Source organism: Coregonus clupeaformis, chromosome 17 (genome assembly GCF_020615455.1).
Source record: "Coregonus clupeaformis isolate EN_2021a chromosome 17, ASM2061545v1, whole genome shotgun sequence".
NCBI lineage: Eukaryota > Metazoa > Chordata > Actinopteri > Salmoniformes > Salmonidae > Coregonus > Coregonus clupeaformis.
In genome coordinates this window covers 41592637-41651210 of record NC_059208.1, presented here as the reverse complement: position 1 = coordinate 41651210, position 58574 = coordinate 41592637, and the positions used below count along the sequence as shown (strand labels likewise).

Below are 58574 nucleotides of genomic sequence, written 5' to 3'. Positions count from 1 at the left end.
CGCTCACATGCACACACACAAACACACATGCACACACACAAACATGCACACACACTATCGGGTGCACACACACATACACACACATACGCACGCACACACACGCGCACACACACAGACACAAAGTGATATAGAGACCACACACTCTTGATGCATATTCTCGCAAATACATTTTACATGGGCCAGCAAAGACAGATAGATCCAGCACAACCGTGTGTGCATGTCTAAACAAACAGATACAAAGGCATAGGTGTGTGGCCACATAGCTACTAAACCCACCCACACACCAACTCTCTGCAACACAAGGCTACTTTGGCCTCCACCCTCTTTCCACTCTTCATACCTCCTCCTCTCTTCCTCGGCAACCACTATCTCGCGCACTCCCTCTATTCGCCTTGCCCCATTTCATTCCGAACTGAACCACACACACACCAAACAGGTCAGTAATTTCTTCATATCATTGTTATGATTCGTAATGTGGCCATGACTGAGTGTATAGTAAAGCAAAATGAGTAGAAATAAATTAATTTGGGTCCGTTGTAGAGGGATATTGAACGACAGCATTGAAAAATAAACTGAATTGCTTATGCTTATGATGGCCTTGAAAGTTGCTCTGGGGTGTCGGCATTTGTTGCTTTGTGTTTTTGCGTAGTTAATGGAGTTACTGATTTCAATGAGTATTATAATGGAATAAGTTGATTTGAATGGAATATTGCGAGGCACTTTAAGTATTCAAGACTGAATCATAGAAGACTATTTTGCATCTGTATTTTGAATCTTTATGGTTCAGAACTTCCTCTCTTTAAGCTGTCAATGTTTATATCCTGTGAGGGTAACGGTAATGCTGTGCAATTATTCTTGATGAAGCCTTTTCATTGCCTTATTTTCAGTTAGCATACTAGTTGCTTAGACTTCTTTGTAAGATACAGTAGCCATGTGTTATCCATCTTTCAGTCAACATCTAAATATAGATATAGTTCTTTAAGATGTATAAAACCATGTATAAAAGTGACTTTAACACAACTCTGACTTAATGATAGTAACTGATGTAATATGTGCAGAAAATTTTTGCTATGAAAGTTGAGAAAGTGTCAATGTAGCACTCATTAACATGTGCTGGTGATGGTTCAGACTTGATATCCAACCACGCAGTTGGAAATAATTCTGTGCACCATTAAATTGTCAATCATATAGCCGTCAAGATTGAAATGAACTTTTCCATGTTGGATTTTATCAGCCTCTATAAGGGGACATGGCAGTTGTTAAATTCAGTTTATACTAACATAGTGATGGATTAAAGTCAGTAGATTTTCTTCTACTGATGTTAAAACTCATAGTTTTTTTTCTTAATTTAGAATAAGCTGCTTTCTCCCTCCTGGTTTCTCCTCCATATCTCTGTTTCCCAACATCTACCCGGAAGCTACCTCTCTTTTTTATCTTTTTTTTCCTAATCAATTCTAACTTTTGACCCATTTTTCATTATGACCTGCTCATCATTGCATACTTCTTCCAAACCATATTTGACATCAAGCTTTCGATGTCTGGTGTTACTATCTTACAATAAATGATTTGTGCCGACACCCAAAAAAATACAAATGTTTTTTTCTGCACTGATAATCCTAAACATGATTTCTCATTTTTTTATCGTGGGTTTAGCATGTTTGCTTCATAAACTAAGTCATCAGTGCTGTGAATTCCGATTTACCTTATTTTCCTGTCCTCCCACATCTTCCTGTTTCCCTCCCTCCATCCTGCTTGCCTCAACAACCCCTGTCTATCATCATTTATATTGCTCCACTGCCACGTCACCATAGAAACCCATTCCCTGTCTCCTACACTCTCTACCTGTCTTTATCCATTATTCATATTTTTTAAAAAATTCAATCGTAAACATCTGCAAAGCTGCTATGTGGTCCACCTTCTTTCTGCACGAAGCGGATGGCAGGCCGATTCCACCAGGGGTGGGAGTAGGACCAGGAGCAGGTCCCCTTGGACTGACCGGTGTTATGGGTGGCAGAGGGGCTGGGGCTGGTGCTATGGGAGTTAAGCGCCGGGCAAAAGCGTCAACATCGGGACGCCCAGGGGGCATGAGCGAGGTCCAGGAGGGCAAGATCAAGCTGGCGTTCTTCGTGGCCATCGTGGGCGTGGTATTGACTGTCTTGGGCTTGGGCACAGAGTATTGGGTGGAGCTGTCCCCGCCCAAGAACTTCTACAACAACCAGACGTGTCTGGCGGCCCACTACGGGCTGTGGAAAGGATGCACCCAGACTCTGTGGGTGGCGGACATAGACCCTGAGCGAGAGAGCTGTGGGCCGGCTGAACTGCCAGGAGGTGACTGCTCTGGGGCTGCATGAATAGGCCTACATCATATTGTGTAAACCAAACAGCATCCACTCAAACTCATACATTCCAAACTATACATAACCACCTATCAGAAATCACAGACCCATTTTTTGCATACCGGCAAATTGTGTAAACCAAACAGCATTAATTCAATCTCGTACATTCAAAACTATACAAAACACTCTCTTGAGAAATCCTATGGACCCTTTTATGCCAGATTTTAAAGGGGTAGTTCAGCCAAATTTCATGATTTCAAGGCCAGAAGAGACAATTATGATTTCATTACATAGCTATAGCCCCCACCGTTAGATACAGCTAGGTATCAGGTATTTGTATTGTGTCCACAATCCAATCACTGGATGCAGGTGTAGACTGGTTATCAGGTGTAGACTGGGTCACAGATGGACTGCAATATACATTTACATTCTGTAGGGATAGATGCTTATCTTGAACTAACACACGTATTACTCTCAAATACTGTACTAAAATGGCATACTAGAGAAGGCAGTGCTGTAGTATATTTTTATGATAGTCTATATGTAGGATAAACTACATGTATTAGAATACAAGATGCCATAACACTAATTGCATAGAAGAGATAGCAACCTTGGTATTGTCATCGATGTGCATGAATGTATAATAATTAGTGTGCAGCAAGCCGTATTAATCTCAATAAGATTATGGTGATGTGCAAGTGGATAAGGTCTCCATCTGTTTCAAATAAGTTCCTTGTCTCTCCCTATCTCCTTAAGAATCTAACTGCACCTACTTCAAGTTTTACACCACTGGAGAGAATGCAGTCATCTTCCAGAAGACAACAGAAAAGAGTGAGTTAGCTTGTCCCCGGCCCTCTTTCAACCTACAGTAAGGGAAAAAAGTATTTGATCCCCTGCTGATTATGTATGTTTGCCTACTGACAAAGACATGATCAGTCTATAATTTTAATGGTAGGTTTATTTGAACAGTGAAAGACAGAATAACAACAACAAAATCCAGAAAAACACATGTCAAAAATGTTAAAAATTGATTTGCATTTTAATGGGGGAAATAAGTATTTGACCCCCTCTCAATCAGAAAGATTTCTGGCTCCCAGGTGTCTTTTATACAGGTAACGAGTTGAGATTAGGAGCACACTCTTAAAGGGAGTGCTCCTAATCTCAGTTTGTTACCTGTATAAAAGACACCTGTCCACAGAAGCAATCAATCAATCAGATTCCAAACTCTCCACCATGGCCAAGACCAAAGAGCTCTCCAAGGATGTCAGGGACAAGATTGTAGACCTACACAAGGCTGGAATGGGATACAAGACCATCGCCAAGCAGCTTGGTGAGAAGGTGACAACAGTTGGTGCGATTATTCGCAAATGGAAGAAACACAAAAGAACTGTCAATCTCCCTCGGCCTGGGGCTCCATGCAAGATCTCACCTCGTGGAGTTGCAATGATCATGAGAACGGTGAGGAATCAGCCCAGAACTACACGGGAGGATCTTGTCAATGATCTCAAGGCAGCTGGGACCATAGTCACCAAGAAAACAATTGGTAACACACTACGCCATGAATGACTGAAATCCTGCAGCGCCCGCAAGGTCCCCCTGCTCAAGAAAGCGCATATACATGCCCGTCTGAAGTTTGCCAATGAACATCTGAATGATTCAGAGGAGAACTGGGTGAAAGTGTTGTGGTCAGATGAGACCAAAATCGAGCTCTTTGGCATCAACTCAACTCGCCGTGTTTGGAGGAGGAGGAATGCTGCCTATGACCCCAAGAACACCATCCCCACCTTCAAACATGGAGGTGGAAACATTATGCTTTGGGGGTGTTTTTCTGCTAAGGTGACAGGACAACATCACCTCATCAAAGGGACGATGGACAGGGCCATGTACCGTCAAATCTTGGGTGAGAACCTCCTTCCCTCAGCCAGGGCATTGAAAATGGGTCGTGGATATGTATTCCAGCATGACAATGACCCAAAACACACGGCCAAGGCAACAAAGGAGTGGCTCAAGAAGAAGCACATTAAGGTCCTGGAGTGGCCTAGCCAGTCTCCAGACCTTAATCCCATAGAAAATCTGTGGAGGGAGCTGAAGGTTCGAGTTGCCAAACATCAGCCTCGAAACCTTAATGACTTGGAGAAGATCTGCAAAGAGGAGTGGGACAAAATCCCTCCTGAGATGTGTGCAAACCTGGTGGCCAACTACAAGAAACGTCTGACCTCTGTGATTGCCAACAAGGGTTTTGCCACCAAGTACTAAGTCATGTTTTGCAGAGGGGTCAAATACTTATTTCCCTCATTAAAATGCAAATCAATTTATAACATTTTTGACATGCGTTTTTCTGGATTTTTGTGTTGTTATTCTGTCTCTCACTGTTCAAATAAACCTACCATTAAAATTACAGACTGATCATTTCTTTGTCAGTGGGCAAACGTACAAAATCAGCAGGGGATCAAATACTTTTTTCTCTCACTGTATGTCCCACCTTGCCCACCCACACGCTTTCTTTCTTCCTCGAGTCTGTCATCTATATTTCACTGGGTCAGCCATTGACTGCAGTGAGTGTCTAAAATGTATTCCTCCTACTCCTTTTCCGTTATAGCATTGAAGTCAGTAAGACAGTGTTTCTTTGTGGGTCCATGGGGACCAATTGTGAAATCCTGTTTTTTTCTCGAGCTCTAAACCAGAGGTGTCATGCACCACATTTTTTAAGAGGGCACTGATGGCCAAATTCAATATCTTTGGATTTATTATGCGCAAAAGAAACAATATCTTCTGTATTTGTTCTTAGTTTCAATGGGAATGATGCCCTATATGCCAGGAGTGTGACATTTAACATTTATATTATCCTCTAGGCAAGTCAGAGGTGAATATCTGTTAGAATTATAAGTGGATGCCATGACCTTTACCTTTTTTATAGATTGCCATTTTGAAGAAGGTTTCACTTATGTGGTTGTGTTACTTACCTTAGTTGAATGCCCTCATTGCAAGTCGCTCTGGATAAGAGAGTCTGCTAAATGACTCAAATGTAATTGTACCTGGTGCCAGTGTACTATGAAAAGTGGAATGTACCTGTATCAAGACAATAACCGTTTCTCTCTTCCCAGGTCTGAATGTGGCGGCAGCCATGATGGCCCTCTTCGGTCTCTTCCTGATGGTCATGGGGGCCATATGCATCACCACAGCCCTCAGCAAAGGAGAATCGTTCTTCCTCAAGCCTGCTTCGGTTTGCTTCATTCTGTCAGGTGAGTGAGTAGATATATGATAGCCAAGGTAATATAAACTGAGTGGACATAACATTAAAAACACCTGCTCCTTCCATGTCATAAAAATGTTTTGTACACTCAGTGTATAACTACAATGGTTAAATGTCACATATCTAATGAGAACATGGGAAGATCTCATTCTCAATTGCATACTCCTCGCGTTCTCTCCTCGTCTCCTTTTCAAAACCCATTTGGGACAAATCATTCACTAAACTAAATCTTGTAATTAATATTGTGTAAATTGAGCAAGTTGAGGAGACTGAACTGCTTGGAATAACATTGGATTGTAAACTGTCATGGTCAAAACATATTGATACAACAGTAGCTAGGATGGGGAGAAGTCTGTCTATAATAAAGCGCTGCTCTGCATTCTTAACAGCACTATCAACAAGGCAGGTCCTACAGGCCCTAGTTTTGTCGCACCTGGACTACTGTTCAGTCGTGTGGTCAGGTGCCACAAAGAGGGACTTAGGAAAATTGCAATTGGCTCAGAACAGGGCAGCACGGCTGGCCCTTGGATGTACACAATCTCTCCTGGCTCAAAGTGGAGGAGAGATTGACTTCATCACTACTTGTATTTGTAAGAGGTATATTGACATGTTGAATGCACCGAGCTGTCTGTTTGAACTACTGGCACACAGCTCGGACACCCATGCATACCCCACAAGACATGCCACCAGAGGTCTCTTCACAGTCCCCAAGTCCAGAACAGACTACGGGAGGCGCACAGTACTACATAGAGCCATGACTACATGGAACTCTATTCCACATCAAGTAACTCATGCCAGCAGTAAAATTCGATTTTAAAAACAGATAAAAATACACCTTATGGAACAGCGGGGACTGTGAAGCAACACAAACATAGACAAATGCATACAAACACATGATAACATACACACTATACACACATGTACACATGGATTTTGTGTTATAGATATGTGGTAGTAGAGTAGAGGCCTGAGGGCACACACTTAATATGTTGTGAAATATGTTATGAATGTATTGTAATGATTTTAAAATGTACACTACTGTTCAAAAGTTTGGGGTCACTTAGAAATGTCCTTACTTTCGAAAGAAAAGCAATTTTTTTGTCCATTAAAATAACTTAAAATTGATCAGAAATACAGTGTAGACATTGTTAATGTTGTAAATGGCTATTGTAGCTGGAAACGGCTGATTTTTTATGGAATATCTACATAGGCGTACAGAGGCCCATTATCAGCAACCATCAGTACTGTGTTCCAATGGCACGTTGTGTTTGGCTGACGATGCCTTCCTAGGTTTCTCGTATGCACCACCCTCAGACGACTCCTTTCTATGAAAGACTCGCTGTGAGGACCTGCCCCAGAGTTCTGTGAAATTGCCTTAACTCAGTGTTCTTCTATCATGGTCCTGTTGATCCGCAGGGTGTGCAGGCTTTTGTTCCAGCCCAGTAGACCTTATCGATTAGTTTAATCATGTGTGTTAGTGCTGGGCTGGAACGAAACCCTGCTGGTCTCCAGGATCAGGACTGAAGAACACTGCCTTAACCTGTACTGATTCTTTTAAATAAAAGGGAATTCATATTGTGGATGAACCCGTTTTGAGAAAAGCTAAAGCGAGCAGAAGTTGTGATCAGACAGCACTTATGAATATGGTTTGGCCTGCAGAGTGTGTGTCAAGAAATCTTTATTTTTACCTAATTATATTTATATAACAGATTATATTTTAAAGAAATGTCGGCCATCTTTCTTGACACGTATTGTTTGTTGATCCACGTAAAGTGGAGTCAATGTTGGTCCTTTGTTTGAAGAAAATATAAACATTCACAGTGTCTTCTTGTCAGGGTGGGATGGTTAAACTAATCCCCAAAATAAAATCCAACTTTAGAGACCCATACACAAAAATGTATGCACGCATGACTGTAAGTCGCTTTGGATAAAAGCGTCTGCTAAGTGGCATATTATTATTATTATTATTATTATTATTATTATTATTATTATTATTTGCTAATCCAAGTTTATCATTTTAAAAGGCTAATTGATCATTAGAAAACCATTTTGCAATTATGTTAGCACAGCTGAAAACTGTTGTGCTGATTAAATAAGCAATAAAACTGGCCTTCTTGAGACTAGTTGAATATCTGGAGCATCAGCAATTGTGGGTTCGATTACAGGCTCAAAATGGCCAGAAAAAAATAACTTTCTTCTGAAACTCGTCAGTCTATTCTTGTTCTGAGAAATGAAGGCTATTCCATGTGAGAAATTGCCAAGAAACTGAAGATAGCGTACAATGCTGTGTACTACTCCCTTCACAGAACAGTGCAAACTGGCTCTAACCAGAATAGAAAGAGGAGTGGGAGGCCCCGGTGCACAACTGAGCAAGAGGACAAATACATTAGAGTGTCTAGTTTGAGAAACAGACGCCTCACAGGTCCTCAACTGGCAGCTTCATTAAATAGTACCCGCAAAACACCAGTCTCAACGTCAACAGTGACGAGGCGACTCCGGGATGCTGACCTTCTAGGCAGAGTTGCAAAGAAAAAGCCATATCTTAGACTGCCCATCTTAATATTTTCTTTTTATTGGTCAGTCTAAGATATGGCTTTTTCTTTGCAACTCTGCCTAGAAGGTCAGCATCCTGGAGTCGTGGAGAGAATGCAATCGAGATCTTCCCCATGTTGCAGAGAGTTAGGAGTCAGTTAGGAGTCAACCTGTGCATGCAGCAAAAACAAAACAAAGCTACCGGTACTCAACATAATTTAAAAAAAATCTAAAAACATATAGCCATTATTCAAGTATATCAAGGGAGCTCACTAATTAGATACACAGGGCATTAGTCATGGCACCTGTCCAGTCCTGATATACTCGGAGGCTCTGGGAAGTGGATGAGGAAAAGGTCACAGATATCAATACCACCTCCACCATCCCATCAGTAAGATGTATTTACCAACTCCACACACACCAAGCCCCTGATATCTCTCTCTTTTGTTCTTCGTCCCTCTCTTTCTCTCTCTTTTTCTCTATCACTCTATCCTTCTCTCTCTTAGGCCTCCTGATGCTCCTATCTCTTACTGTTTTCAACCAATCGGTCCTCTCCTTCCTAGCCAGTGACCACTCAGTGCCTTTGCATCACGAGCTATCTTGGTCAGTGTCCTGTATTGGGTGTGCAGGGGCCATGCTTCTTTTGGGCGGAATCATCTTTCTCTTGCTTGCACTACCATTCAGCCCCTGGCGAAGGTGTTTTCCCCCCAAAAATGAAAGTGACAGCTAGTGGCGAGAAGGAGGTATAGCACTTTATCTGTATCGTCTTATAACTGTTGTTGAGAAATCTCCTGCAATTTTACATTGATGCTTTTGAAGTTGTGGAGAGAGAGAGTTTAAGATGTTCCTCGTCTTTTTTTCTCTCCTTATTTTGCATAAATCAGTAGAGCTCATTAAAGGGACATTATACTGCTCTTGACTTATGAAAGCTGAAGAATTAACACTTACACTAACCAGGTTTCCATCCAACCTCTTTATGCGAGTAAAGTGCAATGTCGCATAAAACATGTCATGACAGGCCTGATGGAAACAGATTGTTGGGGGGTAAACTTTCCAAATGTTGACAAAACAAAATACACTAGACAAGGTGGGATCTTTTTGTGTCGGTAAAAATGAATTATGCGAGAAGTGTCGGTGGAAACGATAATACGTCAAGCAATGACATGTTGTGTGGTCCTCCCACTATGACTCGTCGGGAAAGCATGCAGTTTATTAAGCTACCGATTAAATAAATGATGATGAACTTCACAGTGTGGTGAAAGTGCAAGGTGATGAGCTTGATGCTCCTTTCCAATAAATATCGAGGGTCTTATTCTGGTGACATGATAATCGATGCTTGGCTGCCATTTGACAAATACACATAATCTTGCTCTAGATTGTACGTGCGCTCTAGCCAACAGCGCTATGCGCCGTGTTGGCTTCAAGCGCAAGTTGCAATACCAGAGTCGGCACACTCGCTATATAACGCAACCTATTTTGTGAGAAAACCATCAGTAGAGTTGAAAATGCGATGAAAACCCATTTAACTTGTATTTTTTATTTGGTGCATGGTAATGTAACCGCAAAAGGTATTTAATGTGCACTACCTCATCACGCCAGCCGTTTATCTTCAATAAGTCAATTTGATGGAAATATCTCTGGTGGGAAAATGTGCATATTGTTTTTATGCGGATTTTAGAATTTTCGCATGCAAATCTAGATGGAAACCTAGCTACTGACACATTTCTTGGGAGAATCAAAAGTGTTAGTTGACAGCAACAACAACAAAAAAACATTGCATGTGCAACATTTTATGTGCTGGTATGTTCAAATATCTCCCCAAGTGTGAAATTCGAGGTAATTCAAAATCATTTTAAATGAATGTAACAAGAACAACTGTTTGCAGTTGTGTTTTGAATTTGTAAACATTACTTCATAATTATTTTTGCCAAAACTTTAATGATATTGTGATCAACAGTCTTATTAGAGAGTATAATCCAAAAAATAGTAACTGTGATTCAGATGTATTACACAGAAAGAAAGTACAGTACAAAATTCTACAGTTTCTAGTAAATAAATACATACAGTGAGGGAAAAAAGTATTTGATCCCCTGCTGATTTTGTACGTTTGCCCACTGACAAAGACATGATCAGTCTATAATTTTAATGGTAGGATTATTTGAACAGTGAGAGACAGAATAACAACAAAAAAATCCAGAAAAACACATGTCAAAAATGTTAGAAATTGATTTGCATTTTAATGAGGGAAATAAGTATTTGACCCCTCTGCAAAACATGATTTAGTACTTGGTGGCAAAACCCTTGTTGGCAATCACAGAGGTCACATATTTCTTGTAGTTGGCCACCAGGTTTGCACACATCTCAGGAGGGATTTTGTTCCACTCCTCTTTGCAGATCTTCTCCAAGTCATTAAGGTTTTGAGGCTGACATTTGGCAACTCAAACCTTCAGCTCCCTCCACAGATTTTCTATGGGATTAAGGTCTGGAGACTGGCTAGGCCACTCCAGGACCTTAATGTGCCTCTTCTTGAGCCACTCCTTTGTTGCCTTGGCCGTGTGTTTTGGGTCATTGTCATGCTGGAATACCCATCCACGACCCATTTTCAATGCCCTGGCTGAGGGAAGGAGGTTCTCACCCAAGATTTGACAGTACATGGCCCTGTCCATCGTACCTTTGATGCGGTGAAGTTGTTCTGTCCCCTTAGGTCTACAATCTTGTCCCTGACATCCTTGGAGAGCTCTTTGGTCTTGGCCATGGTGGAGTTTGGAATCTGATTGATTGATTGCTTCTGTGGACAGGTGTCTTTTATACAGGTAACAAACTGAGATTAGGAGCTCTCCCTTTAAGAGTGTACTCCTAATCTCAACTCGTTACCTGTATAAAAGACACCTGGGAGCCAGAAATCTTTCTGATTGAGAGGGGGTCAAATACTTATATTTAACATTTTTGACAAGTGTTTTTCTGGATTTTTGTTGTTGTTATTCTGTCTTTCACTGTTCAAATAAACCTACCATTAAAATTATAGACTGATCATTTCTTTGTCAGTGGGCAAACGTACAAAACCATCAGGGGATCACATACTTTCTTCCCTCACTGTACACAATCCCATGATATTGAAATATTTTTACAACTGCCTTTAATATACAGATACAGTGTATTTGGAAATTATTTTTACCCCCCTCATCAATCTACACATTACCGCATATTAACAAAGCAAAAACAGGTTTTTAGAACTTTTTGCAAATTTATTAAAAATTAAAACAGAAACATCACAATTACATAAGTATTCAGACCCTTTACTCAGTACTTGTTGAAGCACCTTTGGCAGTGATTACAGCATCGTGTCTTCTTGGGTATGACGCTATAAGCTTGGCACACCTGTATTTGGGGAGTTTCTCCCATTCTCTCTGCAGATCCTCTCAAGCTCTGTCAAGTTGGATGGGGAGTGACGCTGCACAGCTTTTTTCAGGTCTCTCCAGAGATGTTCGATCGGATTCAAGTCCGGGCTCTGGCTGGGCCACTCAAGGACATTCAGAGACATGTCCCGAAGCCACTCCTGCGTTGTCTTGGCTGTGTGCTTAGGGTCGTTGTCCTGTTGGAAGGTGAACCTTCGCCCCAGTCTGAGGTCCTGAGCACTCTGGAGCAGGTTTTCATCAAGGCTCTCTCTGTACTTTGCTCCGTTCATCTTTGCCTCATCTCCCAGTCCCTGCCGCTGAAAAACATCCCAACAGCATGATGCTGCCACCACCATGCTTCACTGTAGGGATGGTGCCAGGTTTCCTCCAGACGTGAAGCTTGGCATTCAGGCCAAAGATTTCAATCTTGATTTCATCAGACCAGAGTATTGTTTCTCATGGTTTGAGAGTCTTTAGGTGTCTTTTGGCAAACTCCAAGCGGGCTGTCATGTGCCTTTTACTGAGGAGTGGCTTAATTCTGGCCACTCTACCATAAAGGCCTGATTGGTGGAGTGCTGCAGAGACGATTGTCCTTCTGGAAGCTTCTCCCATCTCCACAGAGGAACTCTAGAGCTCTGTCAGAGTGACCATCAGGTTCTTGATCACCTCCCTGACCAAGGCCCTTCTCCCCCGATTGCTCAGTTTGGTGGGGTGGCCAGCTCTAGGAAGAGTCTTGGTGGTTCCAAACATCTTCCATTTAAGAATGATGGAGGCCACTGTGTTCTTGGGGACCTTCAATGCTGCAGACATTTTTTGGTACCCTTCCCCAGATCTGTGCCTTGACACAATCCTGTCTCGAAGCGCTACGGACAATTCCTTCGACCTCATGGCTTGGTTTTTGCTCTGACATGCACTGTCAACTATGGGACCATACAGTGGCTTGCGAAAGTATTCACCCCCCTTGGCATTTTTCCTATTTTGTTGCCTTACAACCTGGAATTAAAATGGATTTTGGGGGGTTTGTATCATTTGATTTACACACAACATGCCTACCACTTTGAAGATGCAAAATATTTTTTTATTGTGAAACAAACAAGAAAAATTGAGTGTGCATAACTATTCACCCCCACAAAGTCAATACTTTGTAGAGCCAGCTTTTGCAGCAATTACAGTCTATTGGGGTATGTCTCTATAAGCTTAGCACATCTAGCTACTGGGATTTTTGCCCATTCTTCAAGGCAAAACTGCTCCAGCTCCTTCAAGTTGGATGGGTTCCGCTGGTGTACAGCAATCTTTAAGTCATACCACAGATTCTCAATTGGATTGAGGTTTGGGCTTTGACTAAGCCATTCCAAGACATTTTTAATGTTTCCCCTTAAACCACTCGAGTGTTGCTATAGTAGCATGCTTAGGGTCATTGTCCTGCTGGAAGGTGAACCTCCCTCCCAGTCTCAAATCTCTGGAAGACTGAAACAGGTTTCCCTCAAGAATTTCCCTGTATTTAGCGCCATCCATCATTCCTTCAATTCTGACCAGTTTCCCAGTCCCTGCCGATGACAAACATCCCCACAGCATGATGCTGCCACCACCATGCTTCACTGTGGGGATGGTGTTCTCGGGGAGATGAGAGGTGTTGGGTTTGCGCCAGACATAGCTTTTTCCTTGATAGCCAAAAAGCTCAATTTTAGTCTCATCTGACCAGAGTACCTTCTTCCATATGTTTGGGGAGTCTCCCACATGTCTTTTGGCGAACACCAAACGTTTTTGCTTATTTATTTTTTTAAGCAATGGCTTTTTTCTGGGCACTCTTCCGTAAAGCCCAGCTCTATGGAGTGTACGGCTTAAAGTTGTCCTTTGGACAGATACTCCAATCTCCACAATGGAGCTTTGCAGCTCCTTCAGGGTTATCTTTGGTCTCTTTGTTGACTCTCTGATTAATGCCCTCCTTGCCTGGTCCGTGAGTTTTGGTGGGCGGCCCTCTCTTGGCAGGTTTGTTGTGGTGCCATATTCTTTCCATTTTTTAAATATGTTTAAATATGGGATGTTCAAAGTTTCTGATATTTTTTATAATACAACCCTGATCTGTACTTCTCCACAACTTTGTCCCTGACCTGTTTGGAGAGCTCCTTGGTCTTCATGGTGCCACTTGCTTGGTGGTTCCCCTTGCTTAGCGGTGTTGCAGACTCTGTGGCATTTCAGAACAAGTGTATATATACTGAGATCATGTGACACTTAGATTGCACACAGGTGGACTTTATTTAACTAATTATGTGACTTCTGAAGGTAATTGGTTGGACCAGATATTATTTAGGGGCTTCATAGAAAAGGGGGTGAATTCATATGCACTTACCACTTTTCCGTTATTTATTTGTTCGAATTTTTTGAAACAAGTTATTTTTTTCATTTCACTTCACCAATTTTGACTATTTTGTGTGTGTCCATGACATGAAATCCAAATAAAAATCAATTTAAATTACAGGTTGTAATGCAACAAAATAGGAAAAACGCCAAGGGGGATGAATACTTTTGCAAGGCACTGTATATAGACAGGTGTGTGCCTTTCCAAATCATGTCCAATCAGTTGAATTTACCACAGATGGACTCCAATCAAGTTGTAGGAACATCTCAAGGATGATTAATGGAAACAGGATACACCTGAGCTCAATTTTGAGTCTCATAGCAAAGGGTCTGAATACTTATGTAAATGAGGTATTTCTGTTTTTTATACACTACCGGTCAAAAGTTTTAGAACACCTACTCATTTAAGGGTTTTTCTTTATTTTTACTATTTCCCACATTGTAGAAAAATAGTGAAGACATTTGAAAACTTTGAAATAACACATACAGAATCATGAAGTATCCAAACAAGTGTTAAACAAATCAAAATATATTTTATATTTGAGATTCATCAAATAGCCACCCTTTCCCTTGATGACAGTTTTGCACACTCTTGGCATTCTCTCAACCAGCTTCACCTGGAGTGCTTTTCCAACAGTCTTGAAGGAGTTCCCACAGGTATGTTGGGTCATTGTCCTGTTGAAAAACAAATGATAGTCCCACTAAACCCAAACCAGATGGGATGGCGTATCGCTGCAGAATGCTGTGGTAGCCATGCTGGTTAAGTGTGCCTTGAATTCTAAATAAATCACAGACAGTGTCACCAGCAAAGCACCCCCACACCATAACACCTCCTCCTCCATGCTTTACGGTGGGAAATACACATTCAGAGATCATCCGTTCACCCACACCGCGTCTCACAAAGACACGCCGGTTGGAACCAAAAATCTCAAATTTGGACTCCAGACCAAAGGACAAATTTCCACCGATCTCATGTCCATTGCTCGTGTTTCTTGGCCCAAGCAAGTCTCTTCTTCTTAATGGTGTCCTTTAGTAGTGGTTTCTTTGCAGCAATTCGACCATGAAGGCCTGATTCACACAGTCTCCTCTGAACAGTGGATGTTGAGATGTGTCTTCTACTTGAACTCTGTGAAGCATTTATTTGGGCTGCAATTTCTGAGGCTGTAACTCTAATGAACTTATCCTCTGCAGCAGAGGTAACTCTGGGTCTTCCTATCCTGTGGCGGTCCTCATGAGAGCCAGTTTCATCATAGAGCTTGATGGTTTTTGCGACTGCACTTGAAAAAACTTTCAAAGTTCTTGAGATTTTCCATGTTGACTGACCTTCATGTCTTAAAGTAATGATGGACTGTCGTTTCTCTTTGCTTATTTGAGCTGTTCTTGCCATAATATGGACTTGGTCTTTTACCAAATAGGGCTATCTTCTGTACACCCCCTACCTTGTCACAACACAATTGATTGGTTCAAACGCATTACGAAGGAAAGAAATTCCACAAATTAACTTTTAAGACACACCTGTTAATTAAAATGCATTCCAGGTGACTACCTCATGAAGCTGGTTGAGAGAATGCCAAGAGTGTTCAAAGCTGTCATCAAGGCTAAGGGTGGCTATTTGAAGAATCTCAAATATAAAATACATTTTGATTTGTTTAACACTTTTTTGGTTACTACATGATTCCATGTGTGTTATTTCATAGTTTTGATGTCTTCACTGTTATTCTACAATTTAGAAAATAGTAAAAAATTAAGAAAAACCCTTGAATGAGTAGGTGTCCTAAATCTTTTGACCGGTAGTGTATATAATACATTTGCTAAAATTTCTAAAATCCTGTTTTCGCTTTGTCATTGTGGGGTATTGTGTGTAGATTGCTGAGGATTTTTATTTTATTTTATCCATTTTAGAATAAGGCTGTAACATAACAAAATGTGTAAAAAGTCAAGAGGTCTGAATACTTTCCGAAGGCACTGTATATATAAAATATATACAGTTGAATTCGGATGTTTACATACACTTAGGATGGAGTCATTAAAACTAGTTTTTCAACCACTCCACAAATTCCTTGTTAACAAAGTATAGTTTTGGCAAGTCGGTTAGGACATCTACTTTGTGCATGACACAAGTAATTTTTCCAACAATTGTTTACAGACAGATTATTTCACTTATAATTCACTGTATCACAATTCCAGTGGGTCAGAAGTTTACATACACTAAGTTGACTGTGCCTTTAAACAGCTTGGAAAATTCCAGAAAATTATGTCATGGCTTTAGAAGCTTCTGATAGGCTAATTGACATCATTTGAGTCAATTGGAGGTGTACCTGTGGATGTATTTCAAGGCCTACCTTCAAACTCATTGCCTCTTTGCTTGACATCATGGAAAAATCAAAAGAAATCAGCCTTGGGAGCAATTTCCAAATGCCTGAAGGTACCACGTTCATCTGTACACACAATAGTACACAAGTATAAACACCATGGGACCACGCAGCCGTCATACCGCTCAGGAAGGAGACGCGTTCTGTCTCCTAGAGATTAACGTACTTTGGTGCGAAAAGTGCAAATCAATCCCAGAACAACAGCAAAGGACCTTGTGTGGATGCTGGAGGAAACAGGTACAAAAGTATCTATATCCACAGTAAAACGAGTCCTATATCGACATAACCTGAAAGGCCGCTCAGCAAGGAATAAGCCACTGCTCCAAAACTGCCCATAAAAAGCCAGACTATGGTTTGCAACTGCACATGGGGACAAAGATTGTACTTTTTGGAGAAATGTCCTCTGGTTTTATGAAAAAAAATAGAACTGTTTGGCCATAATGACCATCGTTATGTTTGGAGGAAAAAGGGGGATGCTTGCAAGCCGAAGAACACCATCCCAACCGTGAAGCACGGGGGTGGCAGCATCATGCTGTGGGGGTGCTTTGCTGCAGGAGGGACTGGTGCACTTTACAAAATAGATGGCATCATAAGGAAGGAAAATTATGTGGATATATTGAAGCAACATCTCAAGACATCAGTCAGGAAGTTAAAGCTTGGTCACAAATGGATCTTCCAAATGGACAATGACCCCAAGCATACTTCCAAAGTTGTGGCAAAATGCTTAAGGACAAAAAAGTCAGGGTATTGGAGTGGCCATCACAAAGCCCTGACCTCAATCCTATAGAAAGTTTGTGGGCGGAACTGAAAAAGCATGTGCGAGCAAGGAGGCCTACAAACCGGACTCAGTTACACCAGCTCTGTCAGGAGGAATGGGCCAAAATTCACCCAACTTATTTTGGGAAGCTTGTGGAAGGCTACCCGAAACGTTTGACCCAAGTTAAACAATTTAAAGGCAATGCTACCAAATACTAATTGAGTGTACGTAAACTTCTGACCCACTGGGAATGTTATGAAAGAAATAAAAGCTGAAATAAATCGTTCTTGCTACTATTATTCTGACATTTCACATTCTTAAAATAAAGTGGTGTTCCTAACTGACCTAAGACAGGGAAGTTTTACTAGGATTAAATGTCAGGAATTGTGAAAAACTGAGTTTAAATGTATTTGGCTAAGGTGTATGTAAACTTCCAACTTCAACTGTATACAGTGGGGAAAAAAAGTATTTAGTCAGCCACCAATTGTGCAAGTTCTCCCACTTAAAAAGATGAGAGAGGCCTGTAATTTTCATCATAGGTACACGTCAACTATGACAGACAAAATGAGAAAAAAAATCCAGAAAATCACATTGTAGGATTTTTAATGAATTTATTTGCAAATTATGGTGGAAAATAAGTATTTGGTCAATATCAAAAGTTTCTCAATACTTTCTTATATACCCTTTGTTGGCAATGACACAGGTCAAACGTTTTCTGTAAGTCTTCACAAGGTTTTCACACACTGTTGCTGGTATTTTGGCCCATTCCTCCATGCAGATCTCCTCTAGAGCAGTGATGTTTTGGGGCTGTCGCTGGGCAACACGGACTTTCAACTCCCTCCAAAGATTTTCTATGGGGTTGAGATCTGGAGACTCCAGGACCTTGAAATGCTTCTTACGAAGCCACTCCTTCGTTGCCCGGGCGGTGTGTTTGGGATCATTGTCATGCTGAAAGACCCAGCCACGTTTCATCTTCAATGCCCTTGCTGATGGAAGGAGGTTTTCACTCAAAATCTCACGATACATGGCCCCATTCATTCTTTCCTTTACACGGATCAGTCGTCCTGGTCCCTTTGCAGAAAAACAGCCCCAAAGGATGATGTTTTCACTCCCATGCTTCACAGTAGGTATGGTGTTCTTTGGATGCAACTCAGCATTCTTTGTCCTCCAAACACGACAAGTTGAGTTTTTACCAAAAAGTTCTATTTTGGTTTCATCTGACCATATGACTTTCTCCCAATCCTCTTCTGGATGCACTCTAGCAAACTTCAGACGGGCCTGGACATGTACTGGCTTAAGCAGGGGGACACGTCTAGCACTGCAGGATTTGAGTCCCTGGTGGCGTAGTGTGTTACTGATGGTAGGCTTTGTTACTTTGGTCCCAGCTCTCTGCAGGTCATTCACTAGGTCCCCCCGTGTGGTTCTGGGATTTTTGCTCACCGTTCTTGTGATCATTTTGACCCCACAGGGTGAGATCTTGCGTGGAGCCCCAGATCGAGGGAGATTATCAGTGGTCTTGTATGTCTTCCATTTCCTAATAATTGTTCCCACAGTTGATTTCTTCAAACCAAGCTGCTTACCTATTGCAGATTCAGTCTTCCCAGCCTGGTGCAGGTCTACAATTTTGTTTCTGGTGTCCTTTGACAGCTCTTTGGTCTTGGCCATAGTGGAGTTTGGAGTGTGACTGTTTGAGGTTGTGGACAGGTGTCTTTTATACTGATAACAAGTTCAAACAGGTGCCATTAATACAGGTAACGAGTGGAGGACAGAGGAGCCTCTTAAAGAAGAAGTTACTGGTCTGTGAGAGCCAGAAATCTTGCTTGTTTGTAGGTGACCAAATACTTATTTTCCACCATAATTTGCAAATAAATTCATTAAAAATCCTACAATGTGATTTTCTGGATTTTCTTTTCTCAATTTGTCTGTCATAGTTGACGTGTACCTATGATGAAAATGACAGGCCTCTCTCATCTTTTTAAGTGGGAGAACTTGCACAATTGGTGGCTGACTAAATACTTTTTTTCCCCACTGTATATCAAAGAGACATTACCCAGGCCATCATGTTTTGTAGATTCAGTTATATGCCACAATATAAAAGTAATGTAAAAGATAAGCACCATGTAAATTCCAGAACTGCAGTGCTTTTTCATTCATTTGTGATCTTGATCTACATAACCAATGGTGTGGGATGTGTGGACTCATACTGACATTAGACTACTTTTGAGGTCTTAAAAACATTTGACAAATGTTGTTTTTGGAGTCTAATGTCCCTTTAAATGTTAGATGCACCATCTGCTCTTGGTGTGTGGGTGACTATATTATAGAAATGGCCATAAATTACTAAAGCGGCACTGTCTAAAACATCTCTGCCTGAAAGGACAGTCAATTTCATCGTAAACCTTATTGAAGAGATAAAGTGCTGCAATTTATTGCAGCATTTACGCTACTAACCAGGTACAGTGCCTTCAGAAAGTATTCACACCCCTTTACCTTTGCCACATTTTGTTTAAAATTAATTGGATTGCGATTTTTTTGTCACTGGCCTGCACAGAATACCCCATAATGTCAAAGTGGAATGATGGTTTTCGAAATGTTTACAGATTAATTAAAAATGAAAAGCTGAAATGTCTTGAGTCAATAAACCCTTTGTTATGGCAAGCCTAAATAAGTTCAGGAGTAAAAATGTCCTTAACAAGTCACATAATAAGTTGCATGGATTCACTCTGTGTGCAATAATAGTGTTTAACATGATTTTTGAATGACTACCTCATCTCTGTACCCCACAAATACAATTATCTGTAAGGTCCCTCAGTTGAGCAGTGAATTCAAACACAGATTCAACCACAAAGACCAGGGATGTCTTCCAATGCCTCGCAAATAATCCCACCTACAGTATTGGTAGATAGATAAATAAAAAAGCAGACATTCAATATCCATTTGAGCATGGTGAAGTTATTAATTACACTTTGGGTGGTGTATCAATACACCCAGTCACTACAACGATACAGGCATCCTTCCTAACTCAGTTGCTGGAGAGGAAGGAAACTGCTCAGGGATTTCACCATGAAGCCAATGGTGACTAAAAACAGTTACAGAGTTTAATGGCTGTGATAGGAGAATACTGAGTATGGATCAACAACATTTTAGTTACTCCACAATACTAACCTAATTCACAGAGTGAAAAGAAGGAAGCCTGTAAAGAATAAAAATATGCCAAAACATGCATCCTGTTTGCAACAAGGCACTAAAGTAATACTGCAAGAAATGTGGCAAAAAATTACTTTTTGTCCTGAATACAAAGTGTTATGTTTGGGGCAAAAAACATTAAATATACAAACAAAAACACAAAACATTATTGAGTACCACTCTCCATGTTTTCAAGCATTGTGGTGGCTGCATCATGTTATGGGTATGCTTGTAATCATCAAGGACTGGGGGGTCTTTCAGGATAAAAAAACAAACAGAATGGAGCTAAGCACAGGCAAAACCCAAGAGGAAAACCTGGTTCAGTCTGCTTTCCACCAGACACTGGGATATGAATTCACCTTTCAGCAGGACAATAACCTAAAACACAAGGCCAAATCTACACTGGAGTTGCTTACCAAGAAGACAGTAAATGTTCCTGAGTGGCTGAGTTACAGTTTTGACTTAAATCTACAGTACTTTAAAATCTATGGCAAGACCTGAAAATAGTGTTTAGCAATGATTAACAACCAATTTGACAGAGCTTGAAGAATTTAGAAAATAATAATGGGCAAATGTTGCACAATCCAGGTGTGCAAAGCTCTTAGAGACTTACCCAGAAAGACTCACAGCTGTAATCGCTGCCAAAGATTCTACAAAGTATTGACTCAGGTGTGTGAATACTTATGTAAATGAGATATTCCTGTTTTTCATTTTCAATACATTTGAAAACGTTTCTAAAAACATGTTTTCACTTTGTCATTATGGGGTATTATGTGTAGATGAGTGAGAAAAAAATATATTTAATCAATTTTGAATTCAGGCTGTAACAACTAAATGTGGAATATGTCAAGGGGTATGAATACTTTTTGAAGTCACAGTATTTAAGGTTGCATTGTAAATACACTATTCAGAATCATATGAGCCTTCAGTGTTGTAAATAATTAATCTAAGAACATTTCATGTGTTCTGTGTAACCCAAATGTTACAAGTTTATAAATACTGTACAATTTTTTATCTATTTGATCTTTTTATAGTGAGATTTCAATGGGTATTGGAAGGTGAATTGTTTCTGTGGTTTTTAATGAAAATAATTGCGTTTGTAAGACTTGATTTAACTATTAAATGTGAAGACAACATATCCCTTTCTTGTGCCTTTTTTCTGTCTTCTTCCACTCCTCCCTCCTCCATCGTTCATCTCTCCATCATCTTAAACACACATCTCAGTCACCATCTTGACCTCTTTCCAGCTCTGTCTCCACTGTCTCCCACATGTTAGCACCTTCCACTACAAAATGTAGAGCTTGGCGAATGTTGCTGAAGTTGATAAGACACACAAACCTTGGATTCAAACTGACACAAACCTTGGATTCAAACTGACACAAGCCTTGGATTCAAACTGTGATCACCATCTCTAACATCGTCCAATTTAAACAAACCCCCCACCTTCCCCACCACCACCTCAGCCCGCCCTTCCCACAAGTTTTTTATTCCATCTAGCATACTAAAGTAATTCCAGTCTGGTCCTCGTGTAGGCCTATCATGTGTCTCTATAAATGCCACACACACTGTTACTCATGTCTCACCCCGACTCTGGTGACTGCTCCTGTGGTACGGGTTCCAGACGATTGGTGGTGGGGTCTATGCTGTGTTAACCTCTACCCCCGTTCTCCCCCTTCCTGTCCTGGCCCACTTCTCATGCAGCCCCGAAACACAAACCAACCGTCGCTAGACACCTGACACTCGGCCCAAGCTGTATATATAACATGTTAATCATTTTCAAACGGCGCCGTTGCTCGCTTCTGAAAGAGTGTGTGTGTGGGGGTCCGGTGGTGGGAGTGTTTTTCTGAAATCCTGTTTTTGAAGTGTGTGTGTTTGTGTGTCTGTGTGTGTGTGTCTGTGTGTGCATGTCGGTGTGGGTAAGTGAAGTGAGTGTGTCTAATCGTTTACAATGCATTTGCTTGCAAGTGTGTTTAGCCTGTATATGCATGAGTCTGTCTGTGTGTGTGTGTGTGTGTGTGTGTGTGTGATGGTGATCATGGGTGTTTACGACCTTTTGTGTGTGTGTCAGCAAGGAGGTAATAAGAAGAGGTAATAAGAAGAACTGGCCTCTCTTGACATTACCAAAATTTAGGAGGCTCCACCACCTCGTAACTTACCTTGTTATGAATTTCGCACTGAGCCAGCAGGGATCACAGGTCTCCTGTCCCTGTCACTGGTCCCTATTCCTGTTGGGGTGATTTCTAGCGACGAGGGGCACATTACAAATGTTCACACTATCTTGCCAACACGACCCAAGGTATATTCCTTTCACATGTTCCTTTATAGCACGGTTCCAGGAACTATGGTTGATGTGTAACCAGACCAGCACAGTACAGCATGGCTTTCTGAGGGAAAAAGGCCCACAGAGACTGCAGCACCAGGGTTGTGTTCAGTACGGAAAAAGTTATGAAACAGGGAGATATTACCTGACTTTGTCCAATAAGAAACACTCAAACGTTTTAAAACATTTTGCTACAGTGTGCCCTACTGAACACAACCCAGGGCTCCCCAGAGAGAAAATACTAATTAAACTCCCCAGCTAAATCACACATTAACTGTGCACTCCATGCTGTTGAACAAATAGAGCATCCCCCTCCCTAGCTCCCTTCATCCTCCAAATTCTTTGCTTTAATGAGATTAAAACAGTCACTTTCCCCCTGAGCAGATAGTCTTCATCATGTCCACCCCAAGAGTGAAGAGATTCAGTGTTATTCAATTATTATTATATTAATTAAATGTATTTGTAGTCACGTGTTAAGGAATTCTGCTGCTTTTCTGGGCCTGTGTCTCTCTTAGCCTCAGCATTCATCTCTGTGACCTCTGACCCAATATCAACTGGACAATCAAGGTCACCTGTTAAGGTATTGAAGAAACATTACACTCCAAAATCAAGTTTTTCTGATGTTTTCTGTGACCTCAAAAGTGGTCATCTGTTGAGATGAGTCCATGTCCCATGCTATATATGAATGGAAAAGATGAGCACCATTTAATTTCCAAACATATTTACATTCATTTGTAGTATTACCATCTTGTTAAGATATTTAATAACACACTCCACACAACACATTTTCATATATAACTTTATTGAATATATTATATATATATTTTTAGGCTCATAATTTTGTATTGCTTACCCATCACAAATGTCCTTAGTTTGATTAATGTGCAGTAGAGTAGAAATATCATGTATTATGAAGAGATTGTTGTCTTCTTCAATCACAAGAGCATAGGGTCTCACCCCCCTAACCCCAAGGTAGGATCTTTAAAGCAGTGGATCTCAACTGGTTTTTTCTCGGGACCCAAATTAACCCAGGTTGTCTCAGTCACGACCCAGTATTTGCATTGCAAAATAAAATATGTGAAAATGCAAACTGTAAAAGTATTTTTAAGTCCATATTCATAGTAATTGTAGAAATTATATGACAAAGGAAATTAGTCAAATTTGCCCATATTCTTGACGAAGAATGTTAATAAACTCACTGGTTTAAGACCACAAAATCAACCAAATCCGCTAAATAGTGCTGCTAGCTCTATATTGAAAATACTATGATTGAAGAAAAATAATTCAGAGATTACATTTTTTAATCACTTTCTATCTGGTTTGGGTCGCAACCCACCAGTTGAGAATCACTTCTTTAAAGAATAACATTAAGAATATATACCATCACTAAAATAAATAGATTCATATAAAGTCTATAGTCTACTACACTTGTCAGGAAGAATAAAAAACACAAATTAGGCTATGTTGGTTATACCTGTATTAACAAAACAATAGCCTTAAAAATGGGATGATAACAATAATTATAACAATAATAGTGACAATAATAATAATAGTCAAATCAAATATATTTGATATCAAATACAAAATGACACTCATAATTTGCGCACGTGCTTTCCGCATGACGCCATCAGATTGAATGTGATGCAGCTAGAAATGACTGAAAATTCTAAACTTTAAAGAAATAGAAAAATAGAAAAATCATAGTTCAAAATGTACAAATGTACCCTTCATTTACGATTACGAGAATAAAAACAACAGCAATGTGATACTATTCAAGAAGTTACAATCTTTACAGTCGTGTAACCTGGCTATGATAATCAATCACTCGGAATGATAAGATAACCCAAAGTTTACAACTATAGACATATTGTGCATTTCAAAATGAATATATATTCAATAATATTGTTAATAATACATTTTATATTCTAGTCAGTGGAATAGATATATTAATAGTAGTCAAAAACAGACTGAGATGGAGTGATAGGGCAGGGAATGGCCAATATTGTCTTTCAGTTATCTTAAATTTTTCTACAGCCCTTTTTGGTAAAACTTTACAGAAGCCCTGTCATACAGTCCTCAAAATATCAATGTCTTAAGCAGTCATAAACACAAATACAATAGGTAATCAAACACTAGTATGTCGCATACAGCAAGTATGTGCAAGCTAACTATGGCCTGAGGCCACTGTATGAGCCGTCATGACCGTGTTAAGGCAGTTGTCATGAATTTACAGTAGTAGTGACTGCTTATAACATCCCTAATGTCATTGTTATGTATGGCAGCGAACAGTATGTTGTAAAGCATTACCTGTTAAGTCATTGTTATGACAGCGAAAAGTAGGTTGTATGACAGGGAGTTTATGTAAAGTGTTACCTGCCATTTTGCCCTGCACCTCCATGGCTCTTGCTCCTATCTCCAAGGCTCACACTGGCGTGGTTCTCCTGTTCAGTGTGTCGGAGTCGGTGTCCCTGTTCCGTTTGCCCCCCAGGCGGTCCAGGGTGCCCATGCCCCTCTCTCTCTCCATGGTGCCAGTGGACAGAGGTGGCTGCTGGGGGGTAGGACCGGAGGACGACAAGGTATTCAGCGGCGCAATGGCAGTGGCGCCAGCCACTGCATTCTGGCCCGCCGCAGAGAGGTTGGACTTGGAGAGAGAAGGCAGGGTACCGCTCATCATCACCCCCACTTCCTCTTTGGGGAAGTAGTTGTGCAGCTGGTAGAGGGAGGCCCGGTCCACCGTGCCGTAGAGGGGGGGCCCGCCGCCACCAAGACTACCCATCTTGGAGTCCCGGGTCAGGGTATACATGGAGATATCGCCCCCTACTCCTCCACCAGCATGGTGTTGGTTGGGCAGAGTGGCCACGGAGAAAGATGGGGCAGACGGTGGTAATGCAAAACTCTTGGCGCCTGTGGGTGAGGTGTCACGGGGGGAGCGTGGCGGGTCGGTAGAGTGTGAGCTGGAGCGGGAGTGCCGGCGGAAGCGGTAGCTGGGCAGGCGGAGCATGGCGTGCGTGGTGCTCTTGAAGAGTTCGGTACGCGAGCGGCAGCGCAGCTCCTTGTTCTTCTCTATGTAAATGTTGACGGCCAGGACGCCCACCATCTCAGCCAGGATGAAGGAGAGGCCTCCAAAGTAGAAGGACCAGCCGTACGAGTAATGCCACTTCTTGTCCTCGTCCTTCTTGGGCGAGATGTCGCTCAGCGCCGCAGAGATGTACACGATCACGCCGATGATGTTGCTCAGGCCTGGAGGACAGAGAAAGAAGGTGTGAGACGTGTAAAAAAGGTCTGTGAGATATGGACTGGAATACAGTGCATTCGGAAAGTTTTCAGACCCCTTCACTTTTTCCACATTTTGTTACGTTACAGCCTTTTTTTTTTTTTTTTTACTAATCCTCATCAATCTACACACAACACCCCATAATGACAAAGCAAAAACAGGTTTTTAGACATTTTTTATTTGTTAAAATTTTTTACATAAGTATTCAGGCCCTTTGCTATGAGACTCGAAATTGAGCTCAGGTGCATCCTGTTTCCATTGATCATCCTTGAGTTGAGCTCAGGTGCATCCTGTTTCCATTGATCATCCTTGAGATGTTTCTACAACTTGATTGGAGTCCATGTCACGACTTCCGCCGAGGCTGCCTCCCCTCCTTGTTCGGGCAGGCTTCGGCGTTCGTCGTCACCGGAGTACTAACCACTGCCGCCCCAATCATCATCACAATTGTCTTGTCAATCACACACACCTGGTTATATTCCCCTAATTAGTCTGTGTATAAGTGTTCCCTCTGCCCCCTTGTCCTTGTGGGTGATTGTTTATTTGTGGAGGTTAGTGAAGCTCGGTGGAGCTCGTGTATTGTGTATTGACAGGAGTATTTTTCCCGTATGCCTTGTAATTTCCAGTGCGCCTGTTTTGTGCCCTGGAGTGTGTTTGACGCATTTCCGCGTAAACCTGTATTTTGCGGATTAAAGCCTGTTATTTTGTGATTTACCCTCCTGCGCCTGACTCCTTCATCACCACCTCATCACAGTCCACCTGTGGTAAATTCAATTGACTGGACATGATTTGGAAAGGCACACACTTGTCTATATAAGGTCATGAGCCATGAGGTCGAAGAAATTGTCAGTAGAGCTCAGAGACAGGATTGTGTCGAGGCAGGTTACCAAAAAAATTCTGCAGCATTGAAGGTCCCAAGAACACATCAATCTACACACAATACCCCATAATGACAAAGCAAAAATATGTTTTTAGATGTTTTTTTAAAATGTTCTAAAAAAATAAAATACAAGTATTCATATAAGTAACTTCATATAATGAAAAACTTAAATATCACATTTACATAAGTATTCAGACCCTTTACTCAGTACTTTGTTGAAGCACCTTTGGCAGCGGTAACAGCATCGAGTCTTCTTGGGTATGACGCTACAAGCTTGGCACACCTGTATTTGGGGAGTTTCTCCCATTCTTCTCTGCAGATCTTCTCAAGCTCTGTTAGGTTGGATGGGGAGCGTTGCTGCACAGCTATTTTCAGGTCTCTCCAGAGATGTTCGATCGGGTTCAAGTCCAGGCTCTGGCTGGGCCACTCAAGGACATTCAGAGACTTGTCCCGAAGCCACTCGTGCATTGTCTTGGCTGTGTGCTTAGGGTCGTTATCCTGTTGGAAGGTGAACCTTCGCCCCAGTCTGAGGTCCTAAGCGCTCTGGAGCAAGTTTTCATCAAGGATCTCTCTGTACTTTGCTCCATTCATCTCTCCCTCGATCCTGACTAGTCTCCCAGTCCCTGCCGCTGAAAAACATCCCCACAGCATGATGCTGCCAACACAATGCTTCACCGTAGGGATGGTGCCAGGTTTCCTCCATACGTGACGCTTGGCATTCAGGCCAAAGAGATCAATCTTGGTTTCATAAGACAAGAGAATCTTGTTTCTCATGGTCTGAGAGTCTTTAGGTGCCTTTAACTGTGGAGTGGCTTCGGTCTGGCCACTCTAACATAAAGGCCTGATTGGTAGAGTGCTGCGGAGATAGTTGTCCTTCTGGAAGGTTCTCCCATCTCTACAGAGGAACTCTAGAGCTCTGTCAAAGTGACCATCGGGTTCTTGGTCACCTCCCTGACCAAGGCCCTTCTCCCCTGATTGCTCCGTTTGGCCGGGCGGCCAGATCTAGAAAGAGTCTTGGTGGTTCCAAACTTCTTCCATTTAAAAGTGATGGAGGCCACTGTGTTCTTGGGGACCTTCAATGCTTCCCCAGATCTGTGCCTCAACACAATCCTGTCTCGGAGCTCTACGGACAATTCCTTCGACCTCATGGCTTGGTTTTTGCTCTGACATGCACTGTCAACTGTTGGACCTTATATAGACATACAGTGGGGGAAAAAAGTATTTAGTCAGCCACCAATTGTGCAAGTTCTCCCACTTAAAAAGATGAGAAAGGCCTGTAGTTTTCATCATAGGTACACGTCAACTATGACAGACAAATTGAGAGAAAAAAATCCAGAATTTTTTTTATGAATTTATTTATTTGCAAATTATGGTGGAAAATAAGTATTTGGTCACCTACAAACAAGCAAGATTTCTGGCTCTCACAGACCTGTAACTTCTTTAAGAGGCTCCTCTGTCCTCCACTCGTTACCTGTATTAATGGCACCTGTTTGAACTTGTTATCAGTATAAAAGACACCTGTCCACAACCTCAAACAGTCACACTCCAAACTCCACTATGGCCAAGACCAAAGAGCTGTCAAAGGACACCAGAAACAAAATTGTAGACCTGCACCAGGCTGGGAAGACTGAATCTGCAATAGGTAAGCAGCTTGGTTTGAAGAAATCAACTGTGTGAGCAATTATTAGGAAATGGAAGACATACAAGACCACTGATAATCTCCCTCGATCTGGGGCTCCACGCAAGATCTCACCCCGTGGGGTCAAAATGATCACAAGAACGGTGAGCAAAAATCCCAGAACCACACGGGGGGACCTAGTGAATGACCTGCAGAGAGCTGGGACCAAAGTAACAAAGCCTACCATCAGTAACACACTACGCCGCCAGGGACTCAAATCCTGCAGTGCCAGACGTGTCCCCCTGCTTAAGCCAGTACATGTCCAGGCCCGTCTGAAGTTTGCTAGAGTGCATTTGGATGATCCAGAAGAGGATTGGGAGAATGTCATATGGTCAGATGAAACCAAAATAGACCTTTTTGGTAAAAACTCAACTCGTCGTGTTTGGAGGACAAAGAATGCTGAGCTGCATCCAAAGAACACCATACCTACTGTGAAGCATGGGGGTGGAAACATCATGCTTTGGGGCTGTTTTTCTGCAAAGGGACCAAGACGACTGATCCGTGTAAAGGAAAGAATGAATGGAGCCATGTATCGTGAGATTTTGAGTGAAAACCTCCTTCCATCAGCAAGGGCATTGAAGATGAAACGTGGCTGGGTCTTTCAGCATGACAATGATCCCAAACACACCGCACGGGCAACGAAGGAGTGGCTTCGTAAGAAGCATTTCAAGGTCCTGGAGTGGCCTAGCCAGTCTCCAGATCTCAACCCCATAGAAAATATTTGGAGTGAGTTGAAAGTCTGTGTTGCCCAGCGACAGCCCCAAAACATCACTGCTCTAGAGGAGATCTGCATGGAGTGGGCCAAAAATCCAGCAACAGTGTGTGAAAACCTTGTGAAGACTTACAAAAAACGTTTGACCTGTGTCATTGCCAACAAAGGGTATATAACAAAGTATTGAGAAACTTTTGTTATTGACCAAATACTTATTTTCCACCATAATCTGCAAATAAATTCATAAAAAATCCTACAATGTGATTTTCTGGAAAAAAAATTCTCATTTTGTCTGTCATAGTTGACGTGTACCTATGATGAAAATTACAGGCCTCTCTCATCTTTTTAAGTGGGAGAACTTGCACAATTGGTGGCTGACTAAATACTTTTTTTCCCCACTGTATGTGCCTTTCCAAATCATGTCCAATCAATTGAATTTACCACAGATGGATTCAATCAAGTTGTAGAAACATCTCAAGGATGATCAATGGAAACAGGATGCACCTGAGGTCAATTCTGAGTCTCATAGCAAAGGGCCTGAATACTTATGTAAATAAGGTATTTCTGTTTTATATTTGTTACCATTTTCAAAAATGTCTAAAAACCAGTTTTTGCTTTGTCATTCTGGGGTGTTGTGTATAGATTGATGAGGATTACATATTTTTTTTAATCAATTTTAGAATAAGGCTGTAACATAACAAAATGTGGAAAAAGTCAAGGGGTCTGAATACTTTCTGAATGCACTGTATATACTGAACAAAAATATAAACGCAACATGTAAAGTGTTGGTCCCATGTTTCATGAGATGAAATAAAAGATCCCAGCAATTTTCCATTCACACAAAAGCTTATTTCTCACAAATTTTGTCCACTAATTTGTTTACATCCCTTTTGGTGAGCATTTCTCCTTTGCCAAGATAATACATCCACCTGACAGGTGTGGAATATCAAGAAGCTGATTAAACAGCATGATCATTACACAGGTGCACCTTGTGTTGGGGACAATAAAAGACCACTCTAAAATGTGCAGGTTTGTCACACAACACAATGCCACAGATGTCTCAAGTTTTGAGGGAGCGTGCAATTGGCATGCTGACTGCAGGAATGTCCACCACAGCTGTTGCCAGAAAATTGAATGTTAAATTCTCTACCATAATGTCGTTTTAGAGAATTTGGCTGTACGTCCAACCGGCCTCACAACCGCAGACCATGTGTAACCATGCCAGCCCAGGACCTCCACATCCGGCTTCTTCACCTGTGGGATCGTCTGAGACCAGCCACCCGGACAGCTGATGAAACTGAGGAGTATTTCTGTCTGTAATAAAGCCCTTTTGTGGGGAAAAACTCATTCTGATTGGCTGGGTTGGCCTGGCTCTCAAGTGGGTGGGCCTATGGCCTCCCAGATTCACCCAATGCATGTGCCCCTGCCCAGTCATGTGAAATCCATAGATTAGGGCCTAACAAATGTATTTCAATTGACTGATTTTCTTATATGAACTGTAACTCAGTAAAATATTTTAAATTGTTGCATGTTCCGTTTATATTTTTGTTCAGTATAATATGCCATTGATTTTCTCTGAGCTTTTCCATAAGGGGATGGGGGAATGGCTCTAAACGAACCATCTACATTTGATTACTTCTCTCGTGTTATGTCTCATTGACCCATATCGCCACTTAGGAGGTAGTCAATGGCATAATACTAAATAAACAATCTTTATCACTTCTGTTGTGTCGTGCCTCGTTGACCTGAGTCTCCACTCAAGGGATGATATACTGTAAGTGGGAAATCTAAACCGCAACCAACATCATTAACATAAAAATAGTTATGGGGAGGGAAAAACAACACAAAAGTGAATATCATGCATGGATGAAAGGATGGGGATAATTATATTATCCTTAATAATAACACTATTTTCTGAGTTCAGAGACCATTGAGAACATTTAAGGCAGACTAGGGCTATTGCAGTACATCTTAACAAGAGGAAAATTAGTATGGGACACCATTGAGCATGATTTTAACTCCAGGACTAGGCTTAATCTGTGTCCAGGAAAACAGACCCATGTGTCCTGAGTAATAGAGAAACAGTCAAGAACAAGACGCCAGCACCTTACCAGCAGCCACAAACAGGATGCCTCCTCCTAGGATGATGTTCCTCTTGCTCTTGTAGAAGCTGCTGGATGCAACACACATCGCTCCCATCAGGAGCAGTATAGCACTCAGGATGGGGAAGATACTGGAGGCTCGGACCACACCTGCAGACAGAGGGGGGTGAAATGTTCCTTAGTTGCTGATCTAAGGTCAGTTTCTTGTTGACAGTGGTTAATGGTTATAGTTATGATTTGGGGAGGGTAATTTGATCCTAGATCTGTGCCTATGGGTATCTTCTACCTGGAACTCTGCTTAGATAGGACTTCATATCCTCTGATAATATTGGAAGCGTCTGCAACCTTATTTTGTCATAACCTGCTGAGCGTAGCAAATATATATTAAAGATGAATGATTAAAGATGATGTTGTGAAGGTGACTTGCAGGGGTTGGAACCGAAATGACACTGTTCCGACCAGCAAAATAAAGTTCTGAACCAGTTTGAACCCCCCAAAAAAGTACCGGTTTATATTATTCCTTTCTGTTCCTTTTTACACCTCAAAAATTGTAATTTCTTTACATTTAGCTGTATATTAAATTACTTCACCAATCAGATAGAGTAGCTAAGCGAGCAGGTAAGTGATTTAGTCTGTAAAGTCGTTAAGAGTTAATTATATTTTGCCGTAACAGCATGGTTGAATCTTAATGAAATACAAACACACACACTGTGCTGCCAGTCACAGTGTAAGGCGCGTGATGCAACTGAAATGTTGCGGGTGAGGAGAGCGCAAGACAGGATGGAGGAAGCTTGCCTTGATGCGCTGGGCATCTTGTTATGATGCATTATCTGAATTACGCCCACAGAATTATACCTATACTTGAATGTCATTGAACTTCTGAGTTGATTTAACGTTGGACCAGAACAAACGTAGCTAGCTAACAAGCTTGTGTGTGCAGAGCAGCACTAGAATTAAAAACACGTCTTACCTTTTTGTACTTAATAAATCGAATGTGATAACTATCGTATCTCTCCCTAACTTCTGAATCAGGCTTGTAATGTCATCAGGTGGCTACAGTAACATATGCAGGTAGCCTACACACACGCACACCCACTGGCAAAGATTTCCAGCTGCCAGGCAGACGCTGGAATAAGTTTCTGAGTGACAGAGAGAGGCCTTTGCATAGGGGCTTTGTTGCGGACTGGAAAGAAATGTCCGGAATGTAAAAGAGCGTTATTAACCAGTTCCCGTGCTTTTAAAATAACGGTTCCGTTCTGGAACGGCATACATAATTTGTTTCCGGTTTGGGTTCTGATCCTCAAATAATATTGTTATTTTCCAATTTTCGATTCTGTTCCCTGAACTGGTTCCAACCCTTGCTTTTCAGGCTGCATATGTGACATTATCACCATCTGGAGTAAAGTAATATGCCACACTAAGCATTTATTTTGTAACACCTTTCATAAATGACTAAATGTATCCTACATTCTAATTCCAACCAATGTTCTGGTTTGATTGGAATATCCTATTGCTTTGTCATAATTCCCTCTGGCAAATGAGAGATACTCATTGAGTTAGCAAATTCATAACCTTGCACCTCGGCATTCACTGCTGCTGTTTCCCAGCTTTTCTTTTCAGTTCGACATCACATCTTTCTAGTGACATCCTCACACTGCCCACGTCCCTCACTTACGCAGGAGATACTCTGCTGCATCCTGATCATAGTCTGCATCGTCCGGGAAATGATTGATCTGAGAACACACTCCTCTCTTCAGCCCTGAGAGAGAGAGAGAGAGAGAGAGAGAGAGAGAGAGAGAGAGAGAGAGAGAGAGAGAGAGAGAGAGAGAGAGAGATCTGGGGCTTGGTGAATTAAGTATTCATTTGAATACCTTTTCAAGATGGTTAAAACAACCCTTTGTACTCAGAGGAAAACAACAGACTACGTCAATAATCAAGGAGCTGTAATCAGCATGTTGAGTATCCGCCACAAATATTATATCAAATGGCTGTGTTGTTGTCCTCTTCTGCTGTCTATCACTTACTGTAGGTAACACATTCTCCTCTTTGACATTCGCTAGTCTCACGTTGCCATACCTTCAAAATCAAGTCATTATCACGCCTGCTCCTCGACGAGACTAGTTTCTGCCAGATGACAATTGGGTAAAAATGCTAATGTTTGGTCATGTTAGACAAGCGACTCTTGAAATTCGCCTTTTCTTCTCCTGACTGTCTGCCACTGTCCACTGGATGTCCTCTAAATGCACTCCAGGTCGCATTGTGTCGAACTGTGTCTTTCATGGTTGAGCTGCTCATCAACTGCTCAACACATACACTCTTGTACACACACCTGCACATGCACGTATGTGCACATAAACGAGCATGCACACACACATGGGCACATATGTAAACACACTGAGCCAAACACAGTGATCCACCCACACCCACACACACACACACACACACACACACACTGAGCCATTCATCTGACCCCACCAAAACCCTGGAAATACACTGGTCCCCCATCACCCCTCCACACACACACACACACACACACACACACACACACACACACACACACACACACACACACACACACACACACACACACACACATCTAGTCCTCCCCTTACCCTCTAGACAGCAGATCCTCCAGAGGCCAGAGTGGGTGAGGGCTCCAGGGTCTTTTTTGTCCTTGTTGTTGGGGTCGTCCTGGGAGGAGTTAGCCGTGCTGTTGCAGATGAAGGCCCGTGCGTACAGCCAGTAGTCTGTCCCAATGGCCACCGCCATCAGGGAAAAGGCTGCAAACGCCCCCAAAGTGGTGAGGACAACCTGGATCCCCTTCTCCCACCACACCATGACTGGGCCGGAGAGAGGGAGGAGAGAGAGGGATGAGAGAGAGGGATTGAGAAAGAGAAGAGCTGGTGAAATGGTAAAGACGCCTGAAAAGCTACAAATCAAGAGTATCCTCTTGAATGGTGTGGGTTTGTCTGTGTTTCAAAGGAAACAACCGATATACCACAATTGACCCATTATTGACCTGCATGTTCAAAACCTGGTGTCTCGATTTTCAATTAATAAGACTTTATTAATCCCAGAGGGCCAATTAGAAAGGCATTGTCAGTGCTTTGTCTCTCTGATGACTTGTAATTGTTTTCATACAAAAGCCCTTTTTGAGAAAGGCAAAAAACTAAAACTTCTGTATAATTGTCTAGTCTAGTTACAAAATAATTACTTGGGTAAATCATTTTGTTTTCTTTTCAATCCAGGCATCTGTTAAATGTGTGTGTACTGTGTGTGTGTGTTTGGTGAAGTGTGTTTCTAGTGAAATGTGTGTTACCTTGGGGCATGCCTTTGCCTTTTGCCTCCATGTCTGCAGCTTGCTGTTCCTAGTCAGTGAAGAGTGCGCATTCAGAGTCCCCTCTGTCCAAGCAGCATCCATCGACCGCTCTTCCTCTCTCGTTTCCTCTCTTCTCTCTCGTTCCCCTGTCTCTCTCTATTTCTCTGCTCCCTTGTTCTTCCCGTCTCACTGTCTCTGTCTCTATGTGAACGTGGATCCGCAACTAAAGGTTCCTTCCCTCTTCTCAGTAAGTGGTCATGGCACTGGCAGGCATCTCAGCGTTGCTCCTGTGGGGTGAAGAATAAGAAGAAAAATAAAGGATTCAATAAATTAATGTGACGTGAGAGGGAAGCCAAGTAAAATGTTATTTCTTAACCTTACAAAAAGATAAATCATTAATACAACTGGGTTTGTACATTCTGCGATGACCAACCCGAAAGGAAAGAAACTGATTCGTTTCCACATTTCACCTAGAGAGAGATAGAGGGATATATAAAGCAAGAGGGAACGGGAAAGAAGCGAGAGAGCGTGTTCTATTCCATTGCCATGGCAACAGCAAATTCCAAAGACTAGGACTGAACAGAACACGGCGAGTGAGAAGCGAGTGGGGGGTGAGGGGCAGCTGAAACAGCTGAGGGGATTTTGCTGCTATTAAACCGAATATAAATACTGATGCTGAAGACCTCAATATAATATATATTTTTAATAGAGTGAGTCATTTCAAAGCCATGATAAAATATGCAGAATCCTTATAGTGTACTGTTCAATTAAGGAAGTAATCAAGAGCATTCAGATGATGACAAGCACTTCAGTATAATTATGTTGTATGTGAGCATCTTTGGTACACTACATAGCCAGAAGTATATGGACACCTGCTCGTCTAACATTTCATTCCAAAATCATGGGCATTAATATGGAGGTGTTCCCCCATTTGCTGCTATAACAGCCTCCACTCTTCTGGGATGGCTTTCCACTAGATGTTGGAACTTTGCTTCGGTGACTTGCTTCCATTCAGCAACAAGAGCATTAGTGATGTCGGGCACTGATGTTGGGCATTAGGCCTGGCTCGCAGTCGGCATTCCAATTCATCCCAAAGGTGTCCGATGTGGTTGTGGTCAGGGATCTGTGCAGGCCAGTCAAGTTCTTCCACACCGATCTCGAAAAACAATTTCTGTATGGACCTCGTTTGTGCACGGGGGCATTGTCATGCTGAAACAGGAAGGGGTCTTCCACAAACTGTTGCCACAAAGTTGGAAGCGCAGAATCGTCTAGAATGTCATTATATGCTGTAACATTAAGATTTCCCTTCACTGGAACTAAGGGGCCTAGCCCGAACCATGAAAAACAGCACCAGGCCATTATTCCTCCTCCACCAAACTTTACAGTTGGCACTATGCATTTGGGCAGATAACATTCACCTGGCATCCGCCAAACCCAGATTTGTCCGTCGGACTACCAGATGGTGAAGCGTGATTCATTACTCCAGAGAACGCGTTTCCACTGCTCCAGAGTCCAATGGTGGCGAGCTTTACACCACTCCAGCCGATGCTTACACCACTTCAGCCGAGGCATTGCGCATGGTAATCTTAGGCTTGTGTGTGGCTGTTCGGCCATGGAAACGTATTTAATGAAGCTCCCGGTGAACAGTTACTGTGCTGACGTAGCTTCCAGAAGCAGTTTTGAACTCGGTAGTGAGTGTTGCAACCGAGGACAGAAGATTTTTTGCTTGTGTGGCCTACCACTTCGCGGCTGAGCTGTTGTTGCTCCTAGACGTTTCCACTTCACAATAACAGCACTTACAATTGACCGGGGCAGCTCTAGCATGGCAGAAATTTGACAAACTTACTTGTTGGAAATGTGTTATCTTATGACGGTGCAATGTTGAAAGTCACTGAGCTCTTCAGTATGGGCCATTCTACTGCCAATGTTTGTCTATGGAGATTGCATGGCTGTGTGCTCGATTTTATATACCTGTCAGCAACGGTGTGGCTGAAATAGCCGAATCCACTGATTTGAAGGGGTGTCCATATACTTTTGTATTATAAGCTGGGGCGGCAGGTAGCTTAGTGGTTAAGAGCGTTGTGCCAGTAACCGAAAGGTCGCTGGTTCTAATCCCCGAGCCGACTAGGTGAAAAATCTGTCGATGTGCCCTTGAGCAAGGCACTTAACCCTAATTGCTCTGGATAAGAGCGTCTGCTAAATGACTAAAATGTAAATGTAATAAGCTGCAAATGTATATACAGTATGATTCATGAGCAGCAAATACAGTTACGTTTACCGTAATTACCTATAATGAAATGTCTTCTATATTCAATTCTGTGATGGATGCAGCATGCATCAAATGATTCAGTGTACACTACCGGTCAAAACTTTTAGAACACCTACTCATTCAAGGGTTTATCTTTATTTTTGCTATTTTCTACATTGTAGATTAATAGTGAAGACATCAACACTATGAAATAACATATATGGAATCATGTAGTAACCAAAAAAGTGTCAAAATATATTTGGGATTTGAGATTCTTCAAATAGCCACCCTTTGCCTTGATGACAGCTTTGCACACTCTTGGCATTCTCTCAACCAGATTCACCTGGAATGCTTTTCCAACAGTCTTGAAGGAGTTCTCACATATGCTGAGTACTTGTTGGCTGCTTTTCCTTCACTCTGCAGTTAGACTCATCCCAAACCATCTCAATTTGTTTGAGGTCGGGGATTGTGGAGGCCAGGTCATCTGATGCAGCTCTCCATCACTCTCCTTCTTGTTCTAATATACCTTACACAGCCTGGAGGTGTGTTGGGTTATTGTTCTGTTGAAAAACAAATGATAGTCCCCCAGATGGGATGGCATATCACTGCAGAATGCTGTGGTAGCCATGCTGGTTAAGTGTGCCTTGAATTCTAAATAATCACAGACAGTGTCACCAGCAAAGCACCCCCACACCATAACACCTCCTCCTCCATGCTTTATGGTGGGAAATACATATGCGGAGATCATCCGTTCAACCACACCGCGCCTCACAAAGACACGCCAGTTGAAACCAAAAATCTCAAATTTGGACTACAGACCAAAGGATACATTTCCACCAGTCTAATGTCCATTGCTCGTGTTTCTTGGCCCAAGCAAGTCTCTTCTTCTTATTGGTGTCCTTTAGTAGTGGTTTCTTTGCAGCAATTAGATCATGAAGGCCTGATTCACACAGTCCCCTGTGAACAGTTGATGTTGAGATGTGTCTGTTACTTGAAATCTGTCAAGCATATATTTGGACTGCAATCTGATGTGCAGTTAACTCTAATGAACTTATCCTCTTTAGCAGAGGTAACTCTGGGTCTTCCTTTCCTGTGGCGGTCCTCATGAGAGCCAGTTTCATCATAGCGCTTGATGGTTTTTGTGACTGCTCTTGAAGAAACTTTAAAAGTTATTGAAATGTTCCGTATTGACTGACCTTCATGTCTTAAAGTAATGATGGACTGTCGTTTCTCTTTGCTTATTTGAGCTGTTCTTGCCATAATATGGACTTGGTCTTTTACCAAATAGTGCTATCTTCTGTATACTCCCCTACCTTCTCACAACACAACTGATTGGCTCAAACACATGAAGAAGGAAAGAAATTCCACAAATGAACTTTTAATAAGGCACACCTGTTAATTGAAATGCATTCCAGGTGACTACCTCATGAAGCTGATTAAGAGAATGCCAAGAGTGTGCAAAGCTGTCATCAAGGCAAAGGGTGGTGTCACGATCGTTATGAGATGTAGCGGACCAAGGCGCAGCGTGATAAGCGTACATTCTTTATTAGTGTACACACACGAACCAAAACAATAAACCAAACTATACGTGAAGTCCTAGGTTATACACAAAACCTTACGGAACAAGATCCCACAACCTAACATGCCAAAAGGCTGCCTAAGTATGGTTCCCAATCAGAGACAACGAGCTACAGCTGTCTCTGATTGGGAACCACCCTGGCCAACATAGAAACTAAACGATCTAGAACAAAACATAGAAAACTAAACATAGAACATCCACACCCTGGCTCAACAATTAAGAGTCCCCAGAGCCAGGGCGTGACAGTACCCCCCCCAATGGCGCGGACTGCGACCGCGCCACACCAACACAACAGGGTAGGGGCCGGGTGGGCATTCCGCCTCTGAGGCGGATCCGGCTCCGGGCGTGACCACCACTCTCTCTCTACCCCCCCGTTGCGCCCCTGGTCTGGTCTGGCCCCGCTGGCCGGAGCTGGACTGAACACCGGTGGAGCGGATTGCTCTGGCTCCGGAGTGGAGCAGCTGACCGGTGCCGGACCAGGCACCGGTGGAACAGGCACGGACCGTGCCGGACTGACACGCGCGCACCACTGGCTTGGTGCGGGGAGCAGGAACGGGCCGGACCGGGCTGGCGGCACGCACCCCTGGCTTGGTGCGGGGAGCAGGAACAGGCCGGACCGGGCTGACGGCGCGCACCACTGGCTTGGTGCGGGGAGCAGGAACGGGCCGGACCGGGCTGACGACGCGCACCACTGGCTTGGTGCGGGGAGCAGGAACGGGCCGGACCAGGCTGGCGACGCGCACCACTGGCTTGGTGCGGGGAGCAGGAACAGGCCGGACCGGGCTGGCGACGTGCACCACAGGCTTGGTGCGAGGGACAGGAACAGGCCGGACCGGGCTGGCGACGCGCACCACAGGCTTGGTGCGAGGGACAGGAACAGGCCGGACCGGGCTGGCAACGCGCACCACTGGCTTGGTGCGGGGAGCAGGAACAGGCCGGACCGGGCTGGCGACGCGCACCACAGGCTTGGTGCGAGGGACAGGAACAGGCCGGACCGGGCTGGCGACGCGCACCACAGGCTTGGTGCGGGGAGCAGGAATGGGCCGGACCGGGCTGGCGGCGCGCACCACTGGTTTGGTGCGAGGGACAGGAACAGGCCGGGCTGGACTGTGGAGACGGCCTGGAGGTCTGGAGCGGAGAGCTGACACAACCCGTCCTGGCTGAATGCCTATTTCCACACAATCAGTGTGAGGCATCAGCACAGGACGTACAGGGCTGTGCACTCGTACTGGCACTACAGCACGTGGCACTGGCGCAGGATATCCGGGACACTCGCGACACAGTACGTGGCTCCGCATAACACGGAACCTGCCCAGTCTCACGCTGCCTAGCCTGAGTACGGGGAGTTGGCTCTGCTCTACCTCTAGGCTCCGCCAACCACCCTTCCAGCCCCCCAAACCTGGTGGCCTCCTCTCCTAGTCCGCCGATTCGTCCTGTAGCTGCCTCCAGCAGCCCCGTCGTCCACGCCGTGTGCCCCCCCCCCAAACATTTCTTGGGGTTGCCTCTCACGTGTCCGTCGTCGGCACGGTTGGCGCCGTTTCTCCTCTCCTGCCTGGGCATTTACTTTTGCCCATGGCCCTCTGCCCGCGAATATGTCCTCCCATGACCACCATTCGCCCACCTGGGACATCGCCAACTTCTCCTCCTGGGCACGATGCTTGGTCCTCTGGTGGTGGGATCTTCTGTCACGATCGTTATGAGATGAAGCGGACCAAGGCGCAGCGTGATAAGTGTACATTCTTTATTAGTGTACACACACGAACCAAAACAATAAACCAAACGATACGTGAATTCCTAGGTTATACACAAAACCTTACGGAACAAGATCCCACAACCTAACATGCCAAAAGGCTGCCTAAGTATGGTCCCCAATCAGAGACAACGAGCTACAGCTGTCTCTGATTGGGAACCACCCTGGCCAACATAGAAACTAAACGATCTAGAACAAAACATAGAAAACTAAACATAGAACATCCACACCCTGGCTCAACAATTAAGAGTCCCCAAAGCCAGGGCGTGACAGGTGGCTATTTGAAGAATCTCAAATATAAAATATATTTTGATTTGTTTAACACTTTTTTGGTTACTACATGATTCCATATGTGTTATTTCATAGTTTTGATGTCTTCACTATTATTCTACAATGTAGAAAATAGTAAAAATAAAGAAAAACCCTTGAATGAGTAGGTGTTCTAAAACTTTTGACTGGTAGTGTACTGCACTAGGAACATTGAAATGATAATAGAATAGCCCAAAAGTTAGGTGATGGTCATCAAACAGTGGTTTATGACTCACAATTTCTACCCCAGTTTCTTTCAAGAAGTAAAGGTAGTTAAATCTGTACCTGAACCTACCAAAACTCGTTTGAATCATACACAAAGATGATTGTCCTCCATATCAAAACCAATAGAAGATTTTTGTTTGTTTCTGTATGTACTTTTTAGAAAGCAAGTAACCCAGATGCACAGATATGGAGGAGTTTTGCCATCGCCAACATAAACACAGGAAGATGATTAAGGAAGAGTTCTGGTTCAAGGACAAACCAGAACCACATACTGAAATGCATGAACATACAGCTTTGGGGTATATGTGACATTAAATGATGGGTGATTGGGGAGATTCAGTAAGAATATAACAATGCAGAGTGAACAAAAAGTATGGGCTAAGCAATAAGAGGATAACCTCGATATTAGTTGCACTTCTCCACACTGTGTACATTTGATTAAAAACATTATGCACAAAGAGACAAACATACATGCAGAAGCACACACAGAGATACACACTTTCCTTATCTTTGGTCTGAATCCTGAAAAGTCACTTGATTTGCAAACTGTATGTATGTAAAGTGTATTTTCAGTAAAGAAGAACTGTGCAGCAAAAGCTGAGGAGAGGCAAGTAGCTCTGAATACTTACTGTGTATGTGCGTGTGCGCGTGTGTGCATGAAAACATAAAGCAGAACCATTGCATTGATAAGGCTATTGCTATCTGCGAAAAGAAATGCACAACACCCTGGTTAAGCAATTATGCCTTTATAGTCATTGACCAATTGCTGCTTGAATGGATAAGAAAATGTGTTGTATACTGAAGCATCATAGAAAGCAGAAGCAAAACCATTGCATTGATTAACTGATGAATATACTGATGAATGTACATGGACAAAGACAACCTACAAGTGGAGATCTGTCTAAATGTTGAGCTTCCTCTGTCTTCTAGGCTAAGATCAATACATTCTGTTTATTAACATCTACCACTTGTGAGACCAGCAGAGAGAGAGAGAGACATGCTAGGTAAAAAACCTGACAAAATCAGATTTAAAATAAGATGTTGCGTTATTAACAGCTTTTTAGTAGTCTCTATTCAGCCTGAACACAGTTGATGCACACTAGGAACATTTGCATACTTTGCTGAAGTAAATAGTCTCACGGCTATTGATTTGGGCATAGCTGTCATTGTACAAAGTAGGTTACTTTTCTGTGTAAACATTATTTCAACGCAAAATTGTTTAGGATAACTATGTGCATTTCGATATGTAGGCTAATATTGTGAAAATGAATACTAGGCTAATTATGCTCTGCAAACACTTAACACGCACATCGCTCTTTTTATCATGCAAATATAAAAAAACTTTCAGAAGCATTTCATATGCATATTGCATACAATCCTTATTCTAATTCTAAAGATTAATAAGGAAAGATTCTTGCTTAATGTCTTACCTGTAATTGTTGAACTTCTGCAGTGGTGATGGTGGTCGGACTCTGTATGCGAGGCATGGGCAAGAGACGTGAGAAAGAACAGTAGATATTGCGAGAATGAACGTTGAGGGATGTGGTGGGAGTTGGTTGGGGGGGGGGGGGTGGGGTTATAGCCTATGAACGTGATGCCAGTCTCAAGTGGATTTATTAGGCCTACATGAAACTGGTGTATAAATGTCAGCCATTTTTGTTGAGGAGTTGTTAATCCATGCTTTGTAGTGCTGTGATAAGATATTGTGTAAAATAATGAATTTGAATAATTTATCTGCACTGTAGGCCTATGTTTGTTAGCTAGCCTGATAGTTTTAGAGACATGATTACATAACTTTGTAATTAACTGCCAATATGCCAACATTCCATTAAAACAATGCAGTCAATCCGCAGCCATACACTGAATGAATGTCACGACTTCCGCCGAGGCTGCCTCCCATCCTTGTTCGGGCAGGCTTCGGCATTCGTCGTCACCGGCTTACTAGCCACTGCCGCTCCATATATCATCATTCCATTTGTCTTGTCTTGTTAATTACACACACCTGGTTCTTATCCCCTCACTAGTCCGTGTATAAGTGTTCCCTCTGCCCCCTTGTCCTTGTGGGTGATTGTTTATTGTGAGAGTAGTGTAGCTCGGTGGAGCTACTCATACCTTGTATTGCCGGGGTAGATTTTTCCCCTGTGCCTGTATATTGTTGGAGTATCCCGTACCTTGTATTGCCGGGGTAGATGGTTTCCCCTGTGCCTGTTTTCTGTTGTTGCTATCCAGCGCAATTGTGTACGACAGAATAAACTCTGTATTCGGTGATATACCCTCCTGTGCCTGACTCCTTCTATCACACTCATCACAATTAAATCAGTTGATGAATGGGACTTAGACAAGTTGTAAATGCAACTGTAGCTCAGTTGGTAGAGCATGGCGCTTGCAACGCCAGGGTTGTGGGTTCGTTTCCCACGGGGGGCCAGTATGAAAATGTATGCACTCACTAACTGTAAGTCGCTCTGGATAAGAGCGTCTGCTAAATGACTAAAATTTAAAAATGTAAGTATTATGTTGTATCATTTAATAGCACTCACAGCTTTACAATAAAATAAATTGAGACATTTATGGTCTGCATGCATTTATTTTACAGGCTATTTATACAGAACATTGCTATAAAACCTGTATAAACTGTATCTATAATTATATGATAATATTGTAGGTTGACAATCATTCTATTACACAATATCTGATATATCACATGCCTTACTTTGATTTTCTGATAACTCAGGATTATGCCTCTACTGCCATTCATTCCAATTAAACCAATATGGCTGCCATTTTCACCCCATTCTGGAACTTTGAGGGTTTATGACATAGCCCCTCTCGTAATTTAGTAGGATCTCTATGTATCCACCAAATTTTCGAACGTTGCTATGGGCAAAGCCAAACAAAGGAAGTGATGGATTCGACTTCCCTATTGCAGCGCGCTGGTGGTAAACTTGCCAGAGTCAATTGTTTGAAAGAGTCAATTTATAGAGTATACAAGTCAAGTAAACAAGTATAAATGTAAGTGTACAAGTGTAATTTTATATTTATTTCATTCCAGTTCGCTAACGTTAGCTAGACTTATTGTAGGCTAGTTCTGTTGTGATAATAACGTTAGTTGTGTTGTGTCAGAGTTAAGGCCTGGGCCATCCACCAAGTCAGTAACTATAACGATAACTCTAATGATAAACTATAGGCTACATAACTATAAAACGTTGGTGAGCATCCACACTAGAGGAAAGTTTCTAATTTATCGTTCTACAGTCCAACACCTGTCAATCAACTGATCAACACATCCTACTGCACGCTGCCTATAATAATAAGGTGATAACACAAGACCATTCATGAGGTCTCTAACGCACAGATACTGGTTCAGACCATTCAGTGCTTTCAGGGTGTGTTCATTGTCATAGTGACAACTGCAAATAATACTTAAATGTACATGTAGGCCTAATGAAAATATAGTATTTAAATGTAGCAATTCAACAACAAACGCAATTTAGCCTGCACATATTTTACAGCATGTAGTTGCCTTTTTGCTTAAGTGGTTTGCAAGTGATTTCCGTTTTTCTAATGGTTCTCAATTCCTTTGGTTCTTCTTTTTAAATGTGTGCATTTCTGTATGCAACAATGTTATCATAACCGGCCAAAAGTGATCACATCAATGCACTTTCTCTCCTCAACTTTCCCCGACATGCATTGTCTATGCTGTAGGCCTGTTTTACATTCAGTAATTAGCAAGAGCAAGCCTGCTTCTTTCCCCGAATAGGCTATTAGGCATAGTATAAAAAAATATGTCAAAAATGTCATATAGCTTTTGTAGCCTATAGCTTTTCCTGGGATTTCACGAGAAGAAGAATGGCCTATTGTGGAGAGGCTTGGGTAGCCTATAGCCTGTTACGCACGGAAACAAAGTAAAAATAAGTAAAAAGCTAAATAGTAGCTAGATATTAGGCCATTCATTAGTTAATTAGGACTATAGGCTAAATATTTACTTGTCAAAGTGCAAGAAAAATAAGTTAACAGATTATGAAATGGCAGTTCTGTAGTGCGTTCCTTCAGGCTGCACTCTGTGGTCCCTGGGCACGCAAAGCTCCACTATTGATTAGGCCTACGTTTTTAGACAAGAACATTATTATACCTGGGCTACAACAATTGTTATCAAGTGAATAAACACTTATTGTCCATAGGCTGTAAACTGCAGTGATGTATAGGCTAAATGTAATAACTGCTCACACATCTTGTTTTGTTTCATGATGAAATAACTGCATAGGCCAACAGTCTAGGCCTGATTATGCAACTATTTAGATCAGTTTGGGTCTATTCTCGTCCGTTTAGAAGGTCCAGAATGGTACATTAGCAGGCCACTTATGGTGAAGGTCTATTTTGTCAGGATGTAGCCCGGTGTTAAGATAAAAAAATGTATGCACGCATGACTGTAAGTCGCTTTGGATAAAAGCGTCTGCTAAATGGCATATTATATTATATTATTATTATTATAGGCCTACTGTAGGAAAATATGGGTTTCTCCTTTCCAACTCTCCGCCCGTTAATCCTGTAGCCTATTTTACATCCAGCATGCAAGAGCAAGCTTGCATCTCTCCTCCTATAGGCTATTAGTAGCACGGCCGGCCCGCTCATTAGGCAGGATTAGGCCGCCGGCTATGGCGGAAGATTGACTAGGGTGGTATTTTATGAGCAAAACTGACCAAGACACACCTCCAACAACAACACATAAAACCTCACTTAATTCTGCCCATAAACAATGACAACCAGTAGCATATGGGCTTTTGGTGTTTTACAAACGGTAGGCTTACCACATAGATGGGCATTCATAAAATTAAATTTCAGACAACACTGTAGGCTACACCTCAGTAAGCACGGGCCGATGCTGGATGTCTTATTTTGGCCTTGATTTCCACATCCACTGACATTGGTTTTTGGTCCGGTCCTGACCAAATCTGAACTAATCTTAGACATCTATGTTTGGTTCAGATTTGGTGCTGTCCAGACCGGCCTTGATTTCAACGTCCATGGACATTGAAAAATGTGAATCCGGTCCGGACCAAATCTGAACCAATCATAGACGTCTATGTTTGGTTCAGATTTTGTCCAGTCTGGACCAGCCTTGATTTGGCCCAAACAAATGTCTATAAATTACTTATTTTCAACTTTCATTCAGAACCAAAAAGGAACCTGATTTCAACATCCGGAAAATACATATTTTCAATGTCTGTAAAATATGTATTTTCAACATCATGAAAATAAGTATTTTCAACTTTCATTCAGAACCGAAAATTAACCTGATTTCAATCTCCGGAAAATACTTATTTTTCAAAGTCCAGAAAATATGCATTTTCAACCTCCTGGAAAATATGTATTTTAAACATAAGGAAAATAACTTTTCACGTTTCATTCAGAACCTAAATTGCACCTAATTTCAACATCTGGAAAATATGTATTTCAATGTCATTTTGCTTAATGGAACTATTCTAGTTTTGGTCCCGCCTATTGCGGCAAAATGGCGAGGACCGGCCCTGATTAGTAGGCTAAAGAAAATAAGTGGAAATAAGTGTCCAACAAGTTTTTGTAGTCTGGCTTTTCCTGGGACTCCACAAGATTTAAAATAAATAGCCATGGCAGCGGAGAGGCCAGGTGCATAATTGCACCACAGAACAATGAAGACAGACAGGCTGGAGATGTAGCCTATAGCCTATGTTAGAAGCGCATGCATAGTAGCCCATAATTCATAAGCTCAATGTTAGGCTTCATACTGCAGTGAATATATCCAGTCAATTTACAAAGGGAAAGAAAATAGTTGATCATAGGTAGCCTACACTACATACAGTTGAACTCAGAAGTTTACATACCACTTAGCCAAATACATTTAAACTCAGTTTTTCACAATTCCTGACATTTAATCCTAGTAAAAATTCCCTGTCTTAGGTCAGTTAGAATTACCACTTTATTTTAAGAATGTGAAATGTCAGAATAATAGCAGAGAGAATTATTTATTTAAGCTTTTATTTATTTATCACATTCCCAGTGGGTCAGAAGTTTACATACAGGTAGCATTGCCTTTAAATTGTTTAACTTGGGTCAAACGTTTCGTGTAGCCTTCCACAAGCTTCCCACAATAGGTTGGGTGAATTTTGGCCCATTCCTCCTGATAGAGCTGGTGTAACTGAGTCAGGTTAGTAGGCCTCGCTCGCACACGCTTTTTCAGTTCTGCCCACACATTTTCTATAGGATTGAGGTCAGGGCTTTGTGATGGCCACTCCAATACCTTGACTTTGTTGTCCTTAAGCCATTTTGCCACAACTTTGGAAGTATGCTTGGGGTCATTGTCCATTTGGAAGACCCATTTGCAACCAAGCTTTAACTTCCTGACTGATGTCTTGAGATGTTGCTTCAATATATCCACATCATTTTCCTTCCTTATGATGCCATCTATTTTGTGAAGTGCACCAGTCCCTCCTGCAGCAAAGCACCCCCACAGCATAGTGTTATTCGGCTTGCAAGCCATCCCCTTTTTCCTCCAAACAGTTATATTTTTGTTTCATCAGACGAGAGGACATTTCTCCAAATAGTACGATGTTTGTCCCCATGTGCAGTTGCAAACCGTAGTCTGGCTTTTTTATGGCGGTTTTGGAGCAGTGGCTTCTTCCTTGCTGAGCGGCCTTTCAGGTCATGTCGATATAGGACTCGTTTTACTGTGGATATAGATACTTTTGTACCTGTTCCCTCCAGCATCTTCACAAGGTATTTTGCTGTTGTTCTGGGATTGATTTGCACTTTTCGCACCAAAGTACGTTCATCTCTAGGAGACCGCCTTCCTGAGCGGTATGACGGCTGCGTGGTCCCATGGTGTTTATACTGGTGTGCTATTGTTTGTACAGATGAACGTGGTACCTTCAGGCGTTTGGAAATTCCTCCCAAGGATGAACCAGACTTGTGGAGGACTACCATTTTTTTTCTGAGGTCTTGGCTGATTTCTTTTGATTTTCCCATGATGTCAAATCAAATCAAATCAAATCAAATTTTATTGGCCACATGCGCCGAATACAACAGGTGCAGACATTACAGTGAAATGCTTATTTACAGCCCTTAACCAACAGTGCATTTATTTTTTAACAAAAAAGTAAGTGTTGAGAAAAAAAGAGCAGAAGAAAAATAAAATAACAGTAGGGAGGGTATATATACAGGGGGGTACCGGTGCAGAGTCAATGTGCGGGGGCACCGGCTAGTTGAGGTAGTTGAAGTAATATGTACATGTGGGTAGAGTTAAAGTGACTATGCATAAATAATTAACAGAGTAGCAGCAGCGTAAAAGGATGGGGTGGGGGGGCAGTGCAAATAGTCCGGGTAGCCATGATTAGCTGTTCAGGAGTCTTATGGCTTGGGGGTAGAAGCTGTTGAGAAGTCTTTTGGACCTAGACTTGGCACTCCGGTACCGCTTGCCGTGCGGTAGCAGAGAGAACAGTCTATGACTAGGGTGGCTGGAGTCTTTGACAATTTTGAGGGCCTTCCTCTGACACCGCCTGGTATAGAGGTCCTGGATGGCAGGAAGCTTGGCCCCAGTGATGTACTGGGCCGTACGCACTACCCTCTGTAGTGCCTTGCGGTCTGAGGCCAAGCAGTTGCCATACCAGGCGGTGATGCAACCAGTCAGGATGCTCTCAATGGTGCAGCTGTATAATTTTTTGAGGATCTGAGGACGTCAAGCAAAGAGGCAATGAGTTTGAAGGTAGGCCTTGAAATACATCCACAGGTACACCTCCAATTGACTCAAATTATGTCAATTAGCCTATCAGAAGCTTCTAAAGCCATGACATCATTTTCTGGAATTTTCCAAGCTGTTTAAAGGCACAGTCAACTTAGTGTATGTACACTTCTGACCCACTGGAATTGTGATACAGTGAATTATAAGTGAAATAATCTGTCTGTAAACAATTGTTGGAAAAATTACTTGTGTCATGCACAAAGTAGATGTCCTAACCGACTTGCCAAAACCATAGATTGTTAACAAGAAATGTGTGGAGTGGTTGAAAAACGAGTTTTAATGACTCCAAGTGTATTTAAACTTCCGACTTCAATTGTATGTGCGCTCCCGAGGCTGCGCTGAGTGCGCTCCCTCCCAGTCCCCGCGTATGCAGTTCGAAAAGCTATCCTATTGTTTACGTTTTTTAGAGACAATACATTTATCCTACCTAGGCTACAACAACACAACGTAATGAAGAATGTTATTGTTTTCATGTGAGTACAAAACTCTAGGCTGTAAACTGCAGTGAATAGCCTATGTTGTTTGAATAACCGCTCAACAGCCTGGCGTTTTGAACGTTCTAGCCTGCCTGATTGGGCAACCATTTGGATCAGCAGTGGAGTAAAGTACTTAAGTAAAAATACTTTAAAGTACTACTTAAGTCGTTTTTGGGGGGTATCTGTACTTTACTTTACTATTTATATTTTTGACTACTTTTACTTTTACTTCACTATATTCCTAAAGAAAATAATGTACTTTATACTTCATACATTTCCCTTGACACCCAAAAGTACTCCTTACATTTCGAATGCTTAGCAGGACAGGAAATTGGTCCAATTCACGCACTTATCAAGAGAACACGTGGTCATCCCTACTGCCTCTGATCTGGCGAACTAACTAAACACAAATGCATCGTTTGTAAATTATGTCATGGAGTGTGCCCCTGGCTATCCATAAATGTTCAAAACAAGAAAATGGTGCCATCTGCTTTGCTTAATTTAAGGAACTGGAAATGATTTATACTTTTACATTTACTTTTGATACTTAAGTATATTTAGAAACAAATACTTTTAAACTTTTACTCAAGTAGTATTTTACTGGGTGACTTTCACTTTTACTTGAGTAACTTTCTATTAAGGTATCTATACTTTTACTCAAGTATGACAATTGGGTACTTTTTCCACCACTTTGGATCAGTTATGTTTTTTTTTCTACAAGGTCCAGACACATTAGCAGGACAGTAATATCCAGAGGCAATTTTAGCATGTAAATCTTGGTGGGGCAAACTAAAAAAAATGTTTTTAGATGCATGCCAGCAAAGCCACTACACAACACAACACTAAGGAATACATGAATTGCACTATAACGTGACAAACGGTTCCCACAAACTGTTAGGGCCTACATAAAGCTGTCCCAACAGCAGAGCTTTCTTTTCAGCACCATGGAGTGAATCCTTACCTCTGCTACACTTGGCTATCAGCAGAGTCTTGTCTGGCAGCGAAATAGTTCATTCAGCCTCATTTACTGCCTTTAAAAAAAAACATAGCTGATATGGCTGACATGATAAACAAATGTGGTTTCTGCTGACAATTGAGATGTACAAACTATGGCATAAGGGGACGACGAGTGGATAAGAGGCAATCCATCATTTCGATTAAAACATTAATGAGCGAGCTAGGACGGACACAGTCAATATAACTATTTGTTCAGCACCTTTGAAATGTACAGCGACATAATTCAGAACATGGGCCGTTCTTACAGTATTCTCCCTGTACACCAAGTCAGAACCGTAGGATAAATAAAGGGGCATATAAGCAGACAATGAAATCTCTTACAATATTCAATGATTGCATTTCTCTAAAACAGGCTATAGGCTACATGTGTACCACCAAGTCAGAACAGTAGGCTAAGTTATGAGGGGAAAAGGGACCAAATGATTAGGGTGAGGCACATGGGCTACTAACAGCTTACTACACAACATACAGTGAGGGAAAAAAGTATTTGATCCCCTGCTGATTTTGTACGTTTGCCCACTGACAAAGAAATGATCAGTCTATAATTTTAATGGTAGGTTTATTTGAACAGTGAGAGACAGAATAACAACAAAAGAATCCAGAAAAACACATGTCAAAAATGCTATAAATTGATTAGCATTTTAATGAGGGAAATAAGTATTTGACCCCTCTGCAAAACATTACTTTGTACTTGGTGGCAAAACCCTTGTTGGCAATCACAGAGGTCAGACGTTTCTTGTAGTTGGCCACCAGGTTTGCACACATCTCAGGAGGGATTTTGTCCCACTCCTCTTTGCAGATCTTCTCCAAGTCATTAAGGTTTCGAGGCTGACGTTTGGCAACTCGAACCTTCAGCTCCCTCCACAGATTTTCTATGTGATTAAGGTCTGGAGACTGGCTAGGCCACTCCAGGACCTTAATGTGCTTCTTCTTGAGCCACTCCTTTGTTGCCTTGGCCGTGTGTTTTGGGTCATTGTCATGCTGGATTACCCATCCACGACCCATTTTCAATGCCCTGGCTGAGGGAAGGAGGTTCTCACCCAAGATTTGACGGTACATGGCCCCGTCCATCGTCCCTTTGATGCAGTGAAGTTGTCCTGTCCCCTTACCAGAAAAACACCCCCAAAGCATAATGTTTCCACCTCCATGTTTGACGGTGGGGATGGTGTTCTTGGGGTCATAGGCAGCATTCCTCCTCCTACAAAGTTGAGTTGAGTTGAGTTGAGTTGATGCCAAAGAGCTCGATTTTGGTCTCATCTAACCACAACACTTTCACCCAGTTCTCCTCTGAATCATTCAGATGTTCATTGGCAAACTTCAGACGGGCATGTATATGTGCTTTCTTGAGCAGGGGGACCTTGCGGGCGCTGCAGGATTTCAGTCCTTCACGGCGTAGTGTGTTACCAATTGTTTTCTTGGTGACTATGGTCCCAGCTGCCTTGAAATCATTGACAAGATCCTCCCGTGTAGTTCTGGGCTGATTCCTCACCGTTCTCATGATCATTGCAACTCCACGAGGTGAGATCTTGCATGGAGCCCCAGGCCGAGGGAGATTGACAGTTCTTTGTGTTTCTTCCATTTGCAAATAATCACACCAACTGTTGTCACCTTCTCACCAAGCTGCTTGGCGATGGTCTTGTAGCCCATTCCAGCCTTGTGTAGGTCTACAATCTTGTCCCTGACATCCTTGGAGAGCTCTTTGATCTTGGCCATGGTGGAGAGTTTGGAATCTGATTGATTGATTGCTTCTGTGGACAGGTGTCTTTTATACAAGTAACAAACTGAGATTAGGAGCACTCCCTTTAAGAGTGTGCTCCTAATCTCAGCTCATTACCTGTATAAAAGACACCTGGGAGCCAGAAATCTTTCTGATTGAGAGGGGTTCAAATACTTATTTCCCTCATTAAAATGCAAATCAATTCATACAATTTTTAACATGTGTTTTTCTGAATTTTTTTGTTGTTATTCTGTCTCTCACTGTTCAAAGAAACCTACCATTACAATTATAGACTGATCATGTCTTTGTCAGTGGGCAAACGTACAAAATCAGCAGGGGATCAAATACTTTTTTCCCTCACTGTACACTTAGTATTACTTTCTTAGCTACAGTATACAAATCTCCCAGGCATATTACATAATTTATGCAGCAGCATACAAGACATTTTTGGACTCGCCTTGTTGAGCTGTGCTCACTTGAACAGGAAGGTGGCGCGGCGGTCCTTGTGGGAAAATGTTGTCATCAAACTTTGTCATCAAAGTCTGCCATTCTCTGGATTTATGGTGCTTTCATGACAACTGGGAACTCAAGGTCAAATCATGACGTCAGTGATCTTCAGGTCGGAGCTCTGAAAAGAGGCCCGAGTTCCCAACTTGGAATTCCGAGATGGATGACCTTTCAAAACGTTTTTTCCCAGTCGGAGCTAGTTTCTTTCTTTCTGAGTTCCCAGTTGTCTTGAACTCACTGAAGTCTGAGATTTCCCAGTTCTGAGTTTCCAGTTGTTTTGAACGTGGCTGAAGTCATGCTGGATTGACAGCATGGCCAATGTATTCAACCTTTTCTGGCCCATGGTGTTGAATGTTTATCATTTTAAGCTTGGAAAAGAGACCTTTAAACCCAGACTTGGACCACACACCCACTCCACTGAATAGCAGGCTAGTGATTGCTTTGAAATTGAATTTTCAAGCTCTCCCCGTAGATTTTGCAGTGACGTAGTGTCCCCATGAGTGACAGAACACTGAGCCAATCACGGCGCAACTAGAGAACATTACCAACTCCTACGCTCCGTATTTTTTGCTGGCTGCCCCACCACCACAGAAAGCACTGAGCTAGGCTGAAACACCTGCATTTTGGAGCTGCCTTACTCAAGAAAGCAAAAAAGAGACCATGTTTGTATGCGGCTTTATTAACTCAATTATTTTAAAAATTACCTTGTGGGGCTCAAAACCCTGAATGACGGGTCGCCATTGGTAAGATCACAGATCGAACCATGCTTGGTAATATGGTGTATTTTGTCATGATGTATCAGCTAACAGAAACATGCTAATGCAGGATTTCTAGTGGCACGCATATGAATTATGATAATATGAGCATGGAGGAAATTGTATCCATAGTTTCCATGTATGGCTTCCGTGTTTTAAAAGCGTTCGAAAATTAGGTGGATAGGATCTCTATGATACAGAAGACCTGGGCTGTGTCCATTCGCAGATATAGGCTATCACCAACAGTTCATGGTATTGGCTTCAGTTTGTACAATGTTTGAAAGAAGTTTGACTGTGCAATGTGAAGTGATTTATAGCCTATGGTGGGTCAATTAATGAAGTCAATTGAGAGAGAAATTGCTGTTCAGCCCGGCATAAGTCATGTAACGCTTAATTGTGACAATGCATTGAATTAATTCAACAGTATTTGTAGGCCTACTCACAGAATTCCAGTTATATTTATATGGGCATTAAACATACTACGAACCTGAAATGGCTGTTCACTTCAAACTTTGATGGTTTGCCTTTTTATTTCCAATATATCCAAATGTGATTCTGTATACAGTGGGGGAAAAAAGTAGTTGGTCAGCCACCAATTGTGCAAGTTCTCCCACTTAAAAAGATGAGAGAGGCCTGTAATTTTCATCATAGGTACACGTCAACTATGACAGACAAAATGAGAAGAAAGAATCCAGAAAATCATATTGTAGGATTTTTAATGAATTTATTTGCAAATTATGGTGGAAAATAAGTATTTGGTCAATAACAAAAGTTTCTCAATACTTTGTTATATACCCTTTGTTGGCAATGACACAGGTTAAACGTTTTCTGTAAGTCTTCACAAGGTTTTCACACACTGTTGCTGGTATTTTGGCCCATTCCTCCATGCAGATCTCCTCTAGAGCAGTGATGTTTTGGGGCTGTCGCTGGGCAACACGGACTTTCAACTCCCTCCAAAGATTTTCTATGGGGTTGAGATCTGGAGACTGGCTAGGCCACTCCAGGACCTTGAAATGCTTCTTACGAAGCCACTCCTTCGTTGCCCGGGCGGTGTGTTTGGTATCATTGTCATGCTGAAAGACCCAGCCACGTTTCATCTTCAATGCCCTTGCTGATGGAAGGAGGTTTTCACTCAAAATCTCACGATACATGGCCCCATTCATTCTTTCCTTTACACGGATCAGTCGTCCTGGTCCCTTTGCAGAAAAACAGCCCCAAAGCATGATGTTTCCACCCCCATGCTTCACAGTAGGTATGGTGTTCTTTGGATGCAACTCAGCATTCTTTGTCCTCCAAACACAACGAGTTGAGTTTTTACCAAAAAGTTATATTTTGGTTTCATCTGACAATATGAGATTCTCCCAATCCTCTTCTGGATCATCCAAATGCACTCTAGCAAACTTCAGATGGGCCTGGACATGTACTGGCTTAAGCAGGGGGACACATCTGGCACTGCAGGATTTGAGTCCCTGGCGGCGTAGTGTGTTACTGATGGTAGGCTTTGTTACTTTGGTCCCAGCTCTCTGCAGGTCATTCACTAGGTCCCCCCGTGTGGTTCTGGGATTTTTGCTCACCGTTCTTGTGATCATTTTGACCCCACGGGGTGAGATCTTGCGTGGAGCCCCAGATCGAGGGAGATTATCAGTGGTCTTGTATGTCTTCCATTTCCTAATAATTGCTCCCACAGTTGATTTCTTCAAACCAAGCTGCTTACCTATTGCAGATTCAGTCTTCCCAGCCTGGTGCAGGTCTACAATTTTGTTTCTGGTGTCCTTTGACAGCTCTTTGGTCTTGGCCATAGTGGAGTTTGGAGTGTGACTATTTGAGGTGTCTTTTATACTGATAACAAGTTCAAACAGGTGCCATTAATACAGGTAACGAGTGGAGGACAGAGGAGCCTCTTAAAGAAGAAGTTACAGGTCTGTGAGCCAGAAATCTTGCTTGTTTGTAGGTGACCAAATACTTATTTTCCACCATAATTTGCAAATAAATTCATTAAAAATCCTACAATGTGATTTTCTGGATTATTCTCTTCTCAATTTGTCTGTCATAGTTGACGTGTACCTATGATGAAAATTACAGGCCTCTCTCATCTTTTTAAGTGGGAGAACTTGCACAATTGGTGGCTGACTAAATACTTTTTTTCCCCACTGTAGGTAAAGTGTAACCTGTACTCCCCATTCACACACACACACACACACACATACACATGCTCCGCTCGAGAGTATAGTCCATGTATCTGATGCTGTCTGGCCAAAAAGAGTATGGCTGTCATACTCTTTTTGGCCAGACAGCATCAGATACATGAGCTACATATAGTAAGACAGAGGGGTGCTGTTTCACTCGCTCGGATGCTTTCTCCGTGAGATCGTTTCAGCCATGCGAATTTAAGGAAAGTTGGCGGGTGCACAGTGCACTGTTCGGATGCTGGAATCATTTTGGATGAACGTGCGAAGGTAACCTACTTTTTGAAGTGATTTGTTTGACAATCAGATGAAAACATCATGACTGGTTGTGTTCATGGAACATTAAAAGGTAATACATTCTTACAGTTAAATTACGTCTTTACTATAACACCCATGGGGGCCTCAGACTGGCCTCTACCTAGGGCCTCCAAATCACTAAGTCCACCCCTGCACACACACACATACACACACACACTAGGAACTGATACATTTCTTATGGCTTTAAATAAGCAGAGCTTTGGATTAAAACACTATAGCAGGGGGCATTACCAAGAAACTGAGTATGTCAGTCTTCAGTCCTGCTATTCATTCTCTACGCCAATGTGCAAACAGGATTTCATCTCAATATAGTTTAGCCATGTTGATCTTTTCAGCTCTAAAAGTTCCTGACATCAGCGGTAGGTGTTTGTGTGTGTGATTGTGTGTGCAGTCAAAAACCTGACAGACATCTGACCACAAACATTAAGCACACAGACAGATCTACCTCTAGGATTTATTCAATAGCTGTAGAACAATGACATGTTAGTCAGCAACCCCCAGGTATATATCCAATAACAAATAGTGTCTCAGGTATGAACAATCTCTCAGATTCATTAGTGCATTGCTTTGTAAAAAGAAATGCAATTATTGTCATTATTACTATCAAATCGTACCATTGATTTTGTTGTAAATATGTGTAATATATTTACACTAATAATAAAAGTAACAACAATAATAAATATATGATAACCTTAATAATAATTAATAGCTTTGATCTCTGTTACTGTTGTTAGGCACAGTTCATTTTAATAAGCTCAAAGAAAGGTTCTAAGAGAGCGCCTTTATAAAAGAAGAAAGAAATCGAGAATGAGTGAGAAACGAGGCCTGCAAAGAGAAGAGACATGTAGAACAAGTCTGCCCCACATTACATTAATGGGGATTTGAGAGACAAACCAAGAGAAATGATCAATAAAGTTCAAACGGTAGGATATGAGGATGGGCAGTGAGAGGAGGAAGAAGTGAAGGCAATAAAAGGAGCTTGAGGAAATCAATGAACAGTTGAAAAAAAGACAAACATGGAGAAATAAACGGAATCTCACCTTAGCTACAGAAAACCCCAATCGTCCTCAACTTTAATAACATTTACGGTCTAGTCAAGACCTGGCTCTCTGAAAATAAACCTCAATTTAACAGAGTAGTTTAATGAGGAAAAACAACAGAGGATAATATTCCATTGACAAAATACAAAATTGCTTTAGTATTCTTTTTAAACTATTCTTATAGCTACCCCTGTCACCTCTCTCTCTCTCTCTCTCTTTTCTCTCGCTCTCTCTCTCAATCAATCAATCAACCTCTCACACCAAATCATAACAGGCCTACTATATTTTACACTATAGGGTTAATAAAACTACACCACTATACTATTCTACCTATTATGATCATAGAACAAGCTACAAATATTAGTTATTATTTTGTTATAATTTTCTCTCCAGCAGGAGCCAGTCCAGTTCTTTGATAATGCATTAATATATTTTACTCTATATTATATTATAGGCTGCACATTGCTGTCCTGGGTCCCAAACAAAATAATGCTACCTTTCATCACATGTGTATGTGCATCTGCTACATAATAAACAATATAGATATTTAAAAACATTTGATCAAGTTATCTGATTGCATGAAAATATCTGGAATTCCGAAAAACAACCACATCGTATTAGGAAAACAATTGGAATGCAATTCAATGTCTCAAATTGATCTGTTCACTATTTGTAGGGAGATATTGCAAGACTTTGTTATAAATCTTCTTCTATCCCCCAAGTCAGGAATTGCTATCAGTTCCCTAGAAAAGTGAGCATGTCATGACACAAAAGGCAAAGTTCAACCGCAATGTAGAGCAATCAAACTCAAAGCAACAGCAGTAGGTGGTGCTACAGAGACCCATTGGTCATGTTTTGCTCTCGTTTAGACCTTAATTCACTAACAGACGCTACTGTGAAATTCACTGAGTATACAAACCATTAAGAACACCTGCTCTTTCCATGACATAGACTGACCAGGTGAATCCAGATGAAAGCTATGATCCCTTATTGATTATTACTTGTTAAATCCACTTCAATCTGTGTAGATGAAGGAGAGGAGACAGGTTGAATTAGGATTTTTAAGCCTTGAGATAATTGAGACATGGATCGTGTATATGTGCCATTCAGAGGATGAATGGGCAAGACAAAAGATCTAAGTGCCTTTGAACGGGGTATGGTAGTAGGTGCCATGCGCACCGATTTGTGTCAAGAACTGCAACGCTGCTGGGTTTTTCACGCTCAACAGTTTCCCGTGTGTATCAAGAATGGTCCACCACCCAAAGGACATCCAGCCAACTTGACACAACTGTGGGAAGCATTGGAGTCAACATGGGCAAGCAACCATGTGTAACGCTTTCCATGCCCCGTTGAATTGAGGCTGCAACTCAATATTAGGAAGGTGTTTCTAATGTTCGGTACACTCAGTGTATATTTCTGTGTATTATATTAGACATTGTTAAACTCTTATCAACCACTCACTTTCTTTCTCTCACATCCTCTATGGTTTTATTATAGATACATATATAGATGCATTTACTTACATTATTATTATTATAATACAGGTGTTTATAAACATAGCTAATGATAATGGTCACAATCTTTATTTTGATATTAGTAGTAGAAATAGTAGTAGTAGTAATTGTAGTTATAGCAGGACTGTTGCAGCTGGTTTGTGTGTGTGTGCGCATGTGTGTTGCATTTAGTATAAGGATACCAATAAACATTAGAATAGAATGTAAACATGTAGTGCAGAGTGGGTAGGCTGCATAGGCAACATGTATTATATACACCCAGTCACAGTCAGAAGGAGAAGTCAACATTTCAAAACAAACACAGTCTTTACTTAATCAATCTACTCCATTGCTATATGGGAAGCTCTTTTGGTAACTATAAAGAGAAGAAAGATACTCTACTGGTAAGCAGCCATGTGCTACAGAATATGAACACTCAAGCTAATTAGCAATCAAAGGAGGATCATATGTCTCATGGAATCTGCAAATATGCTCTCATTTTTGGTAGTAAAATGGGTGCTTTTTTATATTCTCAGTCGTAAATATTTATAAATGATGGAAAGTTATGGATTTTCTTTGTTATCATAACATTTTAGTCAAAAACATAAAACAACAATTCAAGTGTTTTTTATGGATTCCAAAATGGATGCTGAAGCCTATGACCTGGACATTTATACACTCTCAAAAAAAAAGTGCTATCTAGAACCTAAAA

At 41.9% G+C, this 58574-nt stretch overlaps 2 protein-coding genes across 4 annotated transcripts; one reads left to right on the top strand and one right to left on the bottom strand.

Moving 5' to 3' along the window:
* The first annotated feature begins 303 nt into the window (after positions 1 to 303).
* On the top strand, positions 304 to 9326 carry LOC121585573 (voltage-dependent calcium channel gamma-6 subunit-like). The gene is made up of 5 exons (XM_041901898.2): positions 304 to 436; positions 1812 to 2328; positions 3093 to 3167; positions 5441 to 5578; positions 8628 to 9326. The coding sequence occupies exons 2-5, from the start codon at positions 1905 to 1907 to the stop codon at positions 8849 to 8851; spliced, it is 861 nt and encodes a 286-aa protein (XP_041757832.2). The 5' UTR covers positions 304 to 436; positions 1812 to 1904; the 3' UTR covers positions 8852 to 9326.
* A 14018-nt stretch (positions 9327 to 23344) lies between these two features.
* LOC121586418 (voltage-dependent calcium channel gamma-4 subunit) lies at positions 23345 to 34996 on the bottom strand. 3 transcript variants are annotated; one of them, XM_041903076.1, is made up of 6 exons: positions 34853 to 34996; positions 34472 to 34758; positions 33765 to 33992; positions 32828 to 32911; positions 31162 to 31302; positions 23345 to 25749 (listed from the first exon to the last, which is right to left on the bottom strand). In XM_041903076.1, exons 2-6 carry the CDS (start codon positions 34500 to 34502, stop codon positions 24932 to 24934), a joined length of 1302 nt encoding a protein of 433 aa, XP_041759010.1. In that variant the 5' UTR covers positions 34503 to 34758; positions 34853 to 34996; the 3' UTR covers positions 23345 to 24931. The 3 variants fall into 3 exon arrangements, with proteins under 3 accessions (XP_041759010.1, XP_041759009.1, XP_041759011.1); XM_041903075.1 differs by having other exon boundaries at positions 34888 to 34996; XM_041903077.1 differs by having other exon boundaries at positions 34905 to 34980.
* Positions 34997 to 58574: the final 23578 nt, after the last annotated feature.

Bases quoted from the DNA above. Each gene is read 5' to 3' on its own strand.
- LOC121585573 (XM_041901898.2), top strand. From the start codon at position 1,905: ATGTGGTCCACCTTCTTTCTGCACGAAGCGGATGGCAGGCCGATTCCA. The intron at 3,168-5,440 runs GTGAGTTAGCTT...CTCTCTTCCCAG, and splicing joins CCAGAAGACAACAGAAAAGA to GTCTGAATGTGGCGGCAGCC. The intron at 5,579-8,627 runs GTGAGTGAGTAG...TCTCTCTCTTAG, and splicing joins GGTTTGCTTCATTCTGTCAG to GCCTCCTGATGCTCCTATCT.
- LOC121586418 (XM_041903076.1), bottom strand. From the start codon at position 34,502: ATGGAGGCAAAAGGCAAAGGCATGCCCCAAG. The intron at 31,303-32,827 runs GTAAGTGAGGGA...CTCTGTCTGCAG, and splicing joins TGCAGCAGAGTATCTCCTGC to GTGTGGTCCGAGCCTCCAGT. The intron at 25,750-31,161 runs GTAAGGTGCTGG...TCTGTCCTCCAG, and splicing joins CATCCTGTTTGTGGCTGCTG to GCCTGAGCAACATCATCGGC.